This window comes from Pelophylax lessonae (genome assembly GCF_965119305.1).
Source record: "Pelophylax lessonae genome assembly, chromosome: 11".
NCBI lineage: Eukaryota > Metazoa > Chordata > Amphibia > Anura > Ranidae > Pelophylax > Pelophylax lessonae.
The window spans coordinates 4266768-4323654 of NC_138778.1; the positions used below are offsets into that span (position 1 = coordinate 4266768).

Consider the following 56887-nt stretch of genomic DNA (forward strand, 5'->3'; position numbering starts at 1 on the left):
GGTGCCATTGAGAATTATTTCCAGCGCTGCGTCTCCTATCTAGAGCGGCTCACTATCATTGTACACCGACTCCCATATATGTCATCCCAGGCTAAAAGTAACCACTTGACCTCCGGAAGATTTACCCCCCTTCTTGACCTGCCGCAGCCATTTGTCATAAGGAAAACCGGCTGCGAAGCCGAAACTGCGCGTGCGCTAAGCGCGCTGTGCTTTCCAATTGGCCCAGCGGCGAGGGGAGGGCAAACTTCCGGGGCACTGTCTCACGAAAGTGGGGAAGGGTACATGTCAAAAACAGGTACCCGTTCCCCCCTCCCCCCTGATAGGTGCCAAATGTGTCACCGGAGGAAGAAGATTAGCGGAAGTTCCAACTTTGGGGGGAACTCCGCTTTAACTCGGTGCATTATGCTTGTTGGACACATTCTCGGTATTTGGGATCCCAGTGAGTTCCTGGAAAGATGAAAGGACTGATAATTATTATCTAGCGCAATACAGTAACTACTAACATGGAAAGAGAAGAGGGAGGGCTCCGCGTTCCCAAACAAGACTCTCTTTTTAATGGTGACCCCCCCCCCCCCCCATGTAATGTCAGGGGCCCGGCCCCATGGCGATGTTCTGCAAAGTGACGTATCCTGTCATTACAGCAAGGATAAAAGAGCCAAGGAGAATTCTGGGCTTTGTGTGACCACTTCAAACAGCGAGCGGGCGGGACTCAAAGGACAGCGCGGTACGCACGCATCATCACAGTCCCACATTTTGTCCGATTGTCCTGATATTTCAGTAAGGAGGAGGGGCTTAAAGAAAGTGAGCGTGACACGACCCAATTATGAGGTCGAAGTTTAAAGGGTGTGTACCGCGCACCCCCAACAATGGACTTTGCTCTCATTGGTCTGGTAATACACCATTGAAAGTGTTTTTATGTCCGTCACATTGTCATCCCAACCTGCAAAAACTCATTTCAGGGAGGTGGCACTCTGCACCCCCCCCTCCCCCCCCCCCCCCCCCCACCAATTTAACACAACTAGAGGACGATGAAATGAAATGGAATCAATATACAGAGGATTACTTCTTCTAGGAGATATTAAAGGAACACTCTAACCACCATGATCATTTCAGTGATTTGAAGTGGTGATGGTGGGAGGAGTCAGGAACACAGCGCATGCTGGGATATTTACAGTTATGTGCTGGGGGATAGTTGCACACGCCTAGTACATGTGACTTCAGGAGCCAGAAAATGTCATGTTCTTATTTAAACATATATGAACAAGGACGTGACATTTTATTATGACAAAACACAACTAGGTATTAAAAAACATATAGCAACAATTTACACGCTAATGCACAGACCTTTTCTACTTATTTTGCAGACTGCTGGCAGGTACTGCTGGCGGCTACTGCTGTGGGTACTGCTGGTGGGTACTGCTGGCAGGTACTGATGGGGGGTACTGCTGGTCAAGACTGCTGGGGGGTACTGCTGGCGGGTACTGATGGTGGTTACTGCTGGCCGGTAATGCTGGTGGGTACTGCTGGCGGTTAAAGCTGGTGGGTACTGCTGGTGGGTAATGCTGGTGAGTACTGCTGGTGAGTACTGTTGGTGGGTAATGCTGGTGGGTACTGTGGGTGGGTAACGATAGCAGGTAATGCTGGTGGGTACTGCTGGTGGGTACTGCTGGTGGGTAATGCTGGTGGGTACTGCTGGTGGGTACTGTTGGTGGGTACTGTGGGTGGGTTATGCTGATGGGTACTGCTGGTGGGTACTGTTGGTAGGTAACGCTGGTGGGTACTGCTGGTGGGTACTGCTGATGGGTACTGTTGGTGGGTACTGCTGGTGGGTACTGCTGATGGGTAATGCTGGTGGGTAATGCTGGTGGGTACTGTTGGTGGGTAATGCTGGTGGGTACTGTTGGTGGGTAATGCTGGTGGGTACTGCTGGTGGGTACTGTTGGTGGGTAATGCTGGCCAGTAATTTTTTTTGAAAGATAAATAGTGCATTTTATATACAACTAAATAGATCAAACCAAAATGAGGGACAAATGAGGAGGAAAGAGGGACAGAGGGTGACAGTCCCTCCAATTCAGAGAAAGTTGGGAGCTATGTCATTGCTGCTCCATATTATACATTGAGTGAGCTTGGTCACTTTGGGACAAGAAGTGCTTTACTCAGGGCTGGGCCAAGGGGTGGGCAGGTGGGAAAGCTGCTCTGGGCGCAATGGTTTATTACAGGGATGGGGTGCCCAGACCCTTACCCTAAGGGAAAGGGGAGGGGGCACAGTTTAGCATCTTTGCCCTGGCCGCTGGATGACCTTGTCCTGGCACTGGCTTTACTCATACCTCCCAACTTTTTGAGATGGGAACGAGGGACACCTATTAACAAAAGCATGTAGGCATAGGACACACCCCTGCCACGCCCCTTCTTAAAGGAGAATTTTACAAAAAAAAAAGAATATTAGATAAACCCACAAGTGCTTTTACTTTTTTTTTTTTACCACCACTATTCCTTTATATTGGGTTTTAAAATGTAAAAATACAGCAATTTAGGAACTGGATGAAAGGTTTAGCACTGGGAAATTTTTTTTGGAAGATAAATAATGCATTTTATATACAACTGTATAGATCAGACCTAAATGAGGGACAAATGAGGAGGAAAAATGGACAGAGGGACTTTGTTCCAAATCACGGACAGTGGGGAGCGATGTTTACTGAAAGAAGGAAAGGGGAACCTTAAAAAAGAAAACTTAGGGACAGGTAAGCTGCTATATATATATACTGTATATACTGTATAGTTTCCCGTTATCAGTGAGTCTCAGGGAAGACAGCCTGACCACAGAGGAGTGCGGCATGTCATGTACGTCATCTTCTTCCATATATAATCTATAGAGAAGACAATACTGGGATATCCTTATTAGATAAACTCATCTCCTGAGTGACCCCAACAAGTTTGTTTTTCCGGGCGAGAGTGCGTGCACGTGCCAACGACTGCGCAGCAGTGTGCGTCTGCAGGGGCCTCCCTGAAGGGGAATCTATATATTAGAAAAGGTAACCAATCAGAAATGAGCATCCCAGTTGGCTAAAAATATTTACAAATACACAGTATATGCTGTATATACAGTACAATTTTTATAGCCACATTCAAATGAATCATTATTTTATACCATGGAGTCTACCCACTGAATGACAACAATTTGTACCGTCATCTACTGCAGCTTTCTGACAATATTTTTAGTTTTTTTGTATTCTTTTCTTTTTTTTTTCTTTTCTTTTCTTTTCTTTTCTCGGCCTTTAAAAATATAGACAATGTGTTTCTCTCTGGGTCCGCTGCTTAATTTGAGTGATTCTAGCATTTATTTATTTTTTCTAACACTATTTCTCTCCCTTTCTTTTTTCTTCCTTTTTTCCTTTTTTACTTCTTTCCTCATTCTCCTCCCTCTCTTTCTTCCTTCCTTCTCCCATTCCTTATTCTTTCCTCCTCCCTTCCTTTTTTCCTCGCTCACCCCATCTTACTTCCTACCTTCCTTTACCCCCCTCCCTTCCTACCTCCCATCCCTCCTTTCTTCCTTCCTCCCTTCCCTGCTTCCTTCCTCCCTCCCATCTTTCCTTCTGTTGTTCCTTCCTTCCTCCCCTAATTTTTTCTTTCTTCCTCCCTCTCTCCGTTTACTTTCTTACTCCCTCCCTTCCATCTTTTTTTCCTTCCTTGCTCCCCCCCCCCCCCCCATCCATTTTTGTTACTTTCTCTCTTCCTTCCTCCCATCTCTCTCCTTCCTCCCTCCCTCCCTTCCTTCCTTCCATCTCTCCTACCTTCCTTCCTCCCTCCCTCCCGTTCCTCCTTCTTTCCATCCCCTTTTCCTCCCTTCCATCTTTCTTTCTTTCTTTCCTCCTTCCTTCCTCCCTCCAATCCCTCTTTAGTTCCTTCCTTCCTTCCTTCCTTCCTTCCTTCCTTCCTTCCTTCCTCCCTCCCTCCCATCCCTCCTTCCCTCTTTCCTTCATCCCTCCCACCTTTCCTTCCTTCATTCCTTCTTTTTTTCTTTCTTTTTTCTTTCTTCCTCCCACACTTGCATCCTTTTTTCCTACCTTTCTCCCTCCCTCCCCCATATTTCTTCCTTCCTATCTTCCCCTTCCTCCCTCCCACTCCTCCGTCCTTCCTTCCTTCCTTCCTTCCTTCCTTCCTTCCTTCCTTCCTACCTTCCTTCCTCCCCCCGTCTTTCTTTCTTCCTCCCTTGCATCCCTCCCTCCTTTATTCCCTTCCTTCCCTCCTTCCTTCATTCATCTATTCCACCTTTCTTTCTGTCGTTCCTTTCTCCCTCCCTCTTTTTTTCCTTCCTCCCTCCCTCCCTCCCTTCCTTCCTTCCTTCCCTCCTTCCTTCCTTCCTCCTCAATTTCTTCACCTTTTCATCTTCCAGTTACAAGGCAGACAATCTTATTGTGGGAGATCTAATTAGTAGATGAGTGTGTGGAGATGAGAGGAGATCAGGTTCCTGCTCGGCTATGTATGAAATAAACACTTAGTTCCATGTTGTGTGACACCGGGAATCCCATTACATGGCAGACACTGTGGAGATGACACACAGCACATGAGAAAAAAATGATCTGTCCCCCCCCCCCCCCCCCCAGCTACTGAATACCAGAACACAGAATCTCCCAGCAACCAATCAAGAATCAGATTCCAGAGACTATAAGTATATAGAGACCTGATTATACTACAAAGAAATATAGAAGTGTGGAGGTTTATGTATACAATGTTGCAGTAATTATAAGTATACAAACATGGAAATGTCTTTGTCATTCGATTGTCATTCATTATCAAGTCTACAATAGTCCACAAAAAAATTACACATGAGCCTTTAAATCAGAATGTGGATTTAGAGCCCTCCAAGAGTTGGAGCTGGAACCCTCCAATCACAGTTGGAGCTAGAGTACTCTAATCAGAGTTGCAGCCAGCACCTTCCAATTAGGGTTGGAGCTAGAGTCCTCCAATCCAAACTTTTCAATCAGAGTTGGAGCTAGAGTCCTCCAATCAGAGTTGGAGCTAGAGCCCTCCAATTAGAGTTGGATCTTGAGCATTTCAAATAGAGTTGAGGCTAGAGCCTTCCAGAGTTGGAGCTAGAGCCCTCCAATCAGGGTTGGAGCTAGAACTTTTCAATTCGATTTTGAGCTTGAGCCCCATAAATAGTGTTGTCCTCCAATCAGTATTGGAGCTAGAGCCCTTAAATCAGAGTTGGAGCCAGAAACCTCCAATCAAGATTGGAGTTAGAACTCTTCAATCGGATTTTGAGTTTGAGCCCTCCAATCAGGGTTGGAGCTAGAGCCCTCTAATCTGAGTTGAGACTAGAGCCCTCCAATCAGAATTTGAGCTAGAGCCCTCTTGAGTAGGAACTAGAGCCCTCCAATCAGGTTTGGAGATGGAACTCTTAGATCAGATTTGGAGCTATAGCCCTTCAACCCAAGTTGAGGCTAGAGCCCTCCGATCAGATTTGGAGCTAAAGTCCTCCATTCAGAGTTTGAGCTAGAGCCCTCTAACTAGAGCTGGATCTAAAATCCTCCTTGGAGCTGAAGCCCTCCAATCAGAGTTGAAACAAGAACCCTCCAATCAGTGTTGGCCCTAGAACTCTTCAATCAGATTTTGAGCTTGAGCCCTCCCATCAGTGTTGGAACTAAAGCCCTTCAATCAGGGCCAGGACAAGGGGTGGGCAGGAGGGATGGCTGCCCTGGGCACTGTGGTATCATGTGAGGTGGGGGTGCTCCACAAGAAGATTGGGGGGGTTGTGTTGGAGGGTAAGTAATGTTCTAGGAGGGGAAAATTGGTGGAGGGGGTGCTAAGAGAGGTGATTTAGGAGGATTTATGTTGGGGGAGGGATGGGGGGAAGAGAATTTGTGCTAGGAGGGGGGATTTGTGCTGGGAGGGGGAAATGGGGGGTTGGATATGTGTGCTGGGAAGGGACATTTTAGCCGTAGAGGATTTGTGCTAGGAGGGGGGAATTGTTTTTTTTTTTGGGGGGGAGGGGTATTTGAGCTTGGGGGATTGGGGGGGGGGCAAACATTTGTGCTGAGAGAGGGGATTTCAGCAGGGAGGCAGATTTGTATTTAGAGGAGGATAATTTATGCTTAGGGGGTAGATTAGTGCTCAGTGTTTGGCATTTGCCCTGGGCTCCAAATGACCTCCAGCTTAGGCCCTCCAATCAGAGTTGAAGCTAGGGCCCTCCAATTTGAGTTGGATCTAGTGCCCTCCAATCAGGGTTGGAGCTAAAGCCCTCCAATCAGAGTTGGAGCTAGAGCCCTCCAATCAGAGTTGGAGCTAGAGCCCTCCAATCGGGGTATGAGCTTGAGCCCTCCAATCAGTGTTGGAACTAAAGCCGTCCAATCAGAGTTGGAGCTACAGCCCTTCAATCAGACTTGGAGCAGGGGCCCTCTAATCGGAGTTGAGGCTAGGGCCCTCCAATCAGAGTTAAATCTAATGCCCTCCAATCAGACTTGGAGCTAGAGCCCTCCAGAGTTGGAGCCAGAGCCCCCCAATCAGCAAAGCTTACATGTTTTACTTGCTGATTGAAGAGACCTGACTCAGCAAGCGGTGTTGGACCTCAGTAGAGAGACCACTGCTTCCACCCAGAGAGAAATGGTCCAGTCTTCTATACATCATTTGGACATCAAAGTTGCATGACATGTGACTCTCTATGTTTTCCAATGATAACTATTCATATATGCGCGACTTAAAGTTGCAGTGACTTCAAAGTAATTCATGCACTACTTTGATCCAACTTTCATGCAACTTGAGGGCCATAGGCTTCAATGTTAACCCTCAGAAGTTGCGGGAGTTGAGGCTAGGGCCCTCCAATTAGAGTTGGATCTAGAGCCCTCCAATCAGGGTTGGCCCTAGAACTCTTCAATTCAATTTTGAGCTTGAATCCTCCAATCAGCATTGGAGTTAGAGCCCTGTAATCAGAGTTGGAGCTAGAGTCCCCCCCAACCAGGCTTGGAGCTGGAGCCCTACAATCAAAGTTAAGGCTAGGGCCCTCCAGTTAGGGTGGGATTTAGAGCCCTCCAATCAGGGTTGGCCCCAGAACTCTTCGATCAAATTATAAGCTTGAGCCCTCCAGTCAGTGTTGGAACTAGAGCCCTCTAATCGGAGTTGGAGCTAGAACCCTCCAATTGGAGTTTGAGCTAGAGCCCTCCAATCAGAGTTTGAGCTAAAGCCCCCCAATCAAAGTTGGAGATAGAGCCCTCCAATCAGGCTTGGAGCTGGAGCCCTCCAATCGGAGTTGAGGCTAGGGCCCTCCAATTAGAGTTGGATTAAGAGCTCTCCAATCAGGATTGACCCTAGAACTCTTCAGTCAAATTTGAAGCTCGAGACCTCCAATCAGTGTTGGAAGTAGAGCCCTCCAACCAGAGTTTGAGCTAGAGCTTTCCAATCAGACTTGAAGCTGGAGCCCTCGAATTGGAGTTGAGGCTAGGACCCTCCAATTAGAGTTGGATCTAGTGCCCTCCAATCAGGGTTGGCCCTAGAACTCTTCAATCAAATTTTAAGCTTGAGCCCTCCAATCACAGTTGGGGCAAGAGCCCTCCAATCAGAGTTGGGGCAAGAGCCCTCCAATCAGAGTTGGGGCAAGAGCCCTCCAATCAGAGTTGGGGCTAGAGCCTTCCAATCAGGCTTGGAACTGGAGCCCTCCAATCAGAGTTGAGGCTAGGGCCCTTCAATTAGAGTTGGATCTAGTGCTTTCCAATCAGAGTTGGAGCTAGAACCCTTCAATAGGAGTTTGAGCTCAAGCCCTCCAATCAGTGTTGGAACTAGAGCCCTCCAATCAGAGTTGGAACTAGAGCCCTCCAATCAGAGTTGGAACTAGAGCCCTCCAATCAGAGTTGGAGCTAGAGCCCTCCAATCAGAGTTTAAGCTAGAGCCCTCCAATCAGACTTGGAGCTGGAGCCCTCCAATTGGAGTTGAAGCTAGAGCCCTCCAGAGATGGAGCCAGAGCCCCCCAATCACTAAAGCTTACATGCTTTACCTGCTGATTGAAGAGCCCTGACTCAGCAAGCGGTGTTGGACCTCAGTAGAGAGACCACTGCTTCCACCCAGAGAGCAATGGTCCAGTCTTCTACAGGCTGTGGCTGCTTTTTAAAGGAAACCACCTGACTTTGTATTCAGCGGGTTTAGACTGAGAATTCAATTCATAAAAACCAAAAGTAGACTTCAATTCAACACATGGAGGACATTTATTTTTAGCCATGTGACTTCAATTCTCAGATCTCATTGGCTGAGAGTAAGTTTTAAATAAGATTCTTCTCCCGGGATGAGATTTGTGAATTGAGCCTGCAGGGTGTTAAATTGTGGGCTTAATTCACAGGGACGGCGATCGTCCTACAGAATAATGTGACGGTCCGTTCGCAGTGCCGCCGCCGTGATTCTTCGCGGTGCAGCAAAGTTAACTCGTTTGGCAAAGCGCGTATGCAGATATTTATTTGATCAGAAGGCGATCAATGAAACTCTTCCATGGCCGATCGACTTATAATCCCTGTTCAAGTTAATCATTTAAAGGTGACCACACACCTACCGACATGATCATTGGATAGGACCTATGGTGGCCACACCCGCTTTTCTATCACTATCCAATCGATTGGATCCGAACGGATTGGCTAACAATCGAATTGCCAAAACTTCTCTTCAATTTAGGTTGAAATCGATCAAACTGATTCGATCGGCCAGGGTGGAAAATTATTGATCGCGTTGCATTGATCAGCAGCTTTCTTCACGTATACCGTCATATTTTGATCGATCAGACATGTGATCGGTAACTTGCGATTGTATCTTCCAACTATCGATCAAACTCCTCTAAAATTTGATTTATTGATTATAGATTGATTATTGGAAGTGATCAATCAAAAAATAAATTGATTATTTAGGAGGGGTGTATGGCCACTTATATTTGTTAGTTGGTCCATGGAATGACATTGGTGGGTGTGTGGCCCCCATTATGTGCCCAGAGGGGACCCCATAGAAGATATCACACAGTATGATTGGTGCCCCCTGGGCCCCGCCTCTCTCAGCCCTCCATGTGTTCTCTAACTCTGGTTACTAAGGACATGTGCGTCCATGGCAACCGTCCTCAGATGCGCTCTCTGTCCCGCCCAGCCTCGGCCGCCACTGGCCGGCTGTCAGTCAGGAACCGCCCTATTCTGGAAGGGCTGTCCGCTGATTGGTTGGGAGGAGTGTCAGTCGCCGGGACTGAGAGAAGCCGCGGGAGGGCTGCTGGCTGCAGACTGGGGAGATGATCAGAACTGCTGAGAGCAGAAGGAGCGGAGAGAGGGGGAAGAGCGGCTCCAGCACCTGACTACCTACCTGAGGGTGACTCCTCCCACCTACCTCACTACCTACCTAAAGGGTGAGTCCCCTCCCCCACCTCACCTGACTACCTACCTGAGGGTGAGTAATCCCTCCCACCTCTCCTTACTACCTACCTACCTAAGGGTGACTCTCTCCACCTACCTCACTACCTACCTGAGGGTGAGCCCCATCTACCTGTCTTCACTACCTACCTGCACATGAGTCCCTCCTGACTACCTACCGGTAAGCCTCAACCTACCTGTACTGACTGCCTAGCTGTCCTAATTACCTACCTGCAAGTGAGCATCACCTGCCTGTCCTGCCTACCTACCAGCAGGTGAGCCCCAACCTGCATCTATCCTGACTACCTACCTGAGGGAAAGTCTCAGCCTACCTGTCCTGGCTACCTACCCAAAAGAAAGACTCAGCCTACCTGTCATGGCTACTTACCTGAGGGAAAGTCTCAGCCTACCTGTCCTGGCTACCTACCCGAGGGAAAGTCTCAGCCTACCTGTCCTGGCTACCTACCCAAAAGAAAGACTCAGCCTACCTGTCATGGCTACCTACCTGAGGGAAAGTCTCAGCCTACCTGTCCTGGCTACCTACCCGAGGGAAAGTCTCAGCCTACCTGTCCTGGCTACCTACCTGAGGGAAAGTCTCAGCCTACCTGTCCTGGCTACTTACCTGAGGGAAAGTCTCAGCCTACCTGTCCTGGCTACCTACCCGAGGGAAAGTCTCAGCCTACCTGTCCTGGCTACCTACCCGAGGGAAAGTCTCAGCCTACCTGTCCTGGCTACCTACCTGAGGGAAAGTCTCAGCCTACCTGTCCTGGCTACCTACCCGAGGGAAAGTCTCAGCCTACCTGTCCTGGCTACCTACCTGAGGGAAAGTCTCAGCCTACCTGTCCTGGCTACCTACCTGAGGGAAAGTCTCAGCCTACCTGTCCTGGCTACTTACCTGAGGGAAAGTCTCAGCCTACCTGTCCTGGCTACCTACCCGAGGGAAAGACTCAGCCTACCTGTCTTGGCTACCTACCCGAGGGAAAGTCTCAGCCTATCTGTCTTGGCTACCTACCCGAGGGAAAGTCTCAGCCTACCTGTTCTGCTTACTTGAGGATCTCAAGTGCCAGCCTGCACTTACCTGTCCTTGTTACATACCTGGGTGTCCTAGCATGTCCTATTTGTTTTGGCTATCTACTTGCAGCTGTGTCCTAACCAACCTGTCCTGGCGGGGGGGGGGGGGGGGGATATTAATCTACTTGTCCTGATTACCTACCTGAGGAGGGTCCCAACCTACCTATCCTATCTACCTATAGGGAAGTCACAGCCTACCTGTTCTCCCTGCAGGTGAGTCCCAGCCTGCATCTACCTAACCAAGGGTGAATCCCTTCTTTTCTGGCTACTTACCTAAGGCTGGCCATATATTATACAATTTTCTTCTACAACTTTCCTTTAGATTTACCAAAACCGTATAATACGAGGTCACACCTAAACACTTCCAATATTGTATGAAATCAGCAGACCCTTCTACTACATGGTTGAAGGTAAATCTAAAGGAAATTAAACAAGAAAATTGTATAATGTATGGCCAGGTTAAGAGGGGTCCGATCCTACCTAGCATTCCTAACTACCTACATGCAGGTGAGCCCCAGCCTGCACCTACCTGTCCTGACTGCCTGTCTGCAGGTGAGCCCCAGCCAGCACCTACCTGTCCTGACTGCCTACCTGCAGGTGAGCCCCAGCCTTCACCCACCTGTCCTGACTGCCTACCTGCAGGTGAGCCCCAGCCTGCACCTACCTGTGCTGACTGCCTACCTGCAGGTGAGCCCCAGCCTGCACCTACCTGTGCTGACTGCCTACCTGCAGGTGAGCCCCAGCCTGCACCTACCTGTCCTGACTGCCTACCTGCAGGTGAGCCCCAGCCTGCACCTACCTGTGCTGACTGCCTACCTGCAGGTGAGCCCCAGCCTGCACCTACCTGTCCTGACTGCCTACCTGCAGGTGAGCCCTAGCCTTCACCCACCTGTCCTGACTGCCTACCTGCAGGTGAGCCCCAGCCTGCACCTACCTGTCCTGACTGCCTGCCTGCAGGTGAGCCCCAGCCTTCACCTACCTGTCCTGACTGCCTACCTGCAGGTGAGCCCCAGCCTGCACCCACCTGTCCTGACTGCCTACCTGCAGGTGAGCCCCAGCCTGCACCCACCTGTCCTGGCTACCTACCTGTCCTGACTGCCTACCTGCAGGTGATCCCCAGCCTGCACCTACCTGTCCTGACTGCCTACCTGCAAGGTATATCCTGTGCTGTATATCCATATGTTTCCCTGCCACTGATCCGTAATACTGGAGGGCCAATCACCCCATTACCAGCACAGGCAGGAGAGCATCTCCCAGAACACGCAACATGTCATGACCCAATCATCATCCCTGGAACATAGTGGCCCTGGAAATGGATAAGTGACCCATGTGTTGCGCCCTACTAATTCCCAGAGTCTCATACAGAGAACATTTCTATAGTATGGGGGATAATTCTATCTTTCTATCTATCTGATTTTCTCTTCCCTGGGATTTAAATGGCCAAAAATCTCCCCATTGTTTTATTTATTTGTTTTTTTGTTACAGAACAATCAACAGAAAGCAAAAGTAAAATGTAACATTACACAATAATCAGATTACACAACACAAGGGGGAAAAATACAAAACATGACTACAATCAATGCACAATTTACCCCCATAAAACCTAATGTAGGGTATACTGTATATACTATATACTGTATGTACTCACTATACTATACTTTTTGTATTATTATTACACCATTATTTGTTCCTAAAGAGACAACAAATAGAATACAATTCCCATTCAAGTAATTTAATATATCTTAGAGAATGGCATAAAAACAGATAAAGAACAGTAAATATGTGTACATAGAAACATTTCATCTATCTATATCCATTTCTCCCTCCTCCAAAAAATAAATAAATAAATTATATAATGTCTTTTTTTTTTTTTTTTGGAGGGAGAAATGGATATAGATAGATGAAATATTCATATATATTATTATTTTTTTTTTCAAGTATTGGTTGATAAGGTGTATATTGGTTTATAGTTTGTCCCCCCGGATATAGATAGATGAAATATTTATATATATTATTATTTTTTTTCATGTATTGGTTCAACTGATTATAGAGTGTAAGCCCCTCTGGCAACTCAGTTGAGTATTTTATTGTTTTGTGAGATGATAAATGAGTGCCCCCCCGGGGTCTGTGGTTCAGGTTGCGTTGCCTACCTACATACCTCACACTGCAATACCACAGGTGCCATGGTAACCAATCAGACGTTTGCTTTGATCCTCCTGTTAGGTATGGAAATACCTGATTGGTTGGTATGGGCTACAAACTTGGTACATAAACCTGTCAAGTCTGGGTTGGTTGGCTAGGAGTGACTTAAAGGCTCAGTCCACCCAAAACTGAAATGTCCGTATTTGGCAGATGCTGTAGAGAGAAAATATTATTATAATACAGAAAATGATTTAGCGCCAAATCACGCTAAGGTCGAAGCTCACAAAGATGCATGAGCTATTATGTTGCTCATAGAGCAGACATTAAAATAAAAAGAATACCGCGTGATGCAAAAAAAAAAAAAAAAAAAGCACATAAACGCACAAGCACGCAACATAATGTGAATGGGGCCTTAGTCTAGGTTCACAGTTGTGTGTGCGTGTGCTCGTTGCTGGTAGAGCAGGCTATTTATTGGAATAGGTTGGGGTACCTGCAAGAAACGCGGAGAAAGAAGTCCTCAACCCCTTTTTAAAATGTGCCACATGCAGCGCTGTATTTTGGCCTAGGCCAACAAGGCCCAGGCCTAGGGCGGCACTTTGCAGGGGGGGCAGCAAAAAAGCCAACCCCCCCACCTGAGACTCTATTAGCCTCTGGTTGCTAGAGCCACCTCTCTCAACCCCCTCTCACCCCCCTCTCTGGCTCTCACTCACCCTCTCTCACCCACCCCTCTCTCTCTCTCTCTCTCTCTCTCTCTCTCTCATCCCCCTCTCTCTCTCTCTCTCTCTCTCTCATCCCCCTTTCTTATCCCCCCTCTCTCTTTCATCCCCCTTTCTCATCCCCTCTCTATCCCCCCTCCCTCTCTCTCTTTCTCTCTCACCCCCCCCCTCTCTCTTATCCCCCCCTCTCTCTCTCAACCCCCTTTCTGTTAAAAAAGAAGTGGGGTAAATTTACATGGGGGGGGGGCGCCCAATTTTAGTCTTGACTAGGGCAGCACAAAACAAAAATACACCACTGGCCACATGGTGTCACGCACGTGAAAATGCCAACATTGGGAATTTCTTGACCCTCTGCATATCATGCGACAGAGCCTTTTGCCTGTGAGTCAGGAATACGCCTGGTTAAGTATGTGTTCCTGACCCGTGCATATGTGATCCTAGCCTTAAAGTGGAGTTCCACTCAAAAGTGGAACTTACGCTTATCTGTCTCCTCCCCCCTCCCCACCCTGTCCCCACTTCCATTGGACCTTGCCGCGGCGAGGTACATCAGAAGTTTGGCCCCCTACTCCTTCCAGGCCAATAACTGAGTGCAGCGCGCTTTGCGCATGCGCAGTAGGGTACCTGACCGTGAAGCCGCAAGGCTTCACTCCTGGGTTCCTTTACTGGCAATGGCGGTGGCAGCACCCGACAGCCGATGGAAACATTGACTTAGGTGCCGACATCGCTGGATTCCAGGACAGGTAAGTGTCCTAATATTGAAAGTCAGCAGCTACAGTGTGTGTACAGTGTGTGTACAGTGTGTGTACAGTGTGTGTAGTTGCTGACTTTGAATTTTTCGCTGGGGGCGGAACTCCACTTTAAGGCGGGGTTCACATTGGATTGTGAAGCGGCTCGCAGCAGGACTTCCGGTGCGTCCCGTTCACCGTTTTCAGGTCCGAATTCGGTCTGAATTTTTGGCTGTAAAAGGACCAGAAGACTCACACGAATTTCCTGCAAACCGCATGAACACCGCTGTATGAACCGGCTCCATTGAGCGCTGGTCACACTCTCCTGACATGCGATTTGGATGCGGGGAAACCCTCATCCAATTCGCACCAGTGTGAATTTTTTATACGTACATTAAATGCAGAATATGTATTTTTATTACTAGATTTGCGTCAATTCGGACTCAAAATTGGTCACAATGCCCCATTCATGGCTTTGCACTTGTTAGTGTAGCAAATAAACATCTACAAACAAGTCGCTCCGGCGTCTATATTTGTGTGCAGGGAGTGCGGAGATCCCCGTGGGTGGCCGCTGAATCTGGAGGGAGAGGGTAACCCGATAGGAGGAATGCGATCTCTTATTATTTCACAGTCGCGCACAAATAATAAGCACTGACACTGGTTTTATCGGCAGGTAATTGCAGCTATCGCTTTCCAGTGGGGACGTCACTCTTCCAGCCTATTATGGGCTGACAAACAGTCAGCTCAGAAGGCGAATCGTCTCAGTCACAGTAGAAGCGCTCGCTGTATCCGCAGGTTTTGTTTTCCAGTCCTTTCTAATCACTGGAACCCATTCATAAAATAAAATGTTCCACCACGGATCTCCCTTACATTGCTACACTGAAAGCTGCAAGATGATTGGTCAGAGGGCCCAAATGGACTTCATTCACAGGGAAAAAATAAACAAATAAATGGTTACAATTTATCACATTTAAAATGTATGTATTGCTGAGTTGCACATTGTCTTGCACAGTTGTACCGGCTCCTCTCCTGGACTGAAATGGCTTACTCTGATTTCCCTGCACACTGTGAGCTTCTTACAGTGTGCATAAGAAGCTGCAGCAAGTCAGATAGAGCCCGCCCCATTTCCTGGCTGGAGGACGCCCAGCACCATCTAGCTAAGTGGTCTCCAAACTGCTTGTTTTTATCTGGCGGCCTTGGAGTACTTTTTCATTCACTGACACCAACGATGGGGCACAATGCCTCCCAATGATACCAGTGATGGGGCACTCTTCCTCCCAATGGTACCAACGATGGGGCACAATGCCTCCCAATGATACCAGTGATGGGGCACTCTTCCTCCCAATGATACCAGTGATGGGGCACTATTCCTCCCAATGGTACCAGTGATGGGGCACTCTTCATCCCAATGGTACCAGTGATGGGGCACTCTTCCTCCCAATGGTACCAGTGATGGGGCACTCTTCCTCCCTATGGTACCAGTGATGGGGCACTCTTCCTCCCAATGGTACCAGTGATGGGACACTCTTCCTCCCAATGGTACCAGTGTTGGGGCACTCTTCCTCCCAATGGTACCAGTGTTGGGGCACTCTTCCTCCCAATGGTACCAGTGATGGGGCACTCTCCCTCCCAATGGTATCAGCAGTGCTGTATCTTGGCCTAGGCCAACAAGGCCCAGGCCTAGGGCGGCACTTTGCAGGGGGGCAGCAAAAAAAGCTGCACCCTGCACAAATAAAAAAAACAGCCTCCTCCCGGTTCCCGCAAGAAAAGGGTCTCCGCCGGCTTGCGCTACACTTTTAATATAGTGCCAGTCTTATGGGGTGAATAGGGCCAGAGGGCAGAGTCCAGGAGGCAAATCGGTCTGGCACCCCCATAAAGCGGTCAGTGATGAGGCTGCACTGATGGGCAGTAATGAGGCGGCACTGATAAGGCTGCACAGATGGGCACTGATGAGGCTGAACGTGTGGGAACTGATGAGGCTACACTGATGGGCACTGATTGACTTGTGGTCTGTGGTTCACAGGTGACAGTGCGGGTCGTTAACAGTAAAGGGCATGGCCTTTACAGGAAGGGGTTGGTCATATGTAAATTAGGGGGTGCACAAGTTTAGTCAGGCCTAGGGCAGCACAAAACCTAAATACACCACTGGGTATCAGTGATGGGGCACAATGCCTCCCAATGGTACCAGTGATGGGGCACTCTTCCTCCCAATGGTACCAGTGATGGGGCACTCTTCCTCCCAATGGTACCAGTGATGGGGCACAATGCCTCCCAATGGTACCAGTGATGGGGCACTCTTCCTCACAATGGTACCAGTGATGGGGCCCTCTTCCTCCCTATGGTACCAATGATGGGGCACTCTTCCTCCCTATGGTACCAATGATGGGGCACTCTTCCTCCCAATGGTACCAGTAATGGGACACTCTTCCTCCCAATGGTACCAGTAATGGGACACTCTTCCTCCCAATGGTACCAGTGTTGGGGCACAATGCCTCCCAATGGTACCAGTGATGGGGCACTCTTCCTCCCAATGGTACCAGTGATGGGGCACTCTCCCTCCCAATGGTACCAGTGATGGGGCACTCTTCCTCCCAATGGTATCAACGATGGGGCACAATGCCTCCCAATGGTACCAGTAATGGGGCACTCTTCCTCCCAATGGTACCAGTGATGGGGCACTCTTCCTCCCTATGGTACCAGTGATGGGGCACTCTTCCTCCCAATGGTACCAGTGATGGGGCCCTCTTCCTCCCTATGGTACCAGTGATGGGGCACTCTTTCTCCCAATGGTACCAGTAATGGGACACTCTTCCTCCCAATGGTACCAGTGTTGGGGCACTCTTCCTCCCAATGGTACCAGTGTTGGGGCACTCTTCCTCCCAATGGTACCAGTGATGGGGCACTCTTCCTCCCAATGGTACCAGTGATGGGGCACTCTTCCTCCCAATGGTACCAGTGATGGGGCACTCTTCCTCCCAATGTTACCAGTGATGGGGCACTCTTCCTCCCAATGTTACCAGTGATGGGGCACTCTTCCTCCCAATGTTACCAGTGATGGGGCACTCTTCCTCCCAGTGATACCAGTGATGGGGCACTCTTCCTCCCAGTGATGGGTCACAATTCCTCCCAATGACACCAATGATGGGGCAATCTTCCTTCCAATGACACCAATGATGGGGCACTCTTCCTCCCAATGACACCAATGATGGGGCACTTTTGCTCCCAATGACACCAATGATGGGGCACACTTTCTCCCAATGACCCTAATGATAGGGGATTGTTTGTTCCCACTGATGTGGCCCAATGGCCACAGTCTGGCCCCTTTTAAAGTCTGAAGGACAGTAAAGAGTAAAAAAAAAGGGGGGTTTCGAAACTGCGGCCCTTTGCTTGCATACACCAACAATGGGGCCCAATGACACTAATTATGGGGCACAATTCCTCCCAATGATGCCAACACTGGGGCACTTACCCCCCCCCCCCCCCGATGACACTAAAGATGGGGCACTCTTCCTCCCAATAAAGCTAATGATGGGTAATTTTCCTCAAAATTACACCAATGATGGGGCACAATTCCTCCCATTGACACCAATAAAGGGGGATTTTTTTTTACTTCCACTGATGCTGGGACATTTTGTACTCCCAATGGCCACAGTCCAGCCCCCTTAAAGTCTGAGGGACAGTAAACTTGGCCATTTGTTTAGAAAATTTGGAGACCCCTGATCAAGCTCTTTCCTCCCCCAGCCTGATTGTCCTTGGACCCACCCCTTTCATTCAGTTCTCTCCGCAATGGAGGCTCAACATCAACTGTGACCGTTACCTAGGTTGGTTTTTACACCCTAAGAATGCCCATTCCTCCAGACTGACATCCACCTATCAAGGCATTTTGATATTTGCATACTTCCACCCCAGGGCCAGCTCACTGCTTGCATTAGGACTGGGGGCTTTTAAGAAGAGTACTGAGGCAGGGGGCTGTGATGTTTTCAGGAAGCTATTTCCATTCTCTGATTGGATGAAATGGAGAACGTGATGTCACTGCCCCGCCTCTTCGCCTTCTCCAATGAAGGAATGCTTTGCATTCATTGAGCAAATGCAAAGTGTTCTCTGACTGGTGCTCATGTTGAGTCGCCGACCTCCGGTCTCCACAATGCAGCAGGGCGGCTGCTTGGTTCTTGCTCTGGAAGCTAGTGGAGGTCACTGTAGTAGTCATAGCTCCAAACTGTACCTGATTTGGAATAAAGTCCCTCTGTCCCCCTCATTTGTCCCTCATTGTGGTCTAATCTATATAGTTGTATATAAAATGCTCTATTTATCTATGAAAACGTATGTACCAATGTCTGAGGTTTACAACCACTTTAAGCGAGTCACCCCTACAAGTTTGGAGACCATTTTCCTCTGGGATGAGTTGGCCCCCCAGGCCTCAGTCCTACAAGCCTACCCCAATACCCAATATTCCAGTCACCTCCACCCCAATATTATGTATTGCTTCTATGATGTAACCAGGACAGACATTGCTTACTTAGGAGATAAACAAAGGTCTATGGCAATGGGCCAGTCTTAGCATAGTGATAAGTCATAGTGTAAAGGTACTTGAAGCAGTTAGAGATAGCAATACTTGTACATTTGGAGGTTTTTATTGCTTGCACAGTCATTGACTCTTAAGCCGGCCATACATAGATTGAAGTTCGGCTGGTTCAGCAGGGACTAGCTGAATTTCTCTCCATCTATGGGCAGGTTGGTTGTACAGAAGTTGATATCTCAGTTGACTTCTGTTCAACCAGCCTGTAAGTTTTTTTCAGTACCTAGTGGGCCACCCATTAAGCCCCGTACACACGTACTGATCGTCGGCCGAACGATCGGCCTTCTTTTGTCCAGGGCTGTCGTGTCTGTTGAAAACTGCAAAAGACTGCACACAAATTTTGTCGGCCAACAAATATTTTAAAGTCTGCACGACAGATTCTGTTCGGCCGAAAATGCGCTGTCGGCTGTCGGAAGCATCATACTAACAAGCCTACAATCGGCCGATCGGTCGGCGGCCGAATATTTACGGCCGACAATCGGTACGTGTGTACGGGGCTTTACTCCTTTGATGTATTGCAGGACATCTGACATCTCACCAAATGTCATTCTCAAGGAAGCATTTGCCATTCCTTAGCCACTCCCACTTTATTAAGGCCCTTTCATTGGGTTTCTTTAGGGTTGTACCTCATATAGTTGATTGGGGGTATATAGGACTCATAGGTTTTCTGGTGTTGCTACCATTTCTGTTAATTCATTGTCGATGTTTAAGCTGCCATGTTTTATCTTCTATCTACTTTTTACAGAAAACGGTGGTGACTCCACTCCATCCACCATGGAAATCCTGGGCTCAACACTAACGTCTACCTATGCCCGACCTCGGCCAACTCCTACCAACTTTCTGCCAGCCATATCCACAATGGCATCGAGCTACAAGAACCGGTTTCCCCACTATACCCTAAGCCATAGTTTGAGTCTACCATGGAGGCCCAGCACCTACTACAAAGTTGCCTCAACCACCCCGACGTTGGCTCCCCTGTCCAGGAGCGCTCCTGGACTCAGTCCAGCTCAGATTCTTCCCTTCGCCTCCAACAGGACTGCACTTTTCACTAGGTACTCCCCCGATGACTGGTACAAGTCCAACGAGAGCAATTATAGGGATTCTGAGTCTTCCAGGCGCAGTGCCGAGAGGCTTCGAGTGGACACCAGCCGCCTCATTCAAGAGAAGGATCAGAAGACCAGAAGGATTCAGAGCGACACCAGCAAAGATCTGGGAGAACGGATAAATGATATTGCCTTCTGGAAGTCTGAGATCGTTCACGAAATCGACCAGATGATCGGTGAGACAAATGCTCTGTCAGAAGTCAAGAGGCGCTTGGAGAGGGCACTTGCAGAAACAGAAGGACCTCTACAGGTAAGAAAAATTGCTGGGCTCCCAGGAAATGTATGCAGTGGACTGATGTACCTTTACGAAAATTTTGGATAACTTGAACATTTGGTATCGCATTCTAATGAAATACTAATGAAATAAGAAAATATGTCTGCCCCCCCCCCCCCCCCCATGTACATAAAAAAACACCTTGTGGTGGATCCTCTTCGCCTACCATATGGAAAGCTAATATAAGAAGGTGTATACCTTATGTCATTTGCCTAGGTCTGTGTAGAACTACCAGGGAAGTAATGGAAACCTTCGACCTGGGGCAGCCAACAAGTCCAATAGTGATAGGATTCTGCCCTTGTACCTCTGTGTTTGGTCACATGATTTCAGGAGTTGCAATCACAGATCTGAACAAGGAGCAGGTAGCTAATAAGGATGAGCTTGCATTTGTTCAGAACCAGGTTCGGGTCCAAACCTGAAAGCTAACTGTCATTCTTGATCTAATGAGCTGCGGGTGGGGAATTCAGTTAATACAGTGGAGGGATGCTCAGGACATCATTGACCTAATATGCCATCCCGACCCTTTGTAATGTTAGCTGCAGGTTGGGGAATCTCCTCTCGGCAGGTTATTGGCACAGGAATGATAGCTGGCTTCTGGGTTCAGACTCAAACTTGGTTCCAAGCAAACGTTATCTGATCCTTTGCAGCTATATATTACCCAGCATGTGTCATTGACTGCTAGTCCTGCTCTAACTGATGCCTAATGCATAGACCTCTATAACTAAGCCCCAGTGGGTGGAGTAAAATGCATTGGGGAGGCATAGTTAGCAGGGCAGAACTTGCTGAGGCCTCCTAATTTTTTACTTTGGTCCAGTTGGGAGAGCAGTGTCCTGGATGCAGCAACACTGTCACCACTGGGTGAGTTATTTGAATGCCAGCACCCCTTACACCTGAGGACCGGGGGTGGGCTCTTGCTTTAGGTGGCGCTACAAGCATTTTGGTCACAGTGGTGCCTAAAAATGTGAAGTATATCTCATTAGGGGCCACCAGACCAACATATCTTACAAGTACTTTTTGTCCCCTAACTCCCCTGATGAACACCCGTAATCTGCCTACGATAGACACATATTTCCTAAAATGGGCCAGTGGTTCTTGGAAGAGTGAAGGACTGAGTCCTAATCCAAGGTCTCCTAAATCCTTTACTTTTCTAAGCACCAACATCAGCACCAGATGTGGATGATGGCAGGTCCCATGTTCATGTAAGGACAGGAAAATATGTTACCACCTGTCCATCTTCAGAAATACCAAGTGACTTCGGCTGCCTAAGGTCAGAAATGGTGCTAATTGCAAGAAATGCTCTAAATCAGTGGTCTCCAAACTGCGGCCCGGCACCCGAATGTGGCCTTTGCTTACCCGTATCTTACCCTATAACTGACACCAATAATGGGGCCCCATTCTGACAACGTCAATGTTCTTCTCATTGAAACAAACCATGGGGTACTATTTCTCCAATTAAAATAAATGATGGGACACTAATACTATAACATTTTTTACTCCCACTGGGCACAGTCTGGCCCCCTTAATGCCTAAAGGACAGTAAACTAGCCCTTTGCTTAGAAAGTTTGGAGACCCCTGCCCTAAATCAGTGGTTCTCAATCGTGCCTCCCCCCCCCCCCCCACTTCTCCTGGCCACATCCTCCCTCCTCCTGGGCCTTCAGCCAGCTACAGATCCCCTAGCTTTCCATATACCTCCCAGCTCCCTTAGTGCCCCCGACCTCCCATAATTTTTCACACTCCCACCCCCTACATCCTCCTACAGTGCCCTCCAGCCTGCTGCAGAGGTCCCCCCCTCCAGTCCCCCAAAGTGCTCACAACCTCCACAACAGTGTCCCACTGTGCCTCCATTCTCCCACAGTGCCCCTGCAAAAGCCCCCAGACACCTGTAGAGTCTCCTCCAGAAACCCCATCCCCCCTCCCCCCCCACCACAGTACCATCCAGCCCCATCCAGAGCCTTCCAACATTTCAATACATATTTTGCATTCCCGACCTTCCATTGGGTGAGTATGAATGTTCTTTTTCACTGTTGGGGCATGGAAGGTGTGGGAAGAATTTCCTGGGTCCTGCTCTCAACAAGATTGAGAACCACTGATATAAATCAGGAGCAGTGTTTGCCTATATCCAGCAATCTGTGACCTTCCTTGGCCTGATCTTCTGAGGTCCTGGAGGAGAAATGATTTTGTTGGTGATTATTATCAGTGTCCAAGTGTTTTCCTTGTATCTGAGTGTCTGTGAGAGCTTTTCTAGTGCCATTGTCACCTAATCCATGTGCAAACACAACTTAGGCTGGAATATTAGGTGGATCTCATGAAGCAGTCGCAGAACTCAGACAAACACGGTGCGCAGTCAGTTTGTTGACACAACGGTAATCCCCAGGTAGTTGCTGAGGGACCTGCAGTACAACAGAGACACAATGGCCTACTAATTGTCTTTATAAAGTCGCAGGTGTGCATAAATTCACCGCTCTTCACAGGAGGAGGTTGTCTTGGAGTAATGCTGCCGGTAGACTTGAGGTTATATTCCGCTGGGTGATGGCCTTGTGCGAATGGCTGACCTCTGACCTGAGATAAGGGGTGCAGGCAGGGCCATCTTAATGCATGGGCACCCCTGGGCACTGTTTAGGAGCCTCAAATGCATGGGGGCCCCATGATAATCTTGCAACTGTCGCGGATTTGCATGGACAGTCACGGTTTTTCCTAATCTGTCCCGGGATGGTCATGTCCCAGGTGGTGTCCCATAACCTGTACTGTGCCATCCTTATTCCAGTATTGTGCTCTCCTGATTCCCCCCTGAAAGTACTAATATATGTTTAATTCTATCAGCAATTTATACTTTATTTTTGAGAGTAGGTGTGTAAGTTGGGGCAGGCTGGTAGGGACCCTTAGTACATTACTTTGCCCAGGGGCCCATGAAGCTATTGAGATTACCCTGGGTGCAGTACCCTCTTGTATCCTCCTCCCATCTCTATTCACATGAACATCATCACAAAGCTTGGGTTGGGTGGGTCTTACATGATCATCTGACCACCCTCCTACGTCTTTGGATGGCCATTGGTTGCCCAATCCCATCAACGTAGCACTTGAGTCAGGATTACGGTGTTGAGAGTTGCCCCAGTCATACCGTCCATATGTAAGTTTTTTTGCACTGTTTGCCCATCACAGGACTTAGAGTTGTGCTGGTATTTGTGTCCCTTTTTAAATATAACCTATGGCTGCCACTTAAGGTGGACCTGTCCTCAGATATATTTTAAATGGTAAAGCAGATCTTCACTCTCTTAAACAAGTTCCGTCTACTTCACCCATTCTCCCATCCTGTGCATGTATAGGGCTAAGTTTAATTTTTTATTTTTTTTTTCGTTATTTTTTTAGAAAGTTGCCCTGCCCCGCCCCCATTTTCATCATTTGCCTTGGCCAGTGGTGTCCAAACTGTGGTCTGGGGGCCAAATGCAGCCCTTTGCTTGCATTTATCTGGATTTTGGGACACTATTCCATCCACTAATACTAACAATGGGGCATAATTCCTGTCGCACTATTTCTATCACTGACACCATCAAAAGGGCACTATTCCTCCCACTGACACCAATGATGGGACACTATTCCTCCCATTGATACCAATGATGGGGCACTATTCCTCCCACTGACACCAATGATGGGACACTATTCCTCCCATTGATACCAATGATGGGGCACTATTCCTCCCACTGACACAAATGTTCGGGCACTATTCTCCCACTGACACCAAGGATGGGGCACTATTCCTTCCACTGACACCAATGATGGGGCACTATTCTTCCCACTGACACCAATGATGGGACACTATTCCTCCCACTGACACCAATGATGGGGCACTATTCCTCCCACTGACACCAATGATGGGGCACTATTCCTCCCACTGACACCAATGATGGGGCACTATTCCTCCCACTGACACCAATGATGGGACACTATTCCTTCCACTGACACCAATGATGGGACACTATTCCTTCCACTGACACCAATGATGGGACACTATTCCTCCCACTGACACCAATGATGGGACACTATTCCCCCCACTGACACCAATGATGGGGCACTATTCCTCCCACTGACACCAATGATGGGACACTATTCCTTCCACTGACACCAATGATGGGGCACTATTCCTCCCACTGACACCAATGATAGGGCACTATTCCTCCCACTGACACCAATGATGGGGCACTATTCCTCCCACTGACACCAATGATGGGACACTATTCCTCCCACTGACACCAATGATGGGGCACTATTCCTCCCACTGACACCAATGATGGGACACTATTCCTCCCACTGACACCAATGATGGGACACTATTCCTAGTTCGGCCCCAATAAAGTTTGAAGGACAGTAAACTGGGGGAATTTGGGAAAGAGAGGATTTGAGCTGGAAGGGGTTTAGGGCCAAAGATTTGTGCTGGGAGGGGATTTTAGCAGGGGGGTGGATTTGTCCTGGGAGGTGGGGGAATTTATGTTTAAAGAAGTTGTAAACCCTCTCTTATAACTTGTACCTATAGGTAAGCCTATAACAAGGCTTACCTATACTATAGGTCCTGTAAATATCTCCTAAACTTGCACCGTTTAGGAGATATTTACTTTTCGTGCTGCAGATGATGTCATTGGCGCATGCGCTCTGAAGGAACAGCCACCTGTGCCGTTCCTTCAGAGCCCTGTGCCGTGAGCGGCGGAGTGATGTTATCGTGTCTCCAGCCAATCAGATGGCCGGAGGACGCGAACCAGGAAGCAGGAGGCCGAACATGTCGGCCGTCCTGTCACTGAGCGGACGGCACTGCGGGGTCTTCGTTCTAAGGTAAGTATTTCATAATGAGCTACTATGCGATGCATATGCATACAAGCTCATTATGCCTTGGTCTTCCAGGGTTTTTTTTTTTGTTACATTTTTTTGGGGGGGGGGGTTACTTCCTCTTTAAGTGGTAATCATGCAGATTAGTGTTCCACTTTTTTTGGAGGGGGGAGGGGATTTTTGCTAACACATAATGCTCATACATCTTGGGGTTGCGCAGTTTGGCATGTTCGCCCTGGGCTCTAGATGGCCTTGACCCGGCATTGGTGGTAACGCATCTTTTAACAATGCACAGTAATGCATGAACGGAGTTGCATACACACCTCAATGCACCTGTGTTTCAGGATACCACAATGGGAACCGTCTGTGTGTTGTGGGGGGCTTCATTAAAAAAGACCACTAACCTTTGTGTGTTGTGGTGTATAAGCAGTCCATTTACAAACAAATTGTCTGCCCTTAATGCAACGCACAATATTATTTATTTTATTACAGGTACCTATATAGCACCATCAGATTACACAGCGCTTTACATATATATTGTACATTCACACCAGTCCCTGCCCTCAAGGAGCTTACAATCTAAGGCAGTCTTTTTCAGCCAGTGTGCCCAGGCACCCTGGGGTGCCATGAGGTTTCTTCAGGGGTGCTCTAGCAAAATGCTTAAAAATTGCCAAAAAAATGTATAAAAGGCGGCGGATGGATGAAGCCTTCCTTTTTAGTTACACAAAGCCACAGATTTCTTTTTGTGCACCATTACAAACTTCTAGCTGCCAACCTCCTAATGACCAATGACATTATCAGTTGATAAGGAGGACGTCCGTCGCCTGTAAAGCATCCTTGTTTGACCCTCTCTTGTCTCTCTCCATCAGCTTTGGGGTCACATTAGTGTTGGGGAAAAACTGAGGAAGAAGAGAAACATTGGAATACTAGACAGTACCAATTTGCAACTCTAATGTTGGGTATCCTCTGTGCAGAGCTGCTGTTAGAAATCACGGGGCCCCTTACAGCCTGACGCCCCCCCCCCCCCAGGGGCTGCCACCAGCACCCTGCTCCCCCCCCCCCCAGGGCACGCCACCACCACCTTGCCCCTCCCATGCGAAAAGGTCAAAACAATATTTTTACAAAAAATACATGAAAATCATTATAAGTGGACACAAACATTCCATCATACATAAAAAAACATAAATTCCATCTTCAAGCCAAAATTCTCCTCAAACAATAATGCGCATATTCCACCAACTCCCAGTTCCAATCTCCCCTCCCAGCACAAATCACCCCCCAATCCCACCCCTAGCTCAAATCCAACCCCCCCGCCTCCTAGCACACATACCCTTTCTTCTCAAACTTTCTATCCTAGCACAAATCTTCTCCCCCAAACCCCCCCCCCCCCCACAATCCCTCCTATTAGCCCAAATGGCCCCACCCCCTCCTGGCACAAAATCCCCCAATCTCCCCTCCCAGCACAAATCACCCCCCCAATCCCACCCCTAGCTCAAATCCAACCAACCCCCCCCCCCCCCGCCTCCTAGCACACATACCCTTTCTTCTCAAACTTTCTATTCTAGCACAATTCTCCCCCACCCCCACAATCCCTCCTATTAGCCCAAATTGCCCCACCCCCTCCTGGCACAAAATCCCCCAATCTCCCCTCCCAGCACAAATCACCCCCCCAATCCCACCCCTAGCTCAAGTCCAACCAACCAACCCCCCCCCCCCCTCCTCCTAGAACACATACCCTTTCTTCTCAAACTTTCTATCCTAGCACAAATCTTCTCCCCCAAACCCCCCCCCCCCACAATCCCTCCTATTAGCCCAAATGGCCCCACCCCCTCCTGGAACAAAATCCCCCAATCTCCCCTCCCAGCACAAATCCTCTTTCTTCAATCCCCCTACTAGGACAAATTCTCACAAATCTCTCCTCCATCCCCTCTAAATTACCATTCCCAGCACAAATCCCCCCAGCACTAACCCCCCACCCCCTCAAACATCTCTTCTCCTGGTTCAAACCCCGCCCCCTCCTCCTCCTAGCATATGCGATGCATACTAGCACATTATAAAATTGCCTTACAAGTGCTTCTGTTTTGTTTTTTAAACATCCACAGTTTAACAAAACAGTCTGATACAGTCCAATCATTGAAAAAGGAAAGGACTGGGGAAATGCTTCCTCCTGCCTGCAGCAGACTGATGACGAAGTCTCTGCATGCGCACTACAGAAAGTGAAAGTGTAAACAGAGTAAAGGCAAAACTGTATGTTTTTTAATAAAATAAAACATGCAATCCTATTTTACATACAGTAATATTAGAAAATAAATGGCAGAAAAAGACTGAGTGCTCCGTGGAATTTGCCCCTAATAGGAATTTTCTTATTTTGCTCCTTTGTTAAATATTCAGCATCATCCAAATTCTTCCAAACTCCATTGAGGGGCCCCGTATGACCCCAGAGACCGACCTGTCAGGGATTACAGATGGGGCACAGATGGTGCAACCTGCTGGTTCTCACCACATTCACCAAATTCCCACCATCTAGGGTGAAGGTTGTCCCCGCAGCTGTTCAGGAACCACCAGTCCCAGCATGCTTTGCTGGACACGTTACATAGTTGGCATACTTGGAACTATGGGCAAAACTGACATATACAGTACTATGCAGTGATCAGCCACCATCACTAACATTGCAGTTGATTTTTCTGACTCCTCTTTGTAGCAGTTTTATTACTTGTTGAGTCTACCAGGAGATTTTCTGTTTCCTGTAACGGGTTCAGTAAAACCGTCCTCTCTTTTATTTGTTTGATTTATACCTTTTTTCCAAAGAATATATAACCTGTTGCTGTACCTACTTATAACCTCGTGCCACCCAAGTAATGCATATGTGTGGCGGCAAAGAGGGAGGGCTTTAACACCGACTTTCCAGTGCCGAGACCGCACTCGCTGCTTGCTCCCAGCATAGACCGGGGGGGGGGGGGGGGAGAGATTTAAAAAGCATTAGCTGTAGTTCGGATTTAATTTGTTCATCTCTTAAAGCGGGCCTTCCTCCTCCACCCACCAATTTCCACCATCTCATTCCTATTCCCTTCTTCTCTCAAAATCACCAACTACACTTTTATAATTTTTTTTCCCCGTGTTGGAGAAATCTTACACTACTTTCTAAGCACGAATGATGTTATACTTCCTGCAGCCTCCTAGGAAACCCCCATCACACATGTCAGGAGGCCACAAGGTATGCTACTGTGCCTCATGGGATACCCACATCACACATGTCAGGAGGCCACAAGGTATGCTACTGTGCCTCCTGGGCTACCCATATCACACCTCCCAGGGGGCTGATAGATATACTACTGTGCCTCTTGGAATACCCGGAATACCCTGATCACGCATCCCAGGGGGATGCAGGGTGTACTACTGTGCCTCCTGGGCTACCCATATCACACCTCCCAGCAGGCTGCAGGGTATACTACTGTGCCCCTTGGGAAACGCACATCACACATCCCAGTTACCCGAAGGGTATATTACTGTGCCTCCTTGAATACCCACATCACACATCCCAGGAGGCCACAGGGTATACTACTGTGCCTCCTGGGCTACCCATATCACACCTCCCAGGAGGCCGCAGGGTATACTACTGTGCCCCTTGGGAAACGCACATCACACATCCCAGTTACCCACAGGGTATATTACTGTGCCTCCTGGAATACCCACATTACACATCCCAGGAGACCGCAGGATATACTACTGTGCCTCCTGGGCTACCCATATCAGACATCCCAGGATGCCGCAGGGTATACTACTGTGCCCCCTGGGATACCCACATCACACACCCCAGGAGGCCGCAGGTTGCACTACTGTGCCTCCTGGAGTAACCACATGACACATCCCAAGAGGCTGCAGGGTATACTACTGTGCCTCCTGGAATACCCACATCACACATCCCAGGAGGCCGTAGGGTATACTACTGTGCCTCCTGGGATACCAAATTACACATCCTAGGTAGCCACAGTCTATACTACCGTGCCTTCTGGGATACTCACATCACACATCGCAAGAGGCCTCAGGGTATACTACTCTTCCTCCCGGGATATCCACATCACACATCCTAGGAGGCCGCAGGGTATACTACAGTGCAAGCACTATGGGGGGTGGGGGGGGAGGGGGCAGGTGTCTTTTCATATAACTTGTAGGCAGCACTCTGATAGCAGACCACAGCATATACATGTCATCAGAGGGGCAGCTTCATGAACCTGAAAGAGACAGCTGCCCTTCTGGTGATGTCATAGATAAAAATAGTGGTATGGGGCAAAGCAGCATTGTGGCGGATCCCAACGGAACATCACTGGATCGCTGTTTTATGTGAACTACTCAGCTGAAAAAGTAAGGAGGAGTGAAGTTCCTATTACAAGTCCATTAAAAACTACATTTCCATCCATGACTACCTTGACAACGCGGCTCTGTGATTTCACTCCAGAACAATCAGTGTTGTCACCCTATCACAGGAAGTGAAGATAAATGGGTCGACTGGCAGGATCACCGGATAACTGAAACTATGTTACAAGGGGGGGGGGGCAGATGTGATCGTTATTTCAGAATAACTTTCAGGTGAATTCTAAAAAGATAATTTTTTTTTTTTTTTTGTAACCACAGAAATGATGTCATACTTTCCCTTTATTATTTGTAGTGTGTTTAGTGGATATCATTTATATAAGTTTGGTTGGTGACACTCATCGCACCTCAGACCCCCCCCCAGGCTGCTTTGTAGCAAACAGTGTATCCAGGACTTTCTATAGAAAACCATGCACAGAACAATGGACGGAGATGTATAGACAGCCGTTGCTACAAACATTGTAACAATGTCATCGTAAGGAATGGCCAGCTATATAATAAAACACTGGCCTCAGGACAGGGATACATTGTATCACACAAAACATTAGCTGGCCATTCGCAGGCAAGGGTGTGTGCGCCAAACACTGAACATTCCATAAACCGCAGAGAGTACATTCCATCACAGACAATGGAACATTCCCAATCAGACTCTTATAAAAGGCTCCTTGGGAAGAGGATTCAAGTGAGCCGATAAAGCCAAGGTGAGAATGTTCTTCATCCAAAGTGGAGCTGTCATTACCACACCGGACAAACCATGTTCATTAGGAGCTAGAAACATCAGGACTATGTGGAGATTTATAGATTACAAAGGATAAAGGTTGATGATTAGATTGAAAGCTCTTGGGGCAGGTTCCTTTTTTTCAATGTTGTTGACTCCTATTTGTTTCTGCATTATACTGAAAGGGTCAATCTACTTAGATCTAGTATGTCAACTTTTGGTGTATGTTTGAGTCTCTTCTATCTTTGGGGACTCTATAGGTGAGAGCTTTGTGCTGAGTCGCATCTTCACTCCTGTTGTGCCCATTATGAGGGGCTCCCACCATCCCTGAACTGAGTTGCCTGGGTCTGTACACCCGCTGTGCCCATTATGAGGGGTTCCCACCATCCCTGTGCTGAGTTCCTAGGTTAATACTCCTGCTGTGCCCATTATAAAGGGTTTCCACCATCCGTAAACTGAGTTCCCGGGTCTGTACACCTGCTGTGCCCATTATGAGGTATTCCCACCATTCCTGTGCTGTGTTCCCAGGTCTGTAAACCTGCTGTGCCCATTATGAGGTGTAGCCACCATCCCTGTGCTGAGTTCCCGGGTCTGTACACCTGCTGTGCCCATTATGAGGTGTAGCCACCATCCCTGTGCTGAGTTCCCGGGCCTGTACACCTGCTTTGTCCATTATGAGGGGTTCCCACCAACCCTGTGCTGAGTTCCCGGGTCTGTACACCCACTGTGCCCATTATGAAGGGTTCCCACCATCCCTGTGCTGAGCTCCTTGGTCTATACAACTGTTGTGCCCATTATAAGGGGTTCCCACCATCCCTTTTCTGAGTTCTCAGGTCTGTATACCTCCTGTGCCCATTATGAGGGCTTCCCACCATCCTTGTGCTGAGACCCCGGGTCTGTACACCCGCTGTGCCCATTATGAGGGGTTCCCACCATCCCTGTGCCGAGACCCCGGGTCTGTACACCTGCTGTGCTCATTATGAGGGGTTCCCACCATCCCTGTGCCGAGACCCCGGGTCTGTACACCTGCTGTGCTCATTATGAGGGGTTCCCACCATCATCTAGCTATTCTATTCTATCTATTCTATCTATTTTTGTGCTGTGTTTTGAATTTGTCACTACAACAGGGAAGTCTAATTGGTCTCATAATTATTATGCATTGGCTGGCAGGTGGCTCAGGAGTGTCTGTATCACCGGGAGAAGAGGATGTCTATAGATCTGGTGCACGACGATGTGGAGAAACAACTTCTGCAGGTAAGATGAGGACTCTCCTACAGTAAAAAGTGCCAGCGGCCTAAATCAGTAAGGGACACGGGACTAACTGATGAAAAAACTTAGAACAAAATAGAGGGTGCAGACAATGCAAATATTTCCCATGCAGGTTTGTGCACTTTATGGCCAAAGTTGATGGACACTTGACCTATAGGAGTTTGTTGGACATCCTATTCCAAAACAATGGCCATTAGTATGGAGTTGTCTCCTCGTATCCGCCAATATTATGGGAAGGCTTTCCACATGATGGATGAGAAGACCTGATTCACAATCAGTGTTCCTTAATGTATGCATGCAAGCAGCATTTCTGGGTGTGGCTTGCTTTCCATTCACATTAGTTTGACAGAGCACATATAGGTCCATCAATTTTCTTGCTGAGCTGCTGCATGAAAATTCGCCCTTCATAAGTTCCTTCATTATGACCATTTAATGCCTTAGTGCTGAAACCCCAAGTGCATATACAACCTGAAAATTTGCCCTTCTTGGGTCGCTTCACTATGACCGTTAATGCTTTAGTGCTGGAACACCAAGTAGATAGACGGTCCGAATCGGTACATTTTCTCTTCTTAAAGTCCCTTCACTTTGACCAGTAATACCTTAGTGTGGTAACCTCAGATAAATGATTGACCTGATATGGTACGTAGAGACCACAGGCAGGTGCAAGCTACAAAATAACTGCTAAAAAGTTCTTCAGTCTGGTAACTGGGTCCCTAAAAACAAGCCACAAACCCTGACACTGCAAATATGCCACAGTGGGGTTACAAGTCTCCAAACTAGATAAACCTCAAAGGGCCATAGCCCCAAGTGGATGGACGGCCTGAATTAGCACATTCACCCTTCTTAAGTCTCATAGCTACAACCATTAATGCCCTAAGGCTGTAACCCCAAGTGGATGGACGGCCTGAATTGGTAAATTTGCCCTTCCTGAGTCTCTTTGCTATGGCCAGTAATGTCTTAGTGCCATAACCAGAAGTGGATGGATGCCTTGAATTGGTACATTCGTCTTTCTTGAGTCCCTTCACTAGAACCATTATTGCCTTAGTGCCGTAACTGCAAGTGGATGGTCGTCCTGAATTGATACATTTGCTCTTCTTGGTGCCATAGCTCCAAGTGGATAGATGGCTTGAATTAGTACATTTGCCCTTCTTGAGTTCCTTTACCACAACCGTTAATGTCTTAGTGCTGTAACACCAAGTGGTTGGATGGTGTGAGCTGGGACATAGTGACCACAGTCAGGTTTAGGCTAAATAATAGCAGCCGAAAAGTTCTTCAGTCACAAAAGTGGGTCCTAAAAACAAGCCGCAAACCCTGACCCTTCAAATATACCTTAGTGTGGTAACAATTATTTAAATTGCATAAACTACAAAGTGTATGATAAAGACAATGCTTCAGTCCTAAACCTCTAAACCCATCATGGACTTTTGAGGTGCCCCAGCAGAAAGTCACACAGATACAAAATAAATAAAAAAAAAAAGGGGGAGAAAAGGTATACTCCCCCTTTTTTATTATTATTATTATTATTATTATTATTATTACAATGTTATTCATATAAATGTTAAAAGCTAGACAGAGAACCAATAACAAATACATAAAAAAGACAAAAATGCTTGAATGACAACTCCACTATGCTTCAGTCCTGTCAGTGAATAGGACACATGGTGGTCAGAATTCACCATCTTAAGTCATTCTAGCAAAAGTATACTGTATGAGCAAAATAGCTCAGTAGTGTCACCAGAGAATTTAGAGAGGCAGATTTATTTATTTTTTTGCCTTCTTGGAGCCATTTATTATTTTGTAATTTGTAATAAATAGGAAGTGGATTGCATCAAGTCTTGCCAGGAAAGAATGAGGAGACACCTGGACAGGACAGCGGCACAGCTTGCGTAAGACACCTAACCTCTTCACCCTTGCATGTTTGTATATGTGTATTGGGGGTGGGTAGAGTTGGATTATCCACAAGGCAAACTATTTAAGAGCTTAGAGTCCAGTGGCCATCCAAGAGCCCCAGCTACAAGCGTCATATCCTGCAGTAAATGAGGGGAGTAGTGCCAATTGGTCAAAGCTTTGCACCTCTCCTTTTAGACAGTTGGTATCTGATGGGGCCATGCTAGTACAGACACTTAAGGGGGCAGGTTCTTTGGACCTATTGCAATCTTTAATAATGTTATTCTAAGGCAGGGCCACTGATAGGGGGGGACCACCAGCCCTCTTGTAGGGGGCCCAAGCACACAGAAAATGGGATTAGTGATGGACAACAAATACAGAAATCTTCCTCCAGCACCTGAATCTGATCTGTCCCTCTCCCTGCTATCAGCATTTATCTGTTGAGAAAGAGACAGTCGTCCCTCACTAATCCCCCTCCCTTGTGTGGGCCCCCCTCCCAGCCCTGGCTCTAATGTTATCTCTGCTCAGGAGTTTATTTGTAAATTGTAACTTTGTTTCTCTCTCTCTCTGTCTCTCTGATCACTGAGCTCCAACTGCCCAGCCTGTATATTTTTCTCATCTAATCTTCTTTTTTATTTAACATAGTTTTTTTTTTTAGATTTAGCAGGAATAATGTGAGTTCTGTTATATTTGTGTCTGATAATAGTGATTTTGTTGTAATTGTAGCTAAATATATATTTTAATATTTTCTTGGGGGGGCCTGCAAGGTAGTCTGTATGGGGCCCCGCGATTTCTAACAGCAGCCCTGTTCAAAGGGATAAGGGGGTTCAAAGCTTCTACCATGCTGAAGGCTAGAATTAAACTTGAAATCATCCACTCCTTTTCTACATCCAGTTATTGCTTTTGCATTTATTTCTTTATGAGCTGGGTCATTCCTCAGCCTAACCACTTATATCATAGCCTGTGCTAAGCATTAATAAACAATCTCTTCTCTCTATCTCCCTCAGCATGTGCCATAAACTTTGTTTTCTGCTGGGAGCCTTGCCTTCCTGTGCCTAGAAGTACTTTTCCCCCAGCAGCTATGTTCTCTGGTAAAAATTGTTATAGTCTGAAACATAAAATTTTCAGTTAGGCAGGTCTATGGGTGTCCAGTATTCTGCATGCACATTCCCAGTAACACTAACACCCATCAAATTATATTTACCCCATCTGTGAGTATTTATTTATTTGTAGTTCTGGAACTTGATTTATGCTCCTAAGATCTCGTCTGTGTCTACAGTTCAAATAGAGCAGCTCAGCACGAACTGGAGAGGGACATCAGTGACAAGCAAGCGGCCTACCGCATCGATGACAAATGTCAGAATCTGAGGAATACCTCTGACGGTATTGGCCACTACCGAGGAGTGGAACGGATCGATGCAACGTATGTGAATATTCTCTGTCTGGGGACTGTTCAGGAATGTCTGCAAGTTACTCAGCATCTCTGATCTTTGTGTCCCTCAACATCTCTTTGACATGGAGTCCTTCAGCATCTCATGTCTTTGTGTCCCTCAGCATCTCATGTCTTTGTGTCCCTCAGCATCTCATGTCTTTGTGTCCCTCAGTATCTCATGTCTTTTTGTCCCTCAGTATCTCATGTCTTTTTGTCCCTCAGTATCTCATGTCTTTTTGTCCCTCACCATCTCATGTCTTTTTGTCCCTCAGCATCTCCTTGTCTTTGTGTCCCTCAGCATCTCCTTGTCTTTGTGTCCCTCAGCATCTCCTTGTCTTAGTGTCCCTCAGCATCTCCTTGTCTTTGTGTCCCTCAGCATCTCCTTGTCTTTGTGTCCCTCAGCATCTCCTTGTCTTTTTGTCCCTCACCATCTCATGTCTTTTTGTCCCTCAGCATCTCCTTGTCTTTGTGTCCCTCAGCATCTCCTTGTCTTTGTGTCCCTCAGCATCTCCTTGTCTTAGTGTCCCTCAGCATCTCCTTGTCTTTGTGTCCCTCAGCATCTCCTTGTCTTTGTGTCCCTCAGCATCTCCTTGTCTTAGTGTCCCTCAGCATCTCCTTGTCTTTGTGTCCCTCAGCATCTCCTTGTCTTTGTGTCCCTCAGCATCTCCTTGTCTTAGTGTCCCTCAGCATCTCCTTGTCTTTGTGTCCCTCAGCATCTCCTTGTCTTTGTGTCCCTCAGCATCTCCTTAATTTTGTGTCCTTCAACATCTCTTGCCTTTGCTTTCCTTGGTATCTCTTTGTATTTGTGTCCCTCATCATCCCCAGTCTGTGTCCCTCAACATCTCTTTGAGTTTGAGTCCTTCACCATCTCCAGTCTTTGTGTCCATCAGCATCTTCTGTTGTGTCCCTCAGAATATCCTTGTGTTTGTGTCACTCAACATCTCCTGTCTTAGTGCCCCTTAGCATCTCCCTAATTTTGTGTCCTTTAACATCTCCTGTCTTTATGTTCCTTGGTATCTCTTTGTATTTGTGTCCCTCAGCATCTCCGGTCTTTGTGTCCCTCAACATCTCTTTGACTTTGAGTCCTTCACCATCTTTGGTCTTTGTGTCCTGCAGTATCTGATGTCTTTGTGTCCCTCAGCTTTATCTTGTCTTAAGTGTCCCTTAGCATCTTTTTAATTTTGTGTCCTTTAACATCTCCTGTCTTTGTGTCCCTCAGCATCTCCATGTCTTTGTGTTCCTTGGCATCTTCTTGTCTTTGTGTCCCTCAGAATCTCCTGGTCTTTTGTGTCCCTTAGCATCTCCCTGTGTTCGTATACCTCAGCATCTCCTTGAATTTGTGTCTCCCAGCATCCCTTTGTCTTTGTGCCCTTCAACATCTCCTTGTCTTTGTGCCCTTCAACATCTCCTTGTCTTTGTGTTCCTCAACATCTCCTTGTCTTTGTGCCCCTCAACATCACCTCATGTTTGTGTCCCTCAGCATTTATTTGCTTCTGTGTCCCTCAGCATCTCCTTACGTTTCCGTCCCTCAGTGTCTTGTATTTGTGTTCCTCAATGTCTCCTTGTGTTTGTGTCCCTCAGCATCTCCCTATTTTTGTGTTCCTCAACGTCTCCTTGTATTTTTTTTGTCCATCAGCACCTCATTGTCTTAGTGTTCCTCAGCACCTCATTGTCTTAGTGTTCCTCAGCACCTCATTGTCTTTGTGTTCCTCAGCACCTCATTGTCTTTGTGTTCCTCAGCACTTACTTCTTTTCATGTTTCTCACCATCTCCGGTCTTTATATCCCTCAGCATTTCTGTCCCTGAAACTTGGGCCAAATTCACAGATGACAACATCTTGAGGTCACAGAGTGAGAGAGCCGCCTCCGCCAAGCTCAGAGAGGATGTAGAGAATTTACTAAATGTCACTTCCAATGAGATGTGGAACCAGTTCAACCGAGTGAACGTCATGTTCACCAGCCGGATCTCTGAGACTGCGGATGCCAAGAACAAACTCCAAAGTCACCTAGCAAAGGTACAAAGCTGGGCTTGTGTTCAGTTATAAAGTGCTTGGCAGAAGATTATCTATAGCCATTCATTCTTGGTGGCCAAAAGACAGCCCAGCATTCACAAGCGATGCTCCTGATTTTGAGTATGTTAGTAAATCTCCCTTTGATCAAACCTTTATTATTTAATGGAATAACTCAAGGATCAGAAGTCTTGCATGGGTAGTTGTTTTAAAATGCAGATTGTGGAGAGTGCAAGGGCTTGAGAAAGTCTTAGAAAACTCTTTCTGCCCATTGCTTTCAGGAAGATAACTGTCTGCCTTTGATCACACCACTACATAGAATTTTATGACAGGCGTGTGCATGTCTTGTGGGGGCTGCATTTGCCTGTCCCCTCGTAGTTTTATCAAGACAGGTCTGCAGATGACAGAGGAAGCATAGTGTTGAGAAGAGGGTAATGGAGAGTAGTAGGAAGATGGACCAGAATCCTTCTGTAGCTCAGAGTATTTCAGGAGAGGAGAGTTGTAGAGGAAGGAGCAGAGTCCTCCAGCAGAGCAGAGTATATCAGGAGAGGAGAGTTATAGAGGAAGGAGCAGAGTCCTCCAGCAGTGCAGAGTATTTCAGGAGAGGAGAGTTATAGAGGAAGGAGCAGAGTCCTCCAGTAGAGCAGAGTATTTCAGGAGAGGAGAGTTATAGAGGAAGAAGCAGAGTCCTCCAGCAGTGCAGAGTATTTCAGGAGAGGAGAGTTATAGAGGAAGGAGCAGAGTCCTCCAGCAGTGCAGAGTATTTCAGGAGAGGAGAGTTATAGAGGAAGGAGCAGAGTCCTCCAGCAGTGCAGAGTATTTCAGGAGAGGAGAGTTATAGAGGAAGGAGCAGAGTCCTCCAGCAGAGCAGAGTATTTCAGGAGAGGAGAGTTCTAGGGGAAGGAGAAGAGTCCTCCAGTAGAGCAGAGTATTTCAGGAGAGGAGAGTTATAGAGGAAGGAGCAGAGTCCTCCAGCAGAGCAGAGTATTTCAGGAGAGGAGAGTTATAGAGGAAGGAGCAGAGTCCTCCAGCAGTGCAGAGTATTTCAGGAGAGGAGAGTTATAGAGGAAGGAGCAGAGTCCTCCAGCAGTGCAGAGTATTTCAGGAGAGGAGAGTTATAGAGGAAGGCGCAGAGTCCTCCAGCAGAGCAGAGTATTTTAGGAGAGGAGAGTTATAGAGGAAGGAGCAGAGTCCTCCAGTAGAGCAGAGTATTTCAGGAGAGGAGAGTTATAGAGGAGGGAGCAGAGTCCTCCAGTAGAGCAGAGTATTTTAGGAGAGGAGAGTTATAGAGGAAGGAGCAGAGTCCTCCAGCAGTGCAGAGTATTTCAGGAGAGGAGAGTTATAGAGGAAGGAGCAGAGTCCTCCAGCAGTGCAGAGTATTTCAGGAGAGGAGAGTTATAGAGGAAGGAGCAGAGTCCTCCAGCAGAGCAGAGTATTTCAGGAGAGGAGAGTTATAGAGGAAGGAGCAGAGTTCTCCAGTAGAGCAGAGTATTTCAGGAGAGGAGAGTTATAGAGGAAGGAGCAGAGTCCTCCAGCAGTGCAGAGTATTTCAGGAGAGGAGAGTTATAGAGGAGGGAGCAGAGTCCTCCAGTAGAGCAGAGTATTTCAGGAGAGGAGAGTTATAGAGGAGGGAGCAGAGTCCTCCAGCAGAGCAGAGTATTTCAGGAGAGGAGAGTTATAGAGGAAGGAGCAGAGTCCTCCAGCAGAGCAGAGTATTTCAGGAGAGGAGAGTTATAGAGGAAGGAGCAGAGTTCTCCAGTAGAGCAGAGTATTTCAGGAGAGGAGAGTTATAGAGGAAGGAGCAGAGTCCTCCAGCAGTGCAGAGTATTTCAGGAGAGGAGAGTTATAGAGGAGGGAGCAGAGTCCTCCAGTAGAGCAGAGTATTTCAGGAGAGGAGAGTTATAGAGGAGGGAGCAGAGTCCTCCAGCAGAGCAGAGTATTTCAGGAGAGGAGAGTTATAGAGGAAGGAGCAGAGTCCTCCAGCAGAGCAGAGTATTTCAGGAGAGGAGAGTTATAGAGGAAGGAGCAGAGTTCTCCAGTAGAGCAGAGTATTTCAGGAGAGGAGAGTTATAGAGGAAGGAGCAGAGTCCTCCAGCAGTGCAGAGTATTTCAGGAGAGGAGAGTTATAGAGGAGGGAGCAGAGTCCTCCAGTAGAGCAGAGTATTTCAGGAGAGGAGAGTTATAGAGGAGGGAGCAGAGTCCTCCAGCAGAGCAGAGTATTTCAGGAGAGGAGAGTTATAGAGGAAGGAGCAGAGTCCTCCAGCAGAGCAGAGTATTTCAGGAGAGGAGAGTTATAGAGGAAGGAGCAGAGTTCTCCAGCAGTGCAGAGTATTTCAGGAGAGGAGAGTTATAGAGGAAGGAGCAGAGTCCTCCAGCAGTGCAGAGTATTTCAGGAGAGGAGAGTTATAGAGGAGGGAGCAGAGTCCTCCAGTAGAGCAGAGTATTTCAGGAGAGGAGAGTAGAGGAAGGAGCTTCACATCTTTAATCTCCAGAATGTACCTTTACTGTTTGTATTACTGAGAGTTCTGTTTATTTAGGTGGAGGTGTTTCTTCCTATTACTGTGGGATTTGAGACAGGGTTTTACTGTATCCATGCAGCAGCTTTGTATTTCAGTGAACGGAGGGTTGCAAGATAAAACCCAAAGAACAGCAAAAAAAGCTAGATGGAAAAGGAAAAAGTAACCTAAAACCTCCAAGGGGTTAGAAAAAGTGAATAAATTAATGTAGAGGTGGGAACCCCCTTGTAAATAATGTTCTTCTCTCTAGAATGGTGTAATCGCACCTACAAGAGAGCAGCAGACATAAAACTTCTTGGACTCCGGCCAGGCAGACGAGGAAATGGAATCTTCGGAACTTTTGCACAGAATCTGAATGCGTGCTGCAAGGCATCCAAAATGTTTCTCAAGATTTCAGTCCCTCTTGGGTACTCCATGTGCATATTAATGAATTTCTATGCCTGTACGAGCTGGCACTTTAGAGCTGGAGTTGGAAGAATAGACCTGATTCTTCCTAAACCATTAACCAGCGCCTTCTATCACATGTACACCGTGGCCAACTAGTAAAAATGGCAGTTATGTAAGCAATCTTCACATTGCTCAACTGCCGTTGGCTGGTATTTGTAGCTTGAACTTTGGATTCTTCATTCCTTCAATTTTCATATTTAGAAATCCGTGAAGATACATATTTACAAGTTTTTATGACTTTTTTTTTCTTTTGTAGACTCTCCAGGAGATCTTTCAGACAGAGATGACGATTGAAGCCATCAAAAAGGCCATCAAGGAAAAAATGGCTCCCATGCGAGTAGCCCAAACACGTCTGGATGAACGCACGAGGCGCCCCAACGTGGAGCTGTGCCGAGACACTGCGCAGATACGGTACCTGCTCCTGGCACTTGAGCTCAACTTGAGCTAAAACTTGTTTGCTTTGTTGTAGATAGATTGGGGAAATAATAGGCCCTTTCAAGGTGTTAATTCCCATCTGCCTACTTTATTGGGCAGATTTATCCAAGGGGGCACAGACAAAAAAACCTTGTGAGTTTAGAACCTCTGACAATGATCTGAGACAGTGGTCTCCAAACTGTGGCCCAGGAGCTGGATGCGGCCCTTTGCTTGATTTTATTTGGCCCTGGGGCACTATTTCATTCACCGACACCAATGATGGGGCACAATTCCTCCCAATGACACCAATGATGGGGCACAATTCCTCCCAATGACACCAATGATGGGGCACAATTCCTTCCAATGATGGGGCACAATTCCTCCCAATGACACCAATGATGGGGCACTATTCCTCCCACTGACACCAATGATGGGGCACAATTCCTCCCAATGACACCAATGATGGGGCACAATTCCTTCCAATGACACCAATGATGGGGCACAATTCCTTCCAATGACACCAGTAATGGAGTAATGGGGAACAATTTCTCCCAATGAACAATTTCTCCCAATGATACCAATGATAGGGCAATTTTCCTACCAATGACACCAAAAGTGGGGCTCAATGACACTAATGATGGGGCACAATTCCTCCCACTGACACCAAAGATGGGGTATTGTTTACTCCAACTGATGCTGGGACATTTTCTACTCCCGAAGTCTGAAGGACAGTAAATTGGCCCTTCATTTAGAACGTTTGGAGACCCCTGATTTAAGACCTATGTGGGGGCCAAAACTTTTAGTTTTGGACAGAGTAGGAAATAATCAAGATTAGAGATGAGCTTGGGTTCTGCTCTGGGTTTGGTCCAAAGCCATGTCGCAGCTACACCCATTTCCAGACCCCAACCCTTCCTTGTCCGGAGCTTAGGGCTATAACCACTTCCTCTAGATGTGGCTTATAAGCAAGTAATGGGAAAAGGACAAAATCAGAAGGTGGTCATTCTGTAGAAGCCAGAAATGGTAGCATCCATACTCTTATTATAACAGGTTCACCTTTTTATTGCCTTGCTGCCAGTGAACTATTCTCCTTGGAACACCAATGTTTAGACCAGGGGCCTCCAAACTTTCTCAACAAGGGGCCAGCACCCCATCATTGGTTTCGTTTGAAGGAATAGTGACCTATTGTTGGTATCAGTGGGAGTAATGATGTCCCATCACTGGTGTCTGTGGGAGGTATGGCACCCCACCATTGGTGCCTTCGGGAGGAATAGTGCCCCATCTTTGGTGCCTTTGGGAGGAATGGTGTCCCATTATTGGTGTTTGTGGGAGGATTAGTGCCCCATCATTGGTACCTGTAAGAGGAATGGTGGCCCATTATTGGTGTCAGTGGGAGGAATAGTGCCCCATCATTGATGTTTGTGGGCGGAATGGTGCCCCTTCATTGATGTCTGTGGGAGGAATAATGCCCCATCACTGGTGTCTGTGGGAGGAATGGTGCCCCATCATTGGTGCCTGTGGGGGGAATGGTACTCCATCATTGGTTTTGGTGGAAGGGATAGTGACTCATTGTTGGTATCAGTGTGAGGAATAGTGTTCCATCACTGGTGCCTGTGAGAGGAATGGTGCCCCATCATTGGTGTCAGTAGATGGCACAGTGCCCCAAGAGCAAGCTAAAGGCAGGTAAAGGGCCACATTCGTCCCAACGGCTACAGTTTAGAGACCACTGGTCTAGACCCATGATTATGCAGGCCATATATTAACAATCCCACCTCCCACAAAGGCAGACAAACAATGGAGTTTCATTGCACTGTCCAGGCCCGCACCATATCTGTAAATTGTTCAAACTTTCTAATCTTTTACCACATAACCTTTTTTTGTTCTCCTTTTGCAGTCTTGTCCATGAGGTACAAGAAATCGATGACACCATTCAGGTGTTGCAGCAACGCCTCCGAGACGCTGAAGACACCCTACAGATACTGGTTCATACCAAGGCCAACCTCGAACACGACCTGTCCATCAAAGCCAACTCCCTCTTCATTGACCAGGAGAAATGCATGGGAATGAGGAAGAGCTTCCCCAGCACCCCTCGCCTGGTCGGATACACATAGGTCCCCACTGCGCACTGGTTTGTTTTGCGTTATGTGGTGACGCGCACAGGAGATGTGATGGGAAATCCTGGATTTTCTTGGTCATCTCTCACACGGTGTGTTGGTTTAGCATTGTCTTCTGGTTTGATGCACACAACAATTCAGAATGCTTTATGTCTATAAGATAAATATGAATAAATAAATTAAACTTTTTACAAAAGTAAATGGATACATTTTTCCAAACTTGTTCCACCAAAGACAACCTTGCATACAGGGTTCAGTATGTTGTGGAAAGTATTTGTATGGTATTATGGCAGGCACAGCCAGTGCCGGGACAAAGTCATTTAGAGCCCAGGGCACAACAAATTGCGCCCCCCCCCAGAACAAATCTGCCCCCCCCCCCCCGAAAAAAATTCCCCCTCCTAGTACAAATCCTCTACCCTTCAAATTTCCACCTTCTGAGCAGAAATCCTCTTCCCACCCACTCCCAGCTTAAATTCTACCCAATCACCCATCCTAGCACAACCCCCCCCCCCAAATTTCCCCTGCTAGTACAAATCTTCTTCCCCTACCCCCCCCCCCCCTCTTAACATGCATCCCCTCAAATCACCACTTCTAGCACACCTCCCCAAATTTCCCCTCATAGAACAATTCCCTGCCACCCACCAAATTCCTCCTCCCAGTACAAATACCCTCCCCCCAATCTCCTTGTGGTCCCCCCCACCACCACCATCTCACATAATATCACAGTGCCCAGGACAGCTTCCCTTCCACTAAAGCCCAATTCTACCTATTTTTTTTTTATAGGTGCACATTCAATCTTAGAAAATAGTAAAGCAGCTGTGGCTCACCTCCCCTCTGGCATGGTCCCTGGCAAATGCACGCACTCCATGATTCACTTACTTTGAGTGCAGGGTGTCATGGACCTGCACCCTGTGGGGCAAGGATGCATGAAACCTGTAGAGAGCTGCCCACCTCCAGCCATAACCTAACATCTCTAGCACCCAGGAAAGATAATTGTCCTATTATTAACCCCCAGTATTGATATTAGTGACCACAATATTCTCTCCTGTCATTAGTGGCCAGTGCCAGTGGAAGTAATGTTAAACCTGCCAGGATTAGTGGTCAGTGGCAGGCAGTAATAACTCCAACACTGCTGCCCAGTGGCAGGCCCAGGCTATAATAACTTTCATCCTCCAACATTAGGGGTCACCTGCAGGTTCATGCTGTAATAAATCCGAACACCACCCTGAGTGATCAGTGGCAGGCTCAGGCTGCAATAACCCCCCCCCCCAGAAATGGTGGTCAGTGGGGGCCTCTAATAACCCCCCAGCATTGTTGGTCAGTGGCAGACTCAGGCTGTAATAATTTTCATTCTCCAATATTAGGGGTCACTCGCAGGTTCATGCTGTAATAAATCCAATCACCACCCTCGGTGATCAGTGGCAGGCTCAGGCTGTGATAACCCCCTCCCCCCCCCCCCAGCATTGGTGACCAGTGGGGGGGCCCTTTAATAACCCCCCAGCATTGTTAGTCAGTGGCAGGTCCAGGCTGTAATAACTTCCATCCTCCAGCATTAGGGGTCACTCGCAGGTTCATGCTGTAATAAATCCCATCAGCACCCTCAGCAATCAGGCTCAGGCTGCAATAATCCCCTTCCTCCCCAGAAATGGTGGTCAGTGGGGGGCCTGTAACCCCCCCCCCCCCCCCCCAGCATTGTTGGTCAGTGGCAGGCTCAGGCTGTATTAACTTACTTCCATGCCCCAGCATCAGTGGCAGGCTTATGCTGTGACAATACCAACCCCCATCCTTCACCTCTAGCATTGGTAATCAGTGTGAGGCTTATAATCACCCCCCTCAAGATTGGCCCGGCACCCCACAGCACTACTACCACTCTGCAAGATGTTGCTGGCTGCCACGCAGGGGCATCCTATAACTAATACCTACTGTGATCCACCCCTCCTTCCCGCCAGGTATACCACCATCCTGGTGTCACAGGGACAGGAAGTGAAAGAAATCCTCTCCAGTGGGGTCACTAACAGTTATGAAAACTTTAAAGAGGGTCTAATTCTTCTCCACTCTGTTTAAAACAAATATTTTTTTTGCGTCTTAGAAAGACCAACTATTAATTTAATGAAGATGAATAGTAAACTGTCACTGGAGGAGAACACAGACGATTTCACAAGAAGTTGGTGAGAGAGCAGACAGGATTATTACACCCCCGAGATCACATTACAATCCCGTGTGTTACATTGTGCTTCATTTTGGCAGCAGATTTCGATTTAGCTTTAGTCATAGTCTTTCGACTAAAATGCCATTTTAATTTTAGTCGTATTTTAGTCTTTGGAATTGTTTTAGTCATATTTAAGTCGACTAAAACCTCCAGTACATTTTGGTCAACTACAAATGGAATGGGTTTAGGTAATTTGTAATGCATTATTTAAACATTTCTCTAGAATTTCCAAACTAATTATATACTCCTGGAATAAAAATCGAATAATATATTATTATTTCTGGTATTAAGGGCTGAACACGCACTACAGACACAGATTTAGCCAGTGTGATATATAGATGTCTTTATAAATAAAACAAAGTTTTATAAACAAACAAAAATATTGCTTTTTGACAAACAGAAGTGAAACTTTAACCACTTTGCCGCTGCTCACTAGAGCTCTACTGCGGCAAAGTGGCTCGATAACGTCTGACGACGTAGACCTACGTCGCCAGACATTACCCCCTCGGCGGCGCGCGCGCACCACCGGAGGCTCGCTCCCGCTGTTTTCAGTCACAGCGGGAGTCGGGCCAGGGGAGGAGCGGCGGCGATCGCCGCTGCTCTTTCCCGATCGTCTGGGAATCGAGTGTGGAGATCAGCCTGCTTGTGTAAACACAAGTGGGCGGATCTTCTAAGTGACAGGCAGGGTCAGATTGCAGGATTCAGCATAGCTCAACCTGCGATCTGTCCGTGTGTCACATAGTCCCCTCCCCCCACACACGTCAGTAAGCACCAGGCATACATTAACCCCTCCCTCTCCAATAAAATTAACCCCTTCCCTGTCAGTGTCATTATTACAGTAACAGTGCATATTTATAGCACCGATTACTGTAGTAATGTCACTGGTCCCCCCAAAAGTGTCAAAAATGTCAGTCAAGGGTCCGATCTGTCCGCCGCAATGTCGCAGTCCCGCAAAAAAATCGCAGATCGCCGTCATTACTCGTTAAAAAAAACAAACACCAAAAACGACAGAAATCTTTCCCTTAGTTAGTAAACGCAATAACTTTTGCGCAAACCAATCAAAATACGCTTATTGGAATTTTTTTTTACCAAAAATATGTAGCAGAAAACAAATTGGCCTAAAATGATAAAAAAATTTGATTTTTTACATTTTTTGGGGGGGAATTTCATATAAAAAAATGTGAAAAATATTGTTATTTTTTCAAAATTGTCGCTCTTTTTTTGTTTATATCGCAAAAAGTAAAAATCGCACAGGTGGTCAAATACCACCAAAAGAAAGCTCTGTTTGTGGGAAAAAAAAGGACATAAATTTAGTTTGGGTACGGTGTTGCATGACCGCACAATTGTCAGTTAAAGTCGCACAGCGCCGAATCGCAAAAAGTGGCCCAGACGTAAGACAGCAAAATCCTCCGGTGGTAAAATGGTTAAAATACAAAAAAACTGTAAACTCCATTGGCTGTAATGTCATCACACATTTCCCCGGAATATATCACCAACAATAAATAATAACCACTTAAAGACCGCCTGCTGCAGGTCAGCTTTGTCCCGTGAAACTATGTAACTGTACGTCACTTCGCAGGACTGCTAGCGGGCGCGCGTGTGCCCGCCCATTCGCCACAGAGGATGTCAATCAGCGGGTCCAGCAGCTCCGTGGAGACAGAAAGGCGGTCTGCCATTGTAAACACAGCAGACCGCTGTTCTATCAGTTATGAACACAGGGATCCTCTTATTTAGGACACACAGGTCTCTGTGTATTCATGCATACAGCACATCCCACCCACAGTTAGAAAGCACCCCCTAGGGACACATTTAACCCTTTGATCACCCCTAGTGTTAACCCCTTACCTGCCAGTATCATTAGTACAGTGACAGTGCATATTTTTAGCACTGATTACTGTAGTAATGTCACTGGTCCCCCCAAAAGTGTCAAAAATGTCAGTTAGGGGTCTGATCTGTCCGCCACAATGTCGCAGTCCCGCTAAAAATTGCTGATCGCCGCCATTACTAATAAAAATAAATAAATAAAAATTACATTAATCTTGTCCCTAGTTTGTAGACGCAATAACTTTTGCGCAAACCAATCAAAATACGCTTATTGGGATTTTTTTTTTACCAAAAATATGTAGCAGAAAACAAATTGGCCTAAAATTATGAAAGAATTTGATTTTTACACTCCTTTTTGGGGGGGGGGGGGGGTGTTATATAGCAGAAAGTGAAAAATAAAGTTTTTTTTTTTTTTCAGAATTGTCGCTTTTTTTTGTTTATAGCGCAAAAAATAAAAATTGCACAGGTGATCAAATACCACCAAAAGAAATTGTCAATTAAAGTAACGCAGTGCCGAATCGCAAAAAAAAGGCTCGTACACACTTGACGAAAATCAGACGTAATATCCTCCGATTTTTCTCTCTCATGCTCAGCGGTCACTACCGTTTTTAGTTGAGAGTGCATAAAGTTCAAGAAATTTCTCGTCCAATTTTTTATTTTTTTATTTTTTGGGACGTTTGTTTCTAGACTTCCGGGTCGTCAGCAACTTCAGATCATGCGCGGTCTTTCATATCCGATTTTTATGCGGATGTACTGCATACACATTAAATGACAATTGGTCTTGCTGGGGACGGACGATAAAAATTTTGGTGTTTGTCCCTCCGTTTTTTTTTTTTCGTTAAAAGGTCGGCATCGGCTGCTGAAATTTGTGTACACACTAGCCGAAAATTGTACAATTTTACCACGGACAGGAATCTGTCAATGATAGTCCTGCCTGCCTTATACACATCCCTACACCCGATCAATGTTAGTCCTGCCTGCCCTATACACATCCTTACACCTGATCGATGATAGTCCTGCCTGCCCTATACACATCCTTACACCTGATCAATGATAGTCCTGCCTACCCTATACACATCCCTACACCTGATCAATGATAGTCCTGCCTGCCCTATACACATCCCTACACCTGATCAATGATAGTCCTGCCTGCCCTATACACATCCCTACACCTGATCAATGATAGTCCTGCCTGTCCTATATACATCCCTACACCTGATCAATGATAGTCCTGCCTGCCCTATATACATCCCTACACCTGATCAATGATAGTCCTGCCTGCCCTATACACATCCCTACACCTGATCAATGATAGTCCTGCCTGCCCTATACACATCCCTACACCTGATCAATGATAGTCCTGCCTGCCCTATATACATCCCTACACCTGATCAATGATAGTCCTGCCTGCCCTATACACATCCCTATACCTGATCAATGATAGTCCTGCCTGCCCCATACACATCCCTATACCTGATCAATGATAGTCCTGCCTGCCCTATACACAACCCTACACCTGATCGATGATAGTCCTACCTGCCCCATACACATCCCTACACCTGATCGATGATAGTCCTGCCTGCCCTATACACATCCCTGCACCTGATCAATGATAGTCCTGCCTGCCCTATACACATCCCTACACCTGATCAATGATAGTCCTGCCTGCCCTATACACATCCCTACACCTGATCAATGATAGTCCTGCCTGTCCTATATACATCCCTACACCTGATCAATGATAGTCCTGCCTACCCTATACACATCCCTACACCTGATCAATGATAGTCCTGCCTGCCCTATACACATCCCTACACCTGATCAATGATAGTCCTGCCTGCCCTATACACATCCCTACACCTGATCAATGATAGTCCTGCCTGCCCTATACACATCCCTACACCTGATCAATGATAGTCCTGCCTGTCCTATATACATCCCTACACCTGATCAATGATAGTCCTGCCTGCCCTATATACATCCCTACACCTGATCAATGATAGTCCTGCCTGCCCTATACACATCCCTACACCTGATCAATGATAGTCCTGCCTGCCCTATACACATCCCTATACCTGATCAATGATAGTCCTGCCTGCCCCATACACATCCCTATACCTGATCAATGATAGTCCTGCCTGCCCTATACACAACCCTACACCTGATCGATGATAGTCCTACCTGCCCCATACACATCCCTACACCTGATCGATGATAGTCCTGCCTGCCCCATACACATCCCTACACCTGATCAATGATAGTCCTGCCTGCCCCATACACATCCCTACACCTGATCAATGATAGTCCTGCCTGCCCTATACACATCCCTACACCTGATCAATGATAGTCCTGCCTGCCCTATACACATCCCTACACCTGATCAATGATAGTCCTGCCTGCCCTATACACATCCCTACACCTGATCAATGATAGTCCTGCCTGCCCTATACACATCCCTGCACCTGATCAATGATAATCCTGCCTACCCTATACACAACCCTACACCTGATCGATGATAGTCCTGCCTGCCCTATACACATCCCTGCACCTGATCGATGATAGTCCTGCCTGCCCTATACACATCCCTGCACCTGATCGATGATAGTCCTGCCTGCCCTATACACATCCCTACACCTGATCAATGATAGTCCTGCCTGCCCTATACACAACCCTACACCTGATCAATGATAGTCCTCCCTGCCCTATACACATCCCTGCACCTGATCGATGATAGTCCTGCCTGCCCTATACACATCCCTACACCTGATCGATGATAGTCCTGCCTGCCCTATACACATCCCTGCACCTGATCGATGATAGTCCTGCCTGCCCTATACACAACCCTACACCTGATCGATGATAGTCCTGCCTGCCCTATACACATCCCTGCACCTGATCAATGATAGTCCTGCCTGCCCTATACACAACCCTACACCTGATCAATGATAGTCCTGCCTGCCCTATACACATCCCTACACCTGATCAATGATAGTCCTGCCTGTCTTATACACATCCCTACACCTGATCAATGATAGTCCTGCCTGCCCTATACACATCCTTACACCTAATCAATGATAGTCCTGCCTGCCCTATACACATCCCTACACCTGATCAATGATAGTCCTGCCTGCCCTATACACATCCCTACACCCGATCAATGATAGTCCTGCCTGCCCTATACACATCCCTACACCTGATCAATGATAGTCCTGCCTGCCCTATACACATCCCTACACCTGATCAATGATAGTCCTGCCTGCCCTATACACATCCCTACACCTGATCAATGATAGTCCTGCCTGCCCTATACACATCCTTACACCTAATCAATGATAGTCCTGCCTGCCCTATACACATCCCTACACCCGATCAATGATAGTCCTACCTGCCCTATACACATCCCTACACCTGATCAATGATAGTCCTGCCTGCCCTATACACATCCCTACACCTGATCAATGATAGTCCTGCCTGCCCTATACACATCCCTACACCTGATCAATGATAGTCCTGCCTGCCCTATACACATCCCTACACCTGATCAATGATAGTCCTGCCTGCCCTATACACATCCCTACACCTGATCATTGATAGTCCTGCCTGCCCTATACACATCCCTGCACCTGATCATTGATAGTCCTGCCTGCCCTATACACATCCCTGCACCCGATCAGCTGCCAGTAACAGAACTGTGCGCTTCCCCTAGGACATACTTAGACTTTGCGCCGCCTCCTGCGTTTATGGAAAATAAAAACACGAAATATCTCAGTGGGGGGCAAAGATTACAAGCGGGATTTTTGCAGCCAATAATAGGGCGTCTGGCCTATTACAGGAGCCGCGTGTTCATTGCGTTATTTTGGTGTGTGGAAAGTTTGTGTCACTCAGCGCAACTCCAGTCTGCTTAAAGAGCCAGAACCTCCGCCGCGCTGCGTTACAGGAAACCTCCTCCGAGAGAATTCTGTGATAGACCGACACAAAGTGACACATAATTGTGAAGTGGAAGGAAAATGATAAATGATACAAATAAATCTGTGAAAAGTGTGGCTGCATTTGTATTCACCCCCCGGAGTCAATACTTTGTAGAACCGCCTTTCCCTGCAATTACAGCTGCAAGCCATTCCATTGTAGCTCTGGCTGGATGTTTCGGGTCGTTGTCCTGCTGGAAGGTGAGCCTCCGCCCCAGTCTCAGGTCTTTTCTTCTAAGATTGTCCTGTATTTGGCTCCATCCATCTTCCCATCAACTCTGACCAGCTGCCCTGTCCCTGCTGAAGAAAAGCATCCCCACACCATGAAGCTGCCACCACCATGTTTCACAGTGGGGATGGTGTGATCAGGGTGATGTGCAGTGTTAGTTTTCCCCCACACATAGCGTTTTGCTTTTAGGCCAAAAAGTTGAATTTTGGTCTCCTCTGAGCAGAGCTCCTTCTTCCACATGTTTGCTGTGTCCCCCACATGGCTTCTCCCAAACTGCAAACAGGACTTCTTATGGCTTTCTTCCACCAATGGCTTTCTTCTTCTCACTCTTCCATAAAGGGCAGATTTGTGGAGCGCACGGCTAATAGTTGTCCTGTGGACAGATTCTCCCACCTGAGCTGTGGATCTCTGCAGCTCCTCCAGAGTTACCATGGACCTCTTGGCTGCTTCTCTAATGAATGCTCTCCTTGTTTAGGTGGACGGCCATGTCTTGGTAGGGGCCCGGCCGGTCTGTTTTGGTGGACGGCCATGTCTTAGTAGGGTTGCCTGGCCGGTCAGTTTAGGTGGACGGCCATGCCTTGGTAGGGGCCCGGCCGGTCAGTTTAGGGGGACGTCCATGTCTTTGTAGGCGGCCCGGTCGGACAGTTTATGTGGACGGCCATGTCTTGGTAGGGGCCGGCTGGACAGTTTAGGTGGACGGCCATGTCTTGGTAGGGGCCCGGCCGGTCCGTTTAGGTGGACAGCCATGTCTTAGTAGGGTTTCCCGGCCGGTCAGTTTATGTGGACGGCCATGTCTTGGTAGGGGCCCAGCCGGACAGTTTATGTGGACGGCCATGTCTTGGTAGGGGCCGGCCGGACAGTTTAGGTGGACGGCCATGTCTTGGTAGGGGCCCGGCCGGTCCGTTTTGGTGGATGGCCATGTCTTAGTAGGGTTGCCCGGCCGGTCAGTTTAGGTGAACGGCCATGCCTTGGTAGGGGCCCGGCCGGTCAGTTTAGGTGGACGGCCATGTCTTTGTAGGGGCCCGGCCGGACAGTTTATGTGGACGGCCATGTCTTGGTAGGGGCCGGCTGGACAGTTTAGGTGGACGGCCATGTCTTGGTAGGGGCCCAGCCGGACAGTTTATGTGGACGGCCATGTCTTGGTAGGGGCCGGCCGGACAGGTTAGGTGGCTGGCCATGTCTTGGTAGGGACCCGGCCGGTCAGTTTAGGTGGACGGCCATGTCTTAGTAGGGTTGCCCGGCCGGTCAGTTTAGGTGGACGGCCATGCCTTGGTAGGGGCCCAGCCGGTCAGTTAAGGTGGACGGCCTTGTCTTGGTAGGGTTGCCCGGCCGGTCAGTTTAGGTGGATGGCCATGCCTTGGTAGGGGCCCGACCGGACAGTTTAGGTGGACGGCCATGCCTTGGTAGGGGCCCAGCCGGTCAGTTTAGGTGGACGGCCATGCCTTGGTAGGGGCCCGGCCGGTCAGTTTAGGTGGACAGCCATGTCTTGGTAGGGTTGCAGTTGTGCCATACTCTTTCCATTTTCCCATGATGGATTGAACAGCGCTCTGTGAGATCTTCAAAGCTTGGGAGATTTTTTATAACCTAACCCTGCTTTACACTTCTCCACAACTTTATCCCTGACCTGTCTGCTGTGTTCCTTGGCCTTCATGATGCTGTTTGTTCACTAAGGTTCACTAAGGTTCTCTAACAAACCTCTGAGGGCTTCACAGAACAGCTGTATTTATACTGAGATTAAATGGCACACAGGTGGACTCTATTTACGAATTATCTGAAGGCAATTGGTTCCGCTAGATTATAGTTCGGGGTATCAGAGTAAAGGGGGGTGAATACAAATGCAGCCACACTTTTCACAGATTTATTTGTATCATTTATCATTTTCCTTCCACTTCACAATTATGGCCACTTTGTGTCGGTCTATCACATAAAATCCCAATAAAATACATTTACATTTTGGTTGTAACATGACAAAATGTGGGAAATTCCAAGGGGTGTGAATACTTTTTTAGGCACGGTATACATGCATGTGTGGAGGGGGGGGGGGGGGCTTCTGATAGGGACCTTGATGTCAGGGGGACTCTGATGGAGACCCTGATGTTGACCTGGAGGACAAGGGGAATCCAATAGGAACCCTGATGTGGATCCTAATGTAAGGGGGATTCTGATGGAGAAACTGATGTGAGGCAGGACTCTGATCCAGACTCTGATGTAGGGGGGGACTGTAATGGGGACCCTGATTGAAGGGGCTGTTGATAGGGACTCTGATGTAAGGGGGGACTCTGATGGGGACCCTGATGTAAGGGGGCTGCTGATAGGGGCCCTGATGTAAGGGGGGACTTTAATGGGGACCTTGATGTAAGGGGGACTCTGATGGCGTTCCTGATGTAAGGAGGGACTCTGATGGGGATGCTGATGTAATTAGAGGCTCTGATGGGGACCTTGATGTAATGGAGGACTATTATGAGGACCTTGACGTAAGAGGCAACTCTGGTAGGAACACCCTAGTGTTGGGGGGGGGCTCGGCCTAGGGGCCCCGAAGTAAGGGGGACTGTGATGGGGACCGTGATGTAAGGGGGGGGGGATGACACTGTGATTAGAACACCTGATGTAACGGGGCATGGTGATGGGGACACCTGATGTAAGGGGGGGACACTGTGATTGGGACACCTGATGTAAGGGGGCGCTGTGATTGGGACACCTGATGTAAGGGGCACTGTGATGGGGACCCTGATGTAAGGGGGGGACACTGTGATTGGGACACCTGATGTAAGGGGACGCTGTGATGGGGACACCTGATGTAAGGGGGTGCTGTGATGGGGACTCTGATGTAAGGGGGGGGCATTGTGATTGGGACACCTGATGTAAGGGGGCACTGTGATTGGGACACCTAATGTAAGGGGGCGCTGTGATTGGGACCCCTGATGTAAGGGGGTGCTGTGGCGGGGGACACCTGATGTAAGGGGACGCTGTGGCGGGGGACACCTGATGTAAGGGGACACTGTGATGGGGACACTGATTGGGACACCTGATGTAAGGGGACACTGTGATGGGGACACTGATTGGGACACCTGATGTAAGGGGACACTGTGATGGGGACACTGATTGGGACACCTGATGTAAGGGGACACTGTGATGGGGACACTGATTGGGAAACCTGATGTAAGGGGGCGCTGTGGCGGGGGACACCTGATGTAAGGGGATACTGTTATGGGGACACTGATTGGGACACCTGATATAAAGGGGCACTGTGCTGGGGACATCTGATGTAAGGGGGGGACAGTGTGATGGGGACCCTGATGTAAGGGGGGGGTCTCTGAAGTGGGGGGGGGGGACTGTGATGGGGACCCTGATATAAGGGGACACTGTGATGGGGACACTGATTGGGACACCTGATATAAAGGGGCACTGCGCTGGGGACATCTGATGTAAGGGGGCGCTGTGGTGGGGGGACACCTGATGTAAGGGGGGGTCTCTGAAGTGGGGGGGGCCTCTTGTTTTTGGCCCACAAATATTTGTATTGTGCACGGTGTGGCCCCTCATACTGAGGAGTTTGGGCCCCCCCTCTATTACATGAGGAATTGATGGCAGGATTTTGTAGCGGAGGAAGTTTAATGTTTGTATTTGGGATTGGGATCTGATTGGTTCTCTGATACAATGTAGCGATATTCCTTCATTCTCAGTATAAATGTATCTAATGAGCTTTAAATATCATTAACAGCCAATTTCTCCTCTAAACACAACAATGGCCATTAATGTCCCTGAAATCCTCGCCCTCCGCCCGGCCGGGCGTTCCACGTATCAATGACCCGTTTCCAGGATTTATCCCAAGCCGACTCTTAAAAGCAATAATTAGAAATAATGGAGCGGCTCTCGGAGGATGGATGAGGATGGATGAATGCTGATAAGACACAAATGACCTTTCAGCCATGATCCGCACTTAATGAGTTTAAGTGATGTTGGTATCCTGAGCTGAGTCACTGGGAGGACGACGCCGGCCGCTTGGCGCAATCGTTTCGTTAGAGAGCGCGTGCGCAGGTTGGCTCATGGGGGAGGACAACAGTGAGCAGACAATCGTATCCACCATGGAAGATCGGATGGAGAAGGTGTGCTCTGTGCACTGTGTGTGCCAACTGCCATTTTATTTAAAAACAAAGCACCCTTTTTTTCCCCCTGAATTGTTACAAATTGCTGCTGATCCCCTACAGCCGCTTTGCAGCCACTTCCATTGGCATTTCTCAGGGTGGGTTTAATGATACAGCTGAGACAACAGTGGGCCATACCTGCGTAATGTGTGCCAGGCCCATCCATTGGTAGTCTCTGCTGGAGGTAGTTTGACAGGGGTGACAATGCAGGAGCACAATTCGAAGACAGGAACAGAGCGTTGTCACCCTATAACAGGAAGTCAGGGGTCTCAAACTGGTGGCCCTACAGCTGTTGCAGAACTACACATCCCATGAGGCATTGTAAAACTCTGATATTCACAGACATGACTAGGCATGATGGGAATTGTAGTTCCTGAACAACTGGAGGGCCATAGTTTGAAGAGCCCTGATCTAAACCAAGAGTCTCAAACTGGTGGCCCTCCAGCTGTTGCAGAACTACAATTCCCATGAGGCATAGCAAGGCTGACCATTACAAGCATGACTCCCATAGACAGAGGCATGATGGGACTTGTAGTTCCGCAACAGCTGGAGGGCCACCAGTTTGAGACCCCCTGTGAAAACCTTCATGGCTCCTAAATATAACAGCAATAAAAGCAACCAGTTCCAGGACAAGGCCATCTGGAGCCCAGAGCAGACATCCCAAACTCCGCACCCCCCCCCCCTCCCCAAGATGCATGAGCATTATGTGTTAGCAAACAAACACCCCCCCCCCCCCCTCCAAAAATAAAATAAAAAATAAGCACTAATCTGCATCCTACCCCCGAGCATAAATCCCCCCCCCTTCCAGGACAAATCCACTCCCCTGCTAAAATCCCCCTTCCCAGCATAGGTATTTGCCTCCCCCCTCCCCAACCCCAAAAAAAATATCACTCCTCCTCTCAGCATAAATCCCCTAGTCCTCGAATCCCCCCCCTCCCCGAGTACACATCCCCCCTTCCAAATGGCACCTCCCACCACAGATCCCCCCCCCCCCAATTTCCCCTACTAGTACAAATACCCCAATCATCCCTACTGGCACAAATTCCCCCCAGAAAATTTTGAAGGAGATATGAAGGGGTGAAGAGAGGATGTGTACTACGAGGGGAAATCTGAGGGGTAGAGGATTTGTGCTAGGAGGGGGGATTTGAAGGAGATTTGAAGGGGGGAAGAGAGGATGGGTACTCAGAGGGGAAATTTGAGGGGTAGAGGATTTGTGCTAGGAGGGGGCATTTGAAGGAGATTTGAAGGGGGGAAGAGAGGATGGGTACTCAGAGGGGAAATTTGAGGGGTAGAGGATTTGTGCTAGGAGGGGGCATTTGAAGGAGATTTGAAGGGGGGAAGAGAGGATGTGTACTCAGAGGGGAAATCTGAGGGGTAGAGGATTTGTGCTAGGAGGGGGGATTTGAAGGAGATTTGAAGGGGGGAAGAGAGGATGAGTACTCAGAAGGGAAATGTGAGGGGTAGAGGATTTGTGCTAGGAGGGGGGATTTGAAGGAGATTTGAAGGGGTGAAGAGAGGATGTGTACTCAGAGGGGAAATCTGAGGGGTAGAGGATTTGTGCTAGGAGGGGGGATTTGAAGGAGATTTGAAGGGGTGAAGAGAGGATGTGTACTCAGAGGGGAAATTTGAGGGGTAGAGGATTTGTGCTAGGGGGATTTGAAGGAGATTTGAAGGGGGGAAGAGAGGATGTGTACTCAGAGGAGAAATTTGAGGGGTAGGGGATTTGAAGGAGATTTGAAGGGGGGAAGAGAGGGTGTGTACTCAGAGGGGAAATTTGAGGGGTAGAGGATTTGTGCTAGGAGGGGGGATTTGAAGGAGATTTGAAGGGGTGAAGAGAGGATGTGTACTCAGAGGGGAAATTTGAGGGGTAGAGGATTTGTGCTAGGAGGGGGGATTTGAAGGAGATTTGAAGGGGTGAAGAGAGGATGTGTACTCAGAGGGGAAATTTGAGGGGTAGAGGATTTGTGCTAGGAGGGGGGATGTGAAGGAGATTTGAAGGGGGGAAGAGAGAATGGGTACTCAGAGGGGAAATTTGAGGGGTAGAGGATTTGTGCTAGGAGGGGGGATTTGAAGGAGATTTGAAGGGGGGAAGAGAGGATGAGTACTCAGAGGGGAAATTTGAGGGGTAGAGGATTTGTGCTAGGAGGGGGGATTTGAAGGAGATTTGAAGGGGTGAAGAGAGGATGTGTACTCAGAGGGGAAATTTGAGGGGTAGAGGATTTGTGCTAGGAGGGGGGATTTGAAGGAGATTTGAAGGGGTGAAGAGAGGATGTGTACTCAGAGGGGAAATTTGAGGGGTAGAGGATTTGTGCTAGGAGGGGGGATGTGAAGGAGATTTGAAGGGGGGAAGAGAGAATGGGTACTCAGAGGGGAAATTTGAGGGGTAGAGGATTTGTGCTAGGAGGGGGGATTTGAAGGAGATTTGAAGGTGGGAAGAGAGGATGTGTACTCAGAGGGGAAATTTGAGGGGTAGAGGATTTGTGCTAGGAGGGGGGATTTGAAGGAGATTTGAAGGGGGGAAGAGAGGATGTGTACTCAGAGGGGAAATTTGAGGGGTA

General features: G+C 47.9%; 1 protein-coding gene across 2 annotated transcripts; it reads left to right on the top strand.

The window, feature by feature from the left end:
- The first annotated feature begins 9206 nt into the window (after positions 1-9206).
- TEKT3 (tektin 3) lies at positions 9207-42161 on the top strand. 2 transcript variants are annotated; one of them, XM_082272684.1, is made up of 8 exons: positions 9207-9324; positions 19341-19948; positions 31047-31130; positions 32961-33031; positions 34312-34455; positions 36256-36478; positions 39692-39846; positions 41741-42161. In XM_082272684.1, exons 2-8 carry the CDS (start codon positions 19370-19372, stop codon positions 41955-41957), a joined length of 1473 nt encoding a protein of 490 aa, XP_082128810.1. In that variant the 5' UTR covers positions 9207-9324; positions 19341-19369; the 3' UTR covers positions 41958-42161. The 2 variants fall into 2 exon arrangements, with proteins under 2 accessions (XP_082128810.1, XP_082128811.1); XM_082272685.1 differs by lacking the exon at positions 9207-9324 and adding an exon at positions 9389-9402.
- Positions 42162-56887: the final 14726 nt, after the last annotated feature.

Coding starts and splice junctions, on each gene's coding strand:
- TEKT3 (XM_082272684.1), top strand. CDS start 19,370: ATGGAAATCCTGGGCTCAACACTAACGTCTACCTATGCCCGACCTCGG. Junction 19,949..31,046: donor AAACAGAAGGACCTCTACAG/GTAAGAAAAATT, acceptor ATTGGCTGGCAG/GTGGCTCAGGAGTGTCTGTA. Junction 39,847..41,740: donor CGAGACACTGCGCAGATACG/GTACCTGCTCCT, acceptor CTCCTTTTGCAG/TCTTGTCCATGAGGTACAAG.